Source organism: Monodon monoceros, unplaced genomic scaffold, assembly GCF_005190385.1.
Source record: "Monodon monoceros isolate NGI ecotype Baffin Bay Population unplaced genomic scaffold, NGI_Narwhal_1 Super_Scaffold_16, whole genome shotgun sequence".
Taxonomy (NCBI): domain Eukaryota; kingdom Metazoa; phylum Chordata; class Mammalia; order Artiodactyla; family Monodontidae; genus Monodon; species Monodon monoceros.
The window spans coordinates 18429432-18498247 of NW_021703772.1; the positions used below are offsets into that span (position 1 = coordinate 18429432).

The 68816-nt window shown below is 57.8% G+C and overlaps 2 protein-coding genes across 17 annotated transcripts in view; both read right to left on the reverse strand.

Moving 5' to 3' along the window:
* Positions 1 to 1178: 1178 nt before the first annotated feature.
* Positions 1179 to 50302, reverse strand: SPEG (striated muscle enriched protein kinase). 16 transcript variants are annotated; one of them, XM_029225160.1, is made up of 43 exons: positions 50249 to 50281; positions 49251 to 49293; positions 48314 to 48343; positions 47625 to 47714; positions 47206 to 47542; positions 42811 to 44111; positions 40846 to 40989; positions 40322 to 40504; positions 31192 to 31367; positions 30869 to 30957; positions 29778 to 29953; positions 27056 to 27316; positions 25774 to 25932; positions 25487 to 25676; positions 25157 to 25380; positions 22642 to 22761; positions 22287 to 22391; positions 21575 to 21781; positions 21067 to 21190; positions 20777 to 20952; positions 18127 to 18239; positions 17611 to 17779; positions 17268 to 17364; positions 16965 to 17165; positions 15874 to 15931; positions 15202 to 15279; positions 14916 to 15094; positions 14373 to 14399; positions 13586 to 13738; positions 13358 to 13400; positions 12060 to 12128; positions 9877 to 11818; positions 9442 to 9576; positions 6655 to 6771; positions 6371 to 6538; positions 6155 to 6277; positions 5817 to 5984; positions 5087 to 5687; positions 4428 to 4667; positions 4117 to 4340; positions 3205 to 3280; positions 2817 to 2966; positions 1179 to 2235 (listed from the first exon to the last, which is right to left on the reverse strand). In XM_029225160.1, exons 1-43 carry the CDS (start codon positions 50279 to 50281, stop codon positions 2043 to 2045), a joined length of 9492 nt encoding a protein of 3163 aa, XP_029080993.1. In that variant the 3' UTR covers positions 1179 to 2042. The 16 variants fall into 16 exon arrangements, 10 of the variants coding, with proteins under 10 accessions (XP_029080993.1, XP_029080999.1, XP_029080998.1 ...); XM_029225166.1 differs by having other exon boundaries at positions 15885 to 15938; positions 16946 to 17165; positions 48314 to 48348; positions 50249 to 50274; XM_029225165.1 differs by having other exon boundaries at positions 15885 to 15938; positions 16946 to 17165; positions 47383 to 47542; positions 48314 to 49293; positions 50249 to 50302.
* A 15373-nt stretch (positions 50303 to 65675) lies between these two features.
* DES (desmin) overlaps positions 65676 to 68816 on the reverse strand; it is a 7636-nt gene continuing 4495 nt past the window's right edge. The window contains exons 7-9 of the mRNA XM_029225866.1: positions 68311 to 68354; positions 66687 to 66769; positions 65676 to 66473 (exon numbers count right to left, since the gene is read on the reverse strand). Coding sequence (XP_029081699.1) covers positions 66432 to 66473; positions 66687 to 66769; positions 68311 to 68354 — 169 coding nt within the window. The 3' untranslated portion in view covers positions 65676 to 66431. The remainder of the gene's footprint in view (positions 66474 to 66686; positions 66770 to 68310; positions 68355 to 68816) is intronic.

The window sequence follows — 68816 nt, forward strand, 5'->3', positions numbered from 1 at the left end:
GATATGAGTTCAGGCACCTGATTTTTATATGAAAACATTTGCAGTGTGTAGGGGATTAGAGCTTCTCACAGGCAAACTGCATATCTTCATCGCTAAAATGGCAGGTAGGAAAGGTGTCCCTCTGGCCTCTTCCAGCTGGCTTTAATATCCTCTTATTTTATGATGATGGGGCTTGCCTCTTCCCTGGGGTCCTGGGAAGCCAGAGAGACTGGGGTGGGCTAGGCAAAGGGTTGCTTGGGCTACATCCAAGAGGCCCTCAACCTCAATCAGCAACACACCAGCACCAGGTCCCTCTGCTCATGGTGAAAGCCTTTATTCCTTTTACATTGCCAAGAGCAGAGTTGCAATGGGAGGAGGGGCGTGGGGAAAAGTCCCTCTGGACACAAGAACTGGCTCCCCCTCCCCCCACCTCAGGGCAGGACAGCTCAGTTATAGGACCCAGTGACCCTTCCGTGGCACCGCAGGGGGCACTTAGAGTCAAGGCCCCTTAGCCCCCAGCGGAACCCTGGCTTGCCATGGGACTAAGAAGGTCCAGACTGAGTGTCCCTGGGCCCTAGGAAAATGCTCGTCTACAGCCCCATCACAGCAGACACGCCAACCAGAGCGCTCACAGCTGCCCTGTGCTGCTGGTACCCCATGTGTCCTGATCGGTGCAACACTGAGAGCGTGGGCACGTGGGCCTGCCCTGGTTTCCTCTAGAGCTCTTTACACATCCTGCTCTGACCAATCATCATGATGAAACCCCCTCCGCCCCAGGGGTCAGGACCAGAGCTGCCCTGTCTCCTGGGCAGAGCGCAGAAGGCTGAGCCTGGATTGGGGTGTGGGCTGGTCTATTCCAGAGCCCAGCATCCTCCCAGCTGTGATGATGGAACATGTGAGAAGAGGTGGGGGCCGCCAGTCTGGTTACAGGGCGGTGGTGGGGATTCAGTGGTCCTGCCAGGATTCCAGAAACTTTAGATGGAGATACAGACCTACATCTTCCCTCCCTCTAGGAATAAGGGAGACGTGAGGGGCCAGGAGGGTCAAGGGGTGGGGTAGGAAGGTCCCAAGGTGCTATAGCTAGTATACCTTGGCTCTCACTGGCCTGGAGAAGGCTGGAATGCCCCTGTCCCAGTACCCCCAGCATCGTGCACCCCCAGTACCCCTAGCCATCCCTCCCCATAGACCACACACATAGGTCCTGCTGCTTGCCATTTTTATTTTCCTTGTGACAGACAGACAGACAGCTGCACAGACAGCTGAATGGCTTCGGGGATGGTCAGGACAACATAGGCGGTAGGGACTGGATGGCAGAGAGACTTCATAAAAGTCAATAAATAAATAAATATTAATGGGCAGAAGGGCGAAGGCCACGGAGAGGTGATGAGAACATCCTCGGGCCAGCACAGTGCCCAGAGCGGCATCCACTGGGACAGGAGAGCGCGGGCTCAAGAGGCCACTACTTCCAGCCTCCAGCCCTCCATGCTTCTCCTCCTGGGGATGCTGGCAGCTGGCCACCCCAGCCCCACCTGAGTTGGCTCTCCTCTCCCTCCCCCACCTCACTGCCCTCTCTCACATACTGGCTCTGGCTTCCTGGCACCGTCTACATGTCCTGTTCCTGCTTCACCGACACTCCCAGCCCATGGCCTGTAGACAGCCTGGTCTCCCCGCTTTTCCTCCTTTCAGCCACTCCCACCCTCCTGGGTTGGTTCTCCCACAGATGCACTGTCTCCCTCCCCCAGAACTTTCCGAGAGTCTCCCCTTCCCTATTCCTCATCTTCTTTTCCTCGTCACTTGCCCATTCCCTTCTTGCCCCCCTTCCTGTTCCTGACCCCACCCAGCCTGGACAACGGGTCTCCCACTCTGGTTCTGGCCGGGTGGCATTGGCCAAAGCCCAGGGTCTCTGTCCCCGCAGGTCCATGAGGTAATAGCCCGGCCGGATGTTGCTGCTGCTGGTGTCCAAAGCCCCGGGCCCACCCGGCTCAGTGTGGGCCCTGGAATGTCCAGGGGGCGTCAGCAGGAACCCAGAGTCGAAGCCCGAGGCCGGGCTGTGGTCCGAGCCACTAGGGGCTGCCTGGGTAGGAGCGGAGCAGCACCTTGTGACGGGTGGCAGCCTCGGCCCGGCGGCGCTGCTGCTCGCCCAGGAACTCCTTGAGCCGGTTGGTGGTGAAGGTGAGCGTCTGGCGGCGCAGCTTCATCAGGTAGGCGTCCTGCAGCCATGGGTGGGCTAGGCAGTCCTGCAGGGAGGGCCGGCTCCTGCCAGGGGAAGCCAGGGACAGTGAGCCTGCAGGCACGGCTCCCAGAGCAGGGAGGGGGCCCCACCCTCCCAGAGGGCTTTGCCCCTAGTGAGTTTAGACAACTCTGGGACTCAGTTTCCCAGTCTCTGAAATGGGGACAGTGATTCTGCCTACATCATAGGGCTGTTATGGGCTTTTTTTTTTTTTTTTTTGCGGTACGCGGGCCTCTCACTGTTGTGGCCTCTCCCGTTGCGGAGCACAGGCTCTGGACGCGCAGGCTCAGCGGCCACGGCTCACGGGCCCAGCCGCTCCGCGGCATGTGGGATCTTCCCGGACCGGGGCACGAACCCGTGTCCCCTACATCGGCAGGCGGACTCTCAACCACTGAGCCACCAGGGAAGCCCCTGTTATGGGCTTTAAATGGTGGTAGCGCAGCCACTTAGGAGGAGTAGGAGTAGGAAAAGTAGTAGTAGTAGCAGCAGCAGCAGTGTATTACTGGGGCGGGGGAGGAGGTGGGGGCTTAGGCATGGGCTGGGCCAGGGCAGTCTGAGGCCAGAGGCACGTAATGCTGGGACGTTGGCAGGTGTGGGACCCACTCACCAGGGATGCACTGAGAGGACCTTTCGCAAGAAAAGGGTGGCGCTCTGGGACGTGTTGGGGTACAGCTGGAAGGCATCAAAGCGGCCCCCCACAATGCGAGCCTCCGTTTCCTGGGGGTCTGGCTCATAGAACGGGGAGCGTCCACTGAGCCTGTGGAGGAGACAGTTCAGTTGACAGATGCAGACTGAGGGTCAACTCACAGGTCCAGGGGGACGTTAGTGTGGAGGTTCTTAGGGGCACAGCGCTCAGGGACAAGGCTACCCGCACCTGGGTACTCGTATGTGTATGTGCATGTGTGTGTGTGTGTGCACGAGTATGCACATGCATGCGTGGCTGGGGAGGCGGGGGGGGAGGGTACAGGCAGAGGGTGGGTCCTGGGGGCACTCACATGATGTAAGTGAGCACACCCACTCCCCAGATGTCCGTGGCAGAGCCGATGGGGTCTCCCTTTACCATCTCAGGAGCTGACAGGAGACAAGAGGCCAAGTTGAACCAGCTTCCTGGTGGCAAGGGACCAGGGAGAGGCAGAGGAGGCCCCTGGGGGCTTGAGAAGCAGGACAGTGCCCAGGTCACCAGACCATGGGTACATTAGAGCAGCAGGCCCTGGATGCCAGCGGGCAGAGTGGCCCCCAGGGGAGATGTGGGGCACCTGAGGAATCAGCCCAGGCACTGAATGGTGGGCAGTCCCCAGAATTGCAGAGGAGCTAAGAACCAGGGTCACAAGTTCTCCTGGATCAGCTCCGAAGGTGGGCGCCCATTCACAAAGGGTGTGGCCCACACCAAGATTAAGCACCTTTGAAATCAGCCTGGCTGGCTCTAATCCCAGCCTGCCCCTTCTAGCGACAGGACCCTGGGCAATGTACGAAACCTGTCTGGCTCTCCATCTTCTCATCTGCAAAGTGTGGCTTGCAGAATTACTCGAATGGAGATGACAAACAGAAAGTATTTAGCAGGTAGCTAAATGGTAGCTGGTTTCCCTTTTTTACGTAAATTAATCATTGACTCTCCTGTCTTTCTAGCTTTATCAAGTCCTGGCGCTACCATTTATAACTGTCTGATATTGAACAAATACCTCACGGCGCCTCTGTTTCCTCATCTGTAAAATAGGGGTAATATTATGCCAATCGCCAGGGCTGTTATAAAGAGAAGCTGAAAAAAGTCCATGGAAAGGACTTAATTCATTGTTTGCATACAGTAAGCACTCAATAAATGGCACACAGGTGAGTGAAGTGGGGTGAGCCCTGGCTGCTGCCCCTTTGGCAGTACCCCACCTCCCCCCCGGCTGGCATGGTGCCCTCACCCATGAACTCCAGCGTGCCCGTGCGGTGGCCAAGGGGCCGCAGAGCCTGGGGGTTGTAGGGCTGTGCGCTGCCAAAGTCCACGATCTTAAGGGCGTTGTCAGGGGCCAGGAGCAGGTTGTCTGGTTTGATGTCCAGATGCAGCACATGGCGGCCATGGAGATAGTCCAGGCCTTGTAGCAGCTGCACCACGTAGGTGGCCACGTCGTCCTCTGAATACCGGAACCTAGAGGGGTGGCGGGGGTGGGTCAGGTGATATCCCAGCTCAGCTCCCCCCATCCTTGATTCCTGCTCCCCCAGAATGCCCAGCTACCTGTCGCTGAGCCCACAGAGGAGTTCCCGGTTGCCGCAGCTCTCAGCGATGAGCACGAGGTAACGTGGGGTGATGTAGGCCTCGTGCAGGGACATGAGCCGCTCGTGTTGCAGCGTCCGCAGCACTTCGTACTCCTGCAGGACCCGCCGCTTGCCCTCGGCCACATAGGGCACGATCTTGGCCACGAACGTTCGCCCGGTGGCATTCTCCCTGCAGGCGCGCACTACACCAAAGCGGCCCCTGTGTGTTGGGGGGCATATCATAGGCTCAGAGGAGAGAGGGGAACACTTGCATTCTGTGGGCTAAGCAAGGAGTAGCAGTGACTGCTGGGGGCAAGAATGCTGTGGTTCCCAGGGTGGGCTCTGGAGTTCAATCCCAGGAGCCTGGGTTTGAGCCCCAGCTCTGCCACTAACTGGCTCAGTACCTCAGGCAAATCCCATAACCTCTCCGACCTCAGTGGTCCCATCTGTGGAATGGAATAATGCAGTGTCTCCCTCTCAGTTGTAAATATTAAATGAGATCATATGGCCAAAGCGCTTAGCACGGGGCCTGGCACGGAGAAAGTCTGAACTTAATCATGCTAAGGACCCCGATCTCGTCCGTCCCACCCGCTCCCCGCCTCTGTCCTCCTCCCCTTCCCCAGCCCTGGCCCTGCTTGCCTGGCCTTCTCCTCCAGGAAGGTGTAGGGTTTCTGAGGGGGGCCCTTTCGAAGAGTGGTGCCCTCTGGCCTGGGAGCACTGGGGGGACCACCCCCAGGGGAGCTGGCCACGTCCTTGGCCAGGCTGAGGCTCTGCACAGTCACCTTGGTGGGCTCAGGAGGGGGCTCGGGGGCTGGGGGTGCAGACACAAAGGAGGTCACCATATACAGAGGAGTTGAGGAAGATGCTGTTTTCACCCCTTGAGAGGTGGAAGCTGTGGTCGGGGTCCCAGTGTCAGGGACGGAAGACTTGGGCTCACTCGGGGAGACCTGGGCACTGGGTGGGGTAGCTTCTACTTGCTGGGCAGCCTGCAGGCCCCTGTGCTTTCGTGGGGGGGTTTGGGGTGGTGGACCCACAGCCTTGAGTGAGGACAAGGCCTGGCTGGGGGGTGCTGGGGAAGATGAGGGGCTGAGAAGGGCTGACTGGGGGCCTGGGGGGGCAGGAGCTGGGGAGGGGCTCAGTGAAGGGGCCAGTGAGGTAGGAGAGTCAGGAGGCGGGGCCCTGGCCGGCCCTGAGGTAACAGGGGCATCTCCGTGAGCAGCAGATGGCAGAGTTGAGGCGTCTAAGTGGAGACAGAGAAAATCATCACCGTGGCGCCCCAAGGGCAAAACCGGGTGCTCCAAGGAGGGGGTGGACCCCGGACTCAGGGTTCCCTGCCCTCTCTGGACATCCCCCACCCTGTCCCACTGACCTCGCATGCCCCTGACGAGGACCTTGTCAGAAGGGCCGCTGAAAGGCCCTTGCCCAGCGCGGTTGGCACAGGCCACACGGAACCTCACAGTCATGCCAACTGGTAGGTGGGTCACGTTGTAGTAACAGTCAGGGATACCCGAGCTCACGGGATGCCAGGAAGACTCGCCTACAGGCAGCATGGGGGAGGGGCTGAGGCCACAGAAGGGGTGGCCCAAGCTCCCAGTGCCATCTGTGAGGAGCCTGGGGACCTGTGCCCGGGGAAGGCACTCGTCTCCCCAGCTTCTCTGCCTTCCACCCACCCTCCCTACCCCCCCCACCAGCCTGTCGGTCCCTCACCATCTACCCGCTGCTCCAGCGTGTACGTGCAAGGTGCCCTGCTGTCTCCTGGCTTCCAGAGCACCAGCGCCGTGTCCTGGTAGGTCTGGGGCACCTCGGGAGGAGCTAGCTTCCCTGGGATGCCTGGCAAGAGAAAGGGAGCCACAGTGAGCCCCTGTGCCTTAGCTTAGGGCCCATCTCCCATCACAGCCCCCTTGGTCCCTGCCCCGGGCTCACGGGCCACAGCCACGGTACAGGAGCTGGTGGTGCTGCCCAGGACGTTGGTGGCTGAGCACTCGTAGAGGCCGGCGTGCCGCCTGCCTGCCCGGGGGATGCTCAGCAGCTGCCGGCCGTCTTTGCAGGACACGATGATCACTGAGGGCTCGGACTGCAGGGACTGCTTGTCTGGGGGCAAAGGAGGAGCAGGAAGAGGCTGCTGAGTGAAGCCCCCCTCTGGGCACCCCCGGCTGCCACTTCCCACTGAACATCCCCTGGCCTTGGGAGAGAAGTGATCGCCTCACCTTTCGTCCAGGAGATGTGGGGCGCAGGGCAGGCCGCCGGCAGGCAGAGCAGGGTGGCTGCCTCTCCCTCCAGCAGCACCTGGTCCTTGAGTTTGATGTGGAAGACCGGGGGGAAGTCTGGAGGGAGAGCAAAGATAGCCCTGGGTCTGCGGGGCCCCTGGCTCACTCGCTGCTGAGCGACGGGAGGATGGATGCACGTGAGAGCTGGCGCTGCCTTCGGGGAGCAGACTGAAAGGCCATCTCTTCCCAGTCAGAGGGGGGAAGTAGAAGGCCTTGCCTTTGAGAATCTCCTTTGGGGCAAAGCATCAGTTTCCCAGGCACTCACTGTGTGCAGAATTATCTTTTACTGACCATTGAAGATGCTTGGTCGCCGCTACCTCGTATGTTTGTAAGTCACTTTGAGCAGGGCCTGGCACTAAGTAAGTGCTCTGTAAGCACTTATTAGATAAAACAAAACCAAATATTGAAAAACTACAGTGGTTAAGCTCCTGCAATACCTATTACTTCTGGGGCACCGCAGGGCAAGTGACAGGAGCTGGTGACCTGAGCTGAGACTCCCAGGAGTGAACAAATGTTCAGTCAAAACGTGCCATCTCAAAAGACCTGAAGCCAAGGCAAACCCAGGGCAAACCCCGAACGTGTGTCCGTCTCCCTCATCCCTCACGCCCCTGGGGTCTGGGGAGCCCGTCCCAGACCTTCTACGCACTCCCTCAGGTCAGCTAAGTGGTGAGAGCTTTTGAAGGGGAAAGAGACAGTATCTGCATGGCCTTGGACCCTGTCTGTAAATTGAGGAAAATAATAACACCCAGCTCAGAGGGCTGTTGTGAGAATTCAAAGAGGCACGTAAAGCGCTTAGCAGATGTCTAACATATAATAAATGCTCGAAGGTGTTAGCTTCTATTGTTGTTGTTATTATCTTGTTAATATGCCCAGTAGAGAAGCCAGGCACAGACCCCCGTGGGAAGAGGCTGTTTCAGCAAAGCTGGCTTCACAGCTGGCTGGTGAATGGGCCCACGGCAGGGCTGCAAATGGCCAACGTCTTTGCTGGCCTGTGGCTCCTTAGTGCCATGAGGATTTGCACTCCTGCTCCCTGGGAATGTCTTTTTAGAAAAATCCCATTCTGGTCCAGGGATGGGGGGGGGGGGGGGGGGGGGGGTGGATTTCTTTCACGTGGGCAGAAAGAGCTGAGAGGTAGATACCCCTGGGAGCCCCAGCTGCTGCCTGTCTGCGGAATCAGGAGGGAGTAGGGCACGGATGAACTGGGCCGAAGAGGATCTGCAGAAGTGGGTGATCAGGACAGCAGCGTGCCCCCTCTCCCACTGTACCCCAGTGTTCCCCAAGGAGGGGTCCCACACCGAGGCTCCAATAACATAAAGTGAATATAGTTTCGTCAGTGGGCTGCCTTCAGACCAAGTGAGGGTACTGGGTAGGGGGGAGAGAGAGGAAGCCGAGGAGGAGAGGTGAAAGGTGACCCTGGCCCAGCTCTGCCAGTTCCACCCCCATCTCCCCAGGGGCCAGCCCTAGTTGGTAAAGTGGACATGGGGCCTTCTTCCTGCGGGGAGGGGGGAGAGGATGAAGTAATGGGACACGGCCTCGCCTCGGCAAGGAATCAGCAGCACAAGCAAAACGGAGGTGGGAGGGAGGCCCCAGGTGGGAAGGGATCAGCTGTCCCCAGGCCGCAGTGCTGGCTTCCCTCTCTCTCCCCGCTCCTTCTCCACCACTGCCCCCACCAGCTGGCCTCCCTCCCTCCTGTTCCCTCACTAGAGCCCCACCGTCTACTGCCTCAAGTGAGATGTCCTGGCTCCCCTGACCAAGGCGAGACACGGTTACGTGTCCAGTAGCAAGCCTGGCTGAGGCGCGTCTGGGACAGTTCTGAGGAGTTTTATCGGAAACTGGAGGAGAACAGATGGTGACTGATAAAGGTCCTGCTCGCAGCCCGGTTTGGTGGGCCTGCTGCTTTCTGCAGGCTGGTCTGGAAACCCTGGCCTCCTGAACCTTTGCTTGTTGTCCTTGAGTAACACCCCCCTTTCAGGTAGAGGACTGAGGTGACCCAGGTGGAGAATACCTCCCTCCCTGCAGCCCCAGGACAAGTGGCAAGAGAAACGGACCAGAGCATATCTCAGGTGTCCCTCCCCCCAGCAAAGAGCCCTGGAGGCTGCTTATCTGTGCGAAGTGCCTTCTGTAGGGGCAGAGGGGACAGGGAGGGGTGATCGGGTGTTTGGGGCTACAGAGAAATGGAAGCTTGGAGGCACAGTCCAGACTGCGGGCCTCTAGGCTGGGAGAGAAAGGGTGTCTTTGGGAGCATGTTCACGCATACACACATCTGCAGGGGGGCTGAGAGGCAGGGAGCCCTATCCCAAGCTCTGTCAGTACCACACCCAGTGACAGAGACCTTCTGGGGAGGAAGCTGGCCAAAGAAAGGCATTAGTACGATGTCGTGAAGCGACTTGTGGGCTCTGACTGCAGAGAGTCGTACAGTCCAGCCCTACCAGCTCTGTGACTTGGACAAGCTACTTAGCATGGCTAAGCCTCTGTTCCCTCACCTGTAAGACAGGGAGATGACAAGAATAGTTCCTAAGCGATGTGGGAGGGTTGTGAGGCAAAGCTTGTAAAGTGCTTAATGGGACGCTTGGCGTTGCTAATTAACAGTAGCTGCTATTACTGTTGCTGTTGTCGTTTCCTGACTCCAGGCTCCCTCCACCGCTGCCAGGGCTCCCCCAACGCGGGCCATCTCCCCACCCTCCCGGCGGCTCAAAGGGGACTACTCACCGAGCAGGCCTCTATTACCTGACTCGCTGCGCACATACTGGTGACCCAAATTCTCCTGGACACTGCCAGAGGGGTTTGGCTGTGACAACTCCTTGTCCTTCCGCAGCCGAGAGAGGCCCCAGCGCAGGCGTCTTCGGCTTTCTGCAGGAGCTGCTAAGAACCAGGCCCATGAGCACCTGCCCAGCCGGTACGAGAGAACAGAGAACTTCTGGCCCCGACCCTAGCCTGTTCCCACACCAGCCTCTGCCCCTCGGCCTCGCGTCAGCCCAGCCCTGCCAGTTCCGTCCTCAGGGCCTCCAGAAACGCCTGAGCCTCTTTGCGGTGGGTGTCCCCGGCCCTCTCCTTCTCCCAGAGCGTCCCTCCAGCGCACCTGTCATCCCAGCCCCACACCCGCACTCCAAACACACTCGTTCACACATTCGCCCTCCACTCTCCCGCTGGGCCCCTCCTCACCTGAGGAGCCCGACGTGGCGCTGGCCTCGGAGCCCAGGGACTCCGCGGAAGGCGTGGTGGCGCCGGCCTGGGCGGCCAGCTGGTTGTGCGCGAGGCCCAGGCGCCGCAGACTCTCGCCCTCGGACGTGGCCCTGCGCAGCCGGCTGAACAGCGGCGTGCTACGGACCGACGAGCCCCCGGAGTCCTCGCTGCTGCCGCTGCGCTGCAAGCGGCTCGACAGCCGCTCCAGCGTGGAGCTGAGCCTCCTGCGCACCGCCGGTACCGGGGAGCCCCTCGCCGAGCTGCCGCCCTCTGAGCTCTCCCCATCCCCACCGCGGGCCTCCCAGGCCGGGTGGCGCTGCGCGGGTGGCGTCCGCCGCAGGCGCTGGGACAGCGACAGCGAGAGGCGGCGGACGAGGCCCGGCTCCCCGACCGCCCTGAGGTCCTGCACGGAGCGGGAGCGCTCAGGCCGTCGCACCAGCTCCAGCGGCGTTCCCGCCGGGCTGGGCCGGTACATGCCGTCCTCCTCCTCCGCGCCGCGGAAGAGGCCTCGCTCCTCGGAGCGCGAGCGGCTCAGCAGCCGCAGCCCCCGCGACAGGGGAGACTCACGGCTGCGCTTGAACTTGGCTTCGAACACGGCCTCCGACTCCAGGTTCTCGATGCTGCTGCTGAGACTGCTCCCTGGCCTGCGGGGCACCGCAGGGACCCGGGCTTTCTCGGCTGGCCCTGGCGGAGCCCCGGCCGAAGGCAGGCGCTTCTCGGAGGCTCCCGGAGGTGGGGAGGCCACCCTGGCGAACACAGCCGGGTGGGACTTGGGCTTCGACGGCGATGCGACAGGGCCCTGCGGGGGGCCTTGCGCGTGGCCTGACAGCTGGAGCGACTGCATGATCTGGGCATAGGGTGTGAGGGGGGGCGCTAGGGTTTGCGGAGCTAGGGCGGGCTGTGTAGGCTTGGGGGCTGGTTCTGGCGTGGACTCTGGGGCCTTCTCTCGGGCAGGCTGGGGTGCCGAGGGCTGTGCAGCATCACTGGGTGTGGCGACAGGAGGTTCTGAAGCCTTAGGGGCACTGGGCCGCACCGGGCTAGGTAGCTGGGCCTCGCTGAGGGCGGACAAGGAGGGAGACTCCTGCAGCCTGCGGGCCCCCAGCCGGGCCACGGGGATCTCGAGGGGCGCCCCAGCTCGGCGGTGCCGGCCCCCGGGCTCCGCCTCAGCCTGCGAGAAGCTGCTGCTCTTCTGCAGGCCCCGGGTCTCGGGCGGGTGCTGGTGGTGGGGCGCTGCCTCGCTGGAGGCCGCCCGAGCCAGCCGGGGGTCCCGGGCACGGCCCCCCAGGCTCTCCAGCAGGGGGCCCCTTAGGCCGCTGACCTTGCCATCCTCAGGGCCACCCCGCAGCAGCCGCTGGCGCAGGGCCTGCAGCCTCTGGGCGTACTCGCCCTCACCCAGGCCTCCTCGGGTCAGGCGGGTGGCCCCCGGGCTGGGGCTTCGGCGCTGCGGCAGCTCTACAGACGCTGCCTTGTGCAGGCCCCGGCCCGACTCCCTCGGCCCGGCCCGGGGCAGGGCGCTCTCAGCCGAGCTGCCCCTCCGGAGCTCTCCCCGCCGGGGGCTGGGCTCCTGGCCTGGGGAGGGGAGGACCTGAGGGCTGGGGGCCTCCTGGTCCTGAGAAGGGGCCTTTCCTTGCTCCTGCCAGTCCATGGGGGTGGCGGCCCCAGCCTCTGGGGCGCCCAGGGCCTCATCCTCAGTGGGAATGTCAGTGAGGGACACCCGGGAGCCCGAGAACTCAGGCTGCAGTGGCCGGGGCACTGAGGGCAGCTCCTCCAGCTCTTCCTCTTCAGAATCGGAGGACGACGACAGCCCTCCACTAGGGGGTGGTCTTCTGGGTACGGCCACCCACACCCGCTCCGGGGGTGCCCGCAGCAGCTCAGGGATAGGGCGCAGCACCAGGTGGCACTTGTAGCTGATCTGGGAGCGCTGGAGACAGGGTACTAGAGTCAGACCTGAGGGACCCATGGGGACAAACTGACCCACTCAGGCCCACCTCATCCCCGGGGGAGAAGGCCTACGGCAGGCAGAAGTGGGAGCTGAGAGAATTAAAAGGTGGATCAAGACAGATGAGCAGAAGTGAAGGCACCTGACAGAAAAAGCAGGGTTAGAGAGAGGAGGCTGTAGAATGAGAAGATGAAGCCACAGAGCAGGTCCCAGGCAAACTCACCTGCCATCTCCGCCGGGAGAGGAACAGCTTTAAGTGATCCGTGCTCACCTCTGCGCCCCTTGCCTGTGCCTGTAAACCAAGAAAGAGGGCCTGAGGGAAAGTCCTCTGTCAACCCTAAGCTTCCAGGTTTGGCAATGGAGAGACAACGTCCACAGGAGGGGACAGTAGACAGAGCAGCGTCGAGTCTGGGCTCCTGGGGCTCCCTTTCCCAGGGTATCTGTCACAATACCTCCCACAGTCAAGGTTCCCACGTGTGGACGGAGAGGCAGGAAATCGGTGGCTCCCAGGCTTCAGAGCTTACGCCAGGGCTCAAGGCCCTGTCCTGGTACACTGGCTGCCCTGGGAGGCCCGTGCTCAGGCCCTCAGCTTGAACCCTGCTCCCCAGCTCACCATCTGTCTCCATGTAGAGACAGTGCCCCAGACATCTATCTGGAGCCTTGGGGGGCCAGACCTCAGATGCTTCCCTCAGCCACCTTTTCAGAGCTCATTTCTGATCTGAGAGACCAGGCTTGTACTCCAAGGACAGATACCAGAATGACCTCAGCCTTCTGTTGACCCAGCACAATGCTCCCTGGATGGTTTGTTCAGTCGCTCTTTCTGGGTCATTTGCTGAACCCCTCCCTCTGCCTGGCGCTGTGCCCTGCAGTGCTGGAATTTGAAGATGAGTGAGAACTCTGCCATAGGGAGTTCAAAACCAAGAGGACGGGCTTCCCTGGTGGCGCAGTGGTTGAGAGTCCGCCTGCCGATGCAGGGGACACGGCTTCGTGCCCCGGTCCGGGAGGATCCCACATGCTGCAGAGCGGCTGGGCCCGTGAGCCATGGCCGCTGAGCCTGCACGTCCGGAGCCTGTGCTCCGCAACGGGAGAGGCCACAACAGTGAGAGGCCCGCGTACTACAAAAAAAAAAAAAAAAAAAAGCCAAGAGAACAAGACAGCCAGGCCACCCACGAAGCACAGTGTGTGGGACCAGGGCAGGATGGAGGCGAGCCACAGGAGTGAGGAGGACTGGGGCTGCTCTCGAGAGCCAGGGAGAACACTGCATCCCTAGGATGAGGGGTGGGGCTCCAGACCTGTGCCTTGGAGTCCATGATACCCCAAGCTGAGCCTCAGTTTCCTTATCAGGAAAAGGGGAGTGATAATACCTTCCTTTGTAGAGCTATTGTCAGGCTAACAGATCATATGTAAATAAAATGTATATCATGGTTACTGTACACACTAGGGACTCAATAAAATGGAGCTGTTAATAACGTTCTCACTCCTTCCACCTCTTCCATCACCATTTTGCAAGACAAGACTCACTTTAAACCAAGGATGTTCTAGGGTCTCCTCTGCGGTAGGCCTCCTGCAAAGGAAAGAGAATTAAGAAGGGATTTATCATTCATTCATTCATTCATTCAATAAATGTTTGGGAAAGCGGGGCCCCTAAGGAGTTGGGGGATTGACTGTCTATGGGCGGAGGCTTGGGCAGGAGTAGGGGCGGCGTGAGGGGACTCTGCATGGGGGAGGCTCCTCGGGCCTCGTACTCACAGCCGGTCCTGCACCAGCACTTTGATGAGGAAGCCCCGGGCCTCCCTGCTCAGGCTCAGGAACGTGGTCTCCTCGAAGGCCACGTTGTAGTTTCGGATGTTCATCAATGTTGTCCGATCATTCTCCCCGACAAACGGAGAGATTCCCGTCAGGCTGCAGGGGTGGAGATGGCTGGAGTGAGAGGTGGGCCCCGGGGCTGAGATGAGACAAAGTGGGGTGCCAGTGGGAGCACAGGGCCGGGGACAGGCGGAGGCTGGGTGAATCTGGGCAGAATCTTGCAGAGTTTTGCCTGTCCTGCCCCTACTTGATCCCCTGAATGGGCAAGGAGGCAGTACTGCCTTGAGACCTGGGCCACCAGGTTCTTATCCCAGGCCCGTGCTCTAGAGGACCTGTTCCAGCCCTCCTCTAGCCGCGGCCTGTCTCTGAGGTGAGGAGCCTGTGCCAAGGGGATATGCCCCCGGAGCCTGGGCCTTCCCTTCGTAGCCCATGTTCTGGACTAGTTCCCTGCCTAAATTGCACTGAGCCGGCACTGGCCTCCCAAGCACGCCACGTGTGCCCACCCCTTATGGAGGGGTGTGGTGGCGGACAGAGCTTGGACACTCAGTCTGGGTATCCACATTCAAGCATGTGAGGCCCCTCCCAGTGCAGGAAGGAACCAGGGTGAGGAAGAGAAGAGGCAGGCTGCAGGCCCCCAACTTCTCTCTTGCCCCAGGCTCTGCAAACGTTAGGGGTGGGCCTGCTACGAGACTGTTAGGAGACGGGGTCCTGAGTGCAGAGGGATCCTTACCAGAGGAAGGCGACGACACCCACGGGCCTGAGGGGAAAGGAGAGTGGATGGGTAAGAGGACAGCCCAGCTCCCACCGGAAGTGAGCAGTCCTCTTGCTACCACTGATCTACTGAGGAAAGGTCCTCCCTGTGAACACTGCCGTGGACAAATGGGCACTGGGCTGCCTCCCTGGGGGAGGACCCTGAACCCAGAGATCCCGACATGCCTGGAGGACTTAAGGGTCATGGCAGGGCCAGCCTAGGAAGCCCAGAGGAGTCTGGGGACCAAGAGACCGTGCCTACCTCACTGGGGGAGACAAGGTGGCTGTAGGTGTGGAGGCCCAGCACCCAGGACTGTGAGGGCTGAGGCCCTGAGTCAGCCCTAATGGATGAGGGGGAGGTAGTGATGTGGGCAGGAGACCCCCATGAGCAATGCCACCAGCCAACTGTCACAGTAGGCATCCGGGCTTAATAAAGCTCCTCTGTGCCACTGAGCGAGCCCTCAGCATGGCACTGAGGGAAGCTGCCCTGGCCCGTCCCAGCAGCCCAGTATGCCAACGTTACCAGATGTCAGTGACCCCAGAGACAGGGGTCTGGTTGACAACCTCAGGTGCCACGAACTCGGGTGTGCCATACTGGCAGTACTGGGGCTCTCCCGGAGTCAGCTTCTGAGCGTTCCCAAAGTCACAGATCCTCACCTGCTCTTCACCCTCAACACCATCCCATACCAGCAGGTTCTCAGGCTGCAGGACACAAGGCAAGACATGGGAGCTGAGTGCAGCGGGGAGGACACCCCAGTGCCTGGCTCCCACAGGTGCTGCCTGCGCCCCACCCCACACCTGCATCTCACCTTGACATCCAGGTGCAGCACACGGTTCTTGTGCAAGTAGCATATTCCCTCTAGCACCTGCCGCATGTAGGCCCGGATCTGTGGAAACAGGAGGCCCAGAGTCCGGGGGGGGGGCGGGGTATTATGTTTGATCACCACCAGGCTTGTAGCAAAAAGCCAGGCCATGCTTGGGAAGTGGCCTTCAGGTGGCTGGTGGAGGGGGCTGAAACATAGGTTTGGGGTTACTGAGATTCAGGGCTTCCATATACAGCTGCAGAAGTTGGGCACAGCACCATTATCGGAGGGTGCCATTTGCATGATAATAAAAAGAATTGTGCAGTGCACAACTTGTACTGCCCTACATGGCAGGACAGCATTGAGACTGAACAGAGTCTACATGGGGCTCCTTCTGGGGTAAGGCTTGAGGAGCCTTTATGTGAGGAATACTGGGAAACAACAGAGTTGGGGGCCAGGGTGGGTGCCGAAATTTTCAGAAGACAATTTAAGTCCCAGCGTGGGGGTCTGCTCTGATGGGGGAAGGGGGCTTTGCTGCCTACCTAACAGTGCTCTCCACACCACCCCTGGCCTATTCGTGGGCACAGATGGCATGCCCAGGACGCACCCCTCGGGTCTCAGAGCTCAGGAGGGTGAACACTGGTGCCCAACCTGGCCCCTACCACCCGCTGCCCTCACCTCAGACTCACACACGGTGGGTTTCCGGGCCATTCGCTCCAGCAGCTCCTCTGTGCAGCTATGTCCTGGATCAAGGAGAACAGTGACCAGTGCCAACTGCTGGGCCTGCCTTAGGCAGTGCCCTCCACCCCCCGAGCTCAAGTTGGGTCCCAGCTCAGCACAGGGTCCTCCTTCCCCGAAAAGCACATCTGCTACCAGTGAGCAACCGCACCTTCCCTCTTCCCCCTGTCATCTGGGTGCTTAGATGGGACAACCCTGCTTGAACTCTCACTTGCTGTGGGATCTCAGGCAAGTCACCTAACCTTTCTGAGCCTAGGTTCCCTACGGTGTCAAATAGGGGTAAGACTCCTCTCACCCGCCTTGTGAAGTATCTATAAGGATCAGGTTAGAGCAGCATTTTGTTGACTGTGGATGGAACTCCTTGACTCTATTTGAGAATGACCCAGAAGGCCCACGACACATAATCATTTGTCATTTTACTGAGGTTTGGGTTCGAACAGTACAGACTGGGAGGCTAGCATGTAGGACACGGTCACCCTGCAGGTGGCAGTGACAAGCCAACCATCCAGCATCCTTACCTCAGTGTGACTTTGTTTAACCATAGCTCTTATGAAAGGATAAAATCCATTCTTTATGAGAAGAGCCTCTCAAATAAAGCCAAGCATTAATGGGGCCACTGCAAATGTTCAGATATACTGTACTGCATTTCATGATAAAAATCACGCGCCTTTTGCCACCTGTGTGACCTCGGGTGAGTTACTTAACTTCTCTATACCTTAGTTTCATCAACTATAAAATGAGAATAATAAAATTCCAAGAGATAAGCATACGCGATGATTAAATAGATTAATATCTGTAAAACTCCTAGAACACTGCCAGGCACACATCAAGCGCTATGTAAATTTAAGCTAAAAAACGTTGTTTTTCACACAAGTCTCCAGACTCCACTCTGTGAAGTATTTATGTCTTCAGAACTCCCAGCTGTCAATGGGACCATTTTGTAAAGTGTGAAACGTGTTGCTAATTGGCTGTTACAAGGACCAGTCATTCAGGCCATGTGTCCCCCACCCACCCAGCCTGTCCCAGGATACAGCTCGGTGACAATGACCAGTCCCCGGCGCCTCTCGAAGGCCTCATGGAAGTAGAGGATGCAGTCATGCTGGAGCCGGGCCAGCAGCCGGGCCTCTCGCCACGCCGATGCCTTTGGCTTGGCCTGACTGGGGATGAACTTGGCTGCAAACTCCAGGCCGGAGCTTCGCTCCACTACACGCCGCAGGTAGGAGAAGGCACCCCTGGGTGAGGACACAGGGAGAGGACAGGGCTCAGGCAGTTGCTGAGCCTCAGGCCCAGCCTCCCTTGGGCCCCGGACACCACACCCCCTCCTAGCCCCACACCTGCCAATCTCCTGGTGGATGTCATAGAAGTCACTGAGTCTCCTTCCTCGCCGCTCCTCGTCTTCCCTGACCCCCTCCACCTCCATAGCTGTCTGAGCTGAGGAGAGATGCCTGGTGTTAGGTGGAGAGGGCAAGAAGGAACGAGGGCAGAGACTGGGACAGGGAGGGCAGGTGGAAGACACGGAAGAGAAGTGAGAATGCTGGCGCCCGAGGCAGCGCTGCTGGGGCTGGAGCAGGTGGTGGTCTGGAGTGAAGGGCCGGGTGAGTGATTCCTGGTGGGAGGGCGCTCACATGGGATTCCTGGGTGAGCCCTTGGCCTTACTCCTCTTGAACTCCAGCCCACCTGAGTGCACAGCCAACTCTGCTTTGCAGGAGACTTCACCAGCCAGGTTGCGGGCCGTGCAGGTGTAGACGCCTCCGTCCTGGGACCCCGTGCTGAGCACCACCAGGGAGCACTCATTCTCCTCGTACACGAAGCTCACGTGGTTGCTCTCGGTCAGCAGCGCCTCGTCCTGCAGAGGTGGCCGTCACCTCCAGTCCAGGCCTGGCTTCCCCTCCACCTGGGACCGGCTTTACCTCCACGCCAGAGACCCAGTCTCATCCCTACCTTAGGGCCCACCATTATCTCCGCCCTAGGGGCCTTGCTCAGACCCAGGATCAGCTCCACCCTTATTTCCCAGCGTCACCAGCACCTCTGGGTCCCACTTCCTCCTCCTTATCACACCTCTGGCAACTGCTCTGTTCTCTGTCCAGGCTCCCCTGACCCCTCCCACGCCCCCAGGAAATCACTCCTCCCTTCCCCCTAGGCTCCTGGCCAACCCCAGCTTGGACTCCATGGACGCCTTCGTCAGCCTCTGACCTTGTACCACATGATGTCCGGCAGTGGCTTCCCCTCAACCACCACGGCGAAGCGAGCGGTTTCTCCAGCTCCCACCTCAACGTCCTCCATGATGGACTCAAACCGAGGGGCCTCTGACAGGGGTGAGGGTGGGGGAGGGAGGGGAGAGAATATGGGGGTCACGGGGCCTGCCTCTCTAAGCCCTCCCTCAGCAACTGGCTCAGGGGGAACACCAGACCCCCCCTGCCCCCTCCCAGAGCCCCAGCAGCCCACCCTGGGGCTCTCAAACTCCACCCCCAGCAACATGAGTTCCTGGCCTGGACCAAACGCTGTCCCTGCAAATCCAAACGTGATGTTCTCCAAATCCCAGAAAACCCAAGCCGGGGGCGCAGGCTTGCTTTGTTTGGCTCTCAGTATTCATTTGCCAGCTTTGAAATTAGGAGATTTTCACACACAAAAGAAATCTGGACTTCCTGCCTCTCTTGGAAAATCAGGACTGGCTGTCCTGAGCTGCTTCCCTCACTGCATTAATGGGCTGGCGAGGAGTGGCCGACACTGCCCCCTGTGGGTGGTGGCCCTTCAGCACAGTCCTACCACGGGCTTCTGGAACTCTAACCGTCCTGGGCCCTGCAGGTGGCTCAGTCTATGACCCTGAATCAAGTTCATAGAGGGCATTGCCTCTATCTTGAAGTGTTCTCTCTGAATCTTATTTAAATATTTAAGGGGCCTTCAACCATCTGGGAGATGGCAAGATGAATCCACGGGTACCGATTCTCAGTTTAGTTCTCCCACATGTGACTGACTTTATTCTCTGCACATATCATGCGGTTGTGTTATTTCCTGGTAAAGCAGCTTCTAATTCTCATGATGGAATTAAATACATATTCCAATGTGCTTGTGCTTTTCGAAGAAGCCTATGACTTCCTGGTGCCCTCCCCCTCCTCTGAGAATGTTTGAGGATCTGGGCTTTAAAGGGAGTGGGAGAGAGAGGCCCTGAGGGAAAAGCAGGGGTGCTGGGCAAGGAGCACAACCCAGCCACAGGCACACAGCTCAGCCTTTATTCAGATAAAGGGGGAGGTCATCCTGGGGAAGATGCAACAGCGGAGCAGGTGTCGGGGGAAAGAGGCCATTCCACCCACCTGGGGGGTAGGGGGTGGGGCACAGCAGGAGGGGGTGTGGTTCCAAGCCCCAGGCCTGCTCTAGCCCTGGCCAGCTGGCACTCAGTCTCCCTCAGTCACTGTCCCAGCCAGGCTGGCTGCAGGGCTCTCAGTGTCCAGAGCCTCCCCAAACCCCAAGGCTCCTCCTATATCTGGGAAGAAAGATGAGTCCTGCAGATGGTACTGTCAAGGAGCAAAGCAGTTGGGAATTCCCTCGTGGTCCAGTGGTTAGCCCCGGGCTTCCACTGCATGGCGGGGCGGGGCGGGGCGCCCAGGTTCAATCCCTGGTTGGGGAACTAAGATCCCTCAAGCCACGTAGTGCGCCGACAAAACAACACACACACACACACACACACAACCAAGGAGCAAAGTGGCGGTTGAGTAGGAAGTGCCGGGATGAGGTGGGGGGAAGCTGGGCAAAGGGGGAAGACACATAAAAGGGAAACCAGTACCCCATCTACCGCGGGGCCAGTAGCGTCCCCGTATCTCCTCCTCACACACCCTACTGCCACCTCTCTCCTACTTTAAGGCTGCCTGCTCTGCCCTCTAGGAATCTGGTCCCTGGTCTGCTGGGAGTGGGGATGGGGGCAGTGACAGAGGTCAGTCTATGAAGGTCAAAGGATCAGAAGGCTTCAAGTGAACTTCAACAATTTTTTTTAAAGCACTAGAATGTGTACATTTACCCCACGATAAGATGGCCTGTGCTAACTAAAATGACACTTTCTTTGCAGTTGGTTGGAATCTTATCTACTCAGCACGTAACACTGTTTAGCTCACGCTGATCTGACGTTCGGAGTGGCAGTTACATATGTCTAGAGATAATTAACAAACCGGAAAACAAGACAATTACTACTTCATGCATGTTACAGTCTGAGAGACTACATCTCGAAAGGAGAAATTATAAAAAGGGTCCTCACTGCAAAGGTTGGAAGGCCTTGTCAAACAGGCTTGTGTGAAAGGGCAGCAGCCAGGATCCCCAGAGCTGGGAGTCTGGGGATAAGATGCCTCACTTGGGCCTTTTTCTTTTTTAAATTGACTTGGTCCCCCACCTCCTCCCAGTTTGTTTCATTTGAAGTACTATTTCCTGTTGTGTTTAACACAGGATCTAAGAACACTGTCTGGCTTTGGAGTAGGGCGTCCAGGCTTGAATCCCAGCTCCTGACTTATTAGGTTGTGTGACCTTGGGCCTGTTACTTAGCACACTCTCTGGGCCTCAGTTTCCCCATCTGCAAAAATGGCGATAATAACTGACTCCATCTCACAGGGTTGATGTAAATATTAAATGAGGTGATACACGTAAGGTACTTAGCACTGAGCCTGGCACATACTAGGTGCTCAATAAGTATCTTATTGGTACTGCTATTGTTACTACTACTGCTATTATTATGGCCATTAGATGGACAGGCCTGAGAGGGGAGACCTAGGATTGGCAGGTAGGTGCGTTCACCTGGGGGTGTGAGGAGAGGGCTGTGGGCCTCAGAGGAAGGGGAGGGAAGGAGGTGGCTGTCACCTACCTGCCAGCTCCAGTGTGACCGAGCAGGCCTGTGTGCCATGGCGGTTGTGAGCAGTGCAAGTGAGGGCCCCCACGTCCCGGCGGCCCACCCGGCAGATCCGAAGACAGTACTGGTCATCGTCTGGCTGGCTCAGCTCATACACACCCGCCCGGGCCTCTAGGAGGGCCCCTCGGCAGCTAAGGGACACAGCACAGGGAGGTCACCCAAGATCCAGCCCCAGGGAGGTCGGCCTGGCCGGCTGGAGCGGGACTGCCTCACGTGAGGAGTAGGGCATGCCAGGTGGGCCCCACCTCCTCCAGACGACCTGGGCCTCCACGTGGTTCAAGGTGACGGTGACACTGGCAGGCTGTCCCTCCACCACGCACACGATGTCTGGCTTGTCCAGCACGGCGGGCGCCTCGTCCAGGGGCGGGCCTGGGAGCAGAAGGGCTGGCTCTATGCTGGGCTTGACACCAGATCCTCAGCACCCACTGCTCCTTGAACCCTCCCAATCGCCATGCGAGCTCCATTTTTACAGACGAGGAAGCCGAGGTTCAGAGAGGTTTAGCGACTTGTCTAGGGAACTCAGCCAGAAACAAGGAGCAGAGCTGGGATTGGACACCAGAGCCTCAGCCTTGCCCACTGTGTGTGCTCCTTTTAAGAGTAAGAAGGAAGCACTCTGACAGGTAGGGGTCGCGCCCAGCCACGCCAATCCCGCCCTAGTTGTCACGTCCATACCGGCCCTGGAACCTCCTCCATGGACACCCAGTTCCCTGGCCCAGCAGCTCTCGCCCCCGCCCCACAGAACACCAGGCTCACCGCGGTCCACCAGCTGCACGGGCTCAGAGGGGGGCGAGGGCTTGCTGCTGCTCTTGATGGTGGTGCTGAGGACCCGGAAGACGTGCTGGACCCCCTTACGCAGCCCGGTGGCCGCCCACCCAGGCTGCCGCAGGCCCGTGACCAGCGCTGTCCAGTGGTCTGAGCCCAGCACCTGGTGCTGCACAGTGTAGGTCAGGGCGTCCGGGTCTGGTGGGGAGGCAGCTGCTAGAGGCGGGCCTTGCTGGGGTGACCCCCGCCCCCGTTCAGCATCAGTCTGCTCTGAGGACCTGCCTCAGTTTCTCCTGTCGCTTCTGCCCGTCCCCTATCTGCTCCTGCCCAGCCACAGGCCTGGCCGGGCTCAGGGCCCATGAGGTGTCGGGCATGGGATCCAGTTACAGGCATGGAGGGACCTTGACTTAGTCCCGATTCCTTGCTACTACCTGAGGTAGGGAGACTGAGACACAGAGCAGTAGGAGATCGTGCACAGGGAAGGAGAGGTGTTCCCCAGGACCACGACCCGAGCACCCAGTCCCTCTGAGAAGAGAAGGGCACGGGGCAGCCCCCCTTTCTCTCCTCTCCTGACCCAGAGCCAGGGCTCTGTCCACCGTGGGGAGGAGGCCCGCACCCGTAGGCCCCCCTGGGCCTTGCCCTCCTCTCCTGGTGCCCTCAGTGGCCCCGCCCCCACCCATAGCCCTGTGTGGCTGGGACCCACCGATGGCCATGTCAAGACTCCTGGGGGCGTTCCATGCGAGTGTGATCATCTTTCCGGTCACAGTCACTACCTGTGGGGCGCCATCTGGGGGGCCTGGAACCACATCTGAAAGCCACAGGTCCGCCGTCCGCTGGGTCCTTTTGGGCTCAATGGCCCCGCAGGATCACCAGGCCTCCAGGCAGTGGGCTGGGGGCCGGCCGGGGGCACAGCCACGGGGGCAGAGGCAAGGCCAGCCGGCTTCCCCGGGGGACCGAGGGGGAGGGAGCTGGTGTGGAGGCCCTGCCCTCACCCAGGCCCCTGGGTGGGCCAGAGGCTAGGCTGTGCACACAGCTGACCGGGAGGGCACCTGCCTCACCTGTGACATAGAGGTGGGCATAGCAGGCCGCTTTGCCCAGTTTGTTGGCAATGACGCTCTTGTAGACGCCAGCATGCTGAGGTCCCACAGTAGGGAACACCAAGCGATGGACATCCCGGTCTGTGGGCGGGGTGGGACAGTGATACTGTGTCTGAGGTAGGAGGATACTTTGGAGGGTGGGCCCATGCCCCCCAGGCCAGGCCCTTCACTCTCACCCGCTACAGGTGGAAGGGAAGGGTGGGGCAGACACAAGAAGGGTGTCCATCACGCAGCACACTCTAGGCCCAGGCTACCAAGTGCACACCTGCAGCCCTGCACCTCTTGCCTGTCCCTCCAGCACTACAGGCCCAGCCACTTCTCATCCTCCTCCCACGCCAGTTCACTTTCTGTGGGTTCCTGCCCTGGAGAGCCCCCTCTTCTCCATCCTCACAGCCACTGCTGGTCCCATCTCCAGCTCAGAGCCCATGAAAGCCTCCACGCGTGCGGTCCACACCCCACCAGCAGCATCGCATGTGATCTCTCGATCCGGGGACCTTAATGGCACCTACTGTTAACCAGGTGGCCTCCAAAGCCGTCAGCCCAAACTCCCGTCTGGCCTCTTCCTGCTGTTCCTACACGTCCTGACCCTGACCCACCATCAGGTTCCCTGAACAAGCCACATGAGTTCTTTCTCCAGGCCTTTGCTCAAAAAATTCCTCCCTTCTAGACAGCTCTCCTCTTACCTAAGGCCGCTTTCTCCTTCAAGATGCAGTTCAAGTGAGTGTCAGCCCTGGGAACTCCTCCCCACACCCCTGTTCCCCTCTGCACCTCCATCTCTGACTCCCTCCCCGGGACCTCCAGCGCCCAGCCCACGGTGCTTTGGGTGGTCCTTCCTCTTTTCTTGCACACATCACGCCTCCTGTAAGCTCCTTAATGACAGGGCTTGTATGTCCTGCCAGGCCCAGAACTGGATGTCTTGCATGCAGTAAGTGCAAATACATTAGATTCTAAATTATGGTAAGAGTTGTTTGCATTGTACCCAGCCCACGCCAGATACTTGACATACATTTTTTCTCCATAATCCTTTCAGCAACCCTGCAAAAGTATCCTCATTTTACCAGTGAGGTCAGAGACATTAACGAACTTGTCCCAAGGTCACACGGCTAATAAATGATGAAGCCATGGCTTGAACCTGGTTCCCTCTGATTCCAAAGCCCTCTCCCTACACCGTGCTTCCTGAATGATGGTCAGGAGGCCATCCTTGGCGGGACGTGAAGGGGAAGAGATCTGCACTGTCCTCTTTCCTTGACGTCAGGGCCATCCCCAAACACCCCTCCCTTCTCTTAGCGGTTATCTCTGCATGGAACACCCACCCATTCATTCATCTCTGCTGACACTATTTATAAAGGAAGAGAAGCCCAGGGCTGCCACTGACCCCAGATACAGACAGAAGCAGAGGCGCCGGCTCAGATCCTGAGAAAGACACCCACCGGGGGCCTCAGAGCAGATTGAGAGATAGGAAGCCTGTGGGCTGAGCAAAGACAGTGGCAGAGGGGGCCAAGGGGAGGGGCAGAGCCGCAGTGGTGACACTGGAGATGGGAGGGGAGAGTGGGGCACGGGTGACAGGGGACGTCCTGGTTAGGAAGTCAGACGGTATTTGTCTGCCTTTGGGTAAACCCCTGTCCCTCTGTAAGCCTCACTTTCCCCATCTGTAAACAGGGGTCATAGTACCTGCCTTACAGGCCCGTGGTGAGGGAGGTGAGATCATCACGTCAGGTCTTTAGCGCTCAGGGCCTGGCACTCAGGAAGCGCTTAAGAGAGGGGAGTTTCGTCACGCGGCAGCCGTGAGAGGAGCCCACCACGGGTCGTGGGGTGGCACTGTCTGACGAGGCATAGGTAAACTTTCTCACACGAGACTCAGACTCCTTCAAGGATGGAACTGAGATACACCGTGAGAAAGTATTTTTCCCTGCTCTATCTTCTTTATTTACTACTGAACAACCCTGGACCAAGCATCCTTTTGATTCCAGACACGACCCACATCAGGCTTTTCACTGGAATTTCTCAAGGGGGGCGTACGCAGCATCACTTTATCGACACGGGTGACGATGGTAGCAACAGTAACAGCAGTAACACTAAGATTTAACACTCACCGGCCCCTCGCTATTTGCCAGGCCCTGCTCTAAGCGCTTCTGTGTATTAACTGTTTCAGTTCTCCCAACAAGCCTACCACAGATGAGGAAACCGAGGCCTGAAGGGGTTCTGTAACTTGCCCACGGTCAGCAGCAGGCTGGACTGTCAGTCCAATAAGTGCTAACAGGACACCGAGGCCCAGAGTGGTGACCCAGCAGATGGGCGCCATGTGGGCTCAAGGAAGGAGGCAGTGACCCCATAGCCTCTCTGGGCTCCCCTCTCCCAGATGCCCCATCCCTGACCAGGTGAGGAAAGGAAGGCCCGAGGGTGGGGGGGGGGCGGGCACTGCAAGCAAAGACGGTGCTGGAGGGGACACCCGCAGGGTCCCTTCCCGGACACCTACACTGTGTCATGCGCCGGTCATCGCTGCTCTGGATGCGGTGGCCATTGTGGAACCAGCTGATGGTGGGGTAGGGCAGGCCGGTCACCTGGCACTCCAGCATGGCTTCCTTGGCCAGTCCCACGTCCAGGTCCTGCAGCGGCCGCAGGAAGTCGGGCATGGACAGCCGCTCCAGCTCGCCCTGCTCCGGCTCCTCAGGGATGGACGGCATCTTCTCCAGCTTCGAGCTGTAAGAACCACACAACTACTCAGAGGCCCGGAGCCGCACCTCCCACCACAGGGCCGGGGCCCCACAGAGGCAGCCCTGGCAGCACCGGGGGCCCCGGGCGGTACCTAGGGCCAGTGGCAGCCGTCCGAGGCTCCTCCACGTAGAGCTGGGCTGAGCAGTGGGCCTGGCCGTGGGCGTTGGTGGCACTGACCTCGTAGAGCCCCTCGTCCTCACTGCCCACGTGGGCGATGTGCAGCGAGTGCAGACCTCCTTCCTGCCGAAGTCGCAAGTTCTCGCTTTCCTCCACGGGGTGGCCTGGGAGGGAGGGGCGGGCATGCAGAGCAGCCTCAGCCAGGGGCCCTCCCCTCTGGCCCTGGGGGTCCCCCAACATCTGCAGGGCGGAGGGCCATACCAAACTGAGTCCAGGTAACGGAGGGGGGCGGGCTGCCGCTGATCTTGCAGTCGAAGCGGGCTGCGCGTCCCTCCAGCACCTCTACATCCTCCAGCAGCCATGTGAACAGGGGCGCCAGCGAGGGCCGTACTGTCAGCCGGGCGCTGCAGGTCAGCTCATCTGGTGAGGAGGGGTCAGCGCTGGGGCAGGGAAGCCCACAGAGCCCCAGGCACCCCGACCCGTGGGTCCTGACCTCGTGCTGGGCAGGAAAAAGGAGCTGGGCCAGAACCTGGAGCCTGGGAAGAGCCCAGCGAGGTCCCAGGGCACCCGAGTGGGGCAATGGTTAAGATCTAAAGAGCGGACCATCTCAGGAGGCTGGCAGTCAGCAAGGGTGGGCGGCAGGCTGCCCCGGTGGCTGGGGATACAGCAGGAGTCCAGGGCCTGGCCTGGCTCTTCCCCCCTCACCTCATCCTGCCCACCCAGGATGAATCTCAGCACAGCTCTAGGAGAAGGGTCTAGAAGCCGAGCCCACTCCCTCCCCCACACCCCTCTCCCCTACCCTTGGAACTCTCCCCTGTCCACGGGTCATGCCCACACTCCCTCACCCGCACCCCAGACCCAGAGCAAATGCCCCTGTGCCCCACTCTACCACCCCACACAGAATCTTCTGGGGGAAATAAGAGCTCCTTACGCTGACCTGATCCTTTCCTGCTTACAAAGCCCCTCTAATGTCACCTTAGGTGCTCAACACCACAGCCAGATGAGGCGTTATCTCAGCTCTTCAAATGAGGACAAGGACCAGGTCAGAGATGTCGTTAATAATAATAATGGCTGACATTTATTAGGTGCCACACTTTGCCAGGTGCCGTGCTTTGTTCTTTACATACATTATCTCATTGGTCCTATCGATCCCCCTATGAGATAGGTATTATGATCCCTTTTTACAGATGAACAGTCTAAAGCTCAGAGAGATGAAGTGACTTGTCCGAAGTTACGTGGCTGGTACGTGGCAGGGCAAGAACTGGAACCCAAGCACAGGTGTGGTCACCACACTCCAGCAGCTGGCTCCCTAACAGGAACCACAGTGAACACTGACACAGAACGTGTTGTGTGCCAGCTGCGACAACAAGTGCTGATTTATGGAGGCAGGTGTACAGCACCATCTCCCACCCCACTGCTCTTCTCCCAGGAGATGGAGCTCCCTTTCCTGGGCGTCTTATTCTGCGCCGGTCCTTCACCTCCACTCCCCTCCCTCCAGCTCTTGGGTGCCGGCGGCAGCCCTCTGGCCCAAGCGGGCAGTTACCTTTGGCCGTGCTGAGCTTGCAGGTGTAGACGCCACTGTCGTCCTCATGCACAGAGGTGAGCAGCAGCTTGCATTTCCGGCCATCGAAATGCATCTTGCATTTGAGCAGTGCGGGCTGCAGCAGGCGGCCTCGGCACAGCCAGTCTACCTCCACGTCGGCAGGACCTGCCACCAGGCACTCAAACAGCGCCATCTCCCCGGCCCCCACGTCCACGTCCTGCAGGGGGGCCAGCACGGCCAGGGACCGGCTTTCAGGGTGTGCTGGGGGAAAGCAGCCACAAGGGGCACACGTGGAGCAGAGAAACACGGGGCAAGGAAGACACACACACAAACAGAGAGACAGACAGACACAGAGAGAGAGATGCATTTTGTTCCTTTGGAGACAGGGAAAGCCCACCCACCCAGCAGGCCAAGACAGCAAGGAGCTCCCAGGCCTGGCTTCAGGATGGCAATCCCACGTGGGACAGAGAGGGTGAACTCAGGGGAAGTGGGAGGGAATCAAAGGCATGAAAACTGAGAGGGCCACATAGGGGCAGAGACGGCGGCGGAAAAAGAAAACAGCACACCAGCTGGGTACAAACTGGACTTTATTTGAGCTAAGAAACAGGTATTTCTGAACACGCCCACACCCACTACAGCAGGCCCCTACTCCTGCGCCGAGCCTGGTTAACTCCCTCACTCCTAGACAGAGCATCCCTGGCCCTCGCCGTGAACAAGGGAGCCCCAAATGGGCCCTAAGCCTGCCCCGGGGCGGAACTCAGCCAGGCCTCTTCGTCAGCACAAGGCCCAGGGGCCTCTGGCTTCTGGTCTCTTGTGAAATAAAAAGTATTGTGCCATTTGAAACCCATTTCGGGAATGGTCAGTGCCCATGTCCCCCTCTTCTGGAATGGTCAGTGCCCCCTGATCCCCCTGTCCACAGCCCCCTGCCCCTCTGGCCCCCTCTATCCTATGGATGCCATGCCCTGTCCTCTCCCCCTCCGCCTCACCCCACACCAGCTCGGAGGCATCCTTCCCTGACTGTCACAGACACACAGACAGACAAACGGAAAGACAGACAGGGCCTGTAGCAGCGGCAGCACATGCACTCGTTGGGTGCTCCCCTTCGGGGACAGACTGGGGGGTGGTCTTGATACCCCTCAGGGCCGCCCCCTCCTGGCACTCAGTCCGTGGGGGGGGCTCCCAGCCTGCCCAGCCATATGTCCACTGGGGGAGGAAGGGTCCACAGGGGCTCATGGGCTATCCCAGAATGCTGCGTGGGTGGGGAGGGGAGGGGAGGCTGGGATAGGGTCCGGGCCGGCAGGGTCTGTGGGCAGGAGGCAGTGAAACACAGCGAGGTCCGAGAGGTGCCTGAGACAGGGGCGCGGCTCGGAGGGTAGCGGGGGGAGCGCAGGCGGCCCCAGAGCTCACTCGCCTGTGTACAGACAAAAACCTCAGTCAGCAAGCGGCAGGTTAGTGCAGCGCACGCACACCCACGCAGCACAGGCACGCACGCGCACGCAGACCTGGCTAGGGCCCCCCCTAAAACGGCCAGGGCGGCACTGCCACTTCCAGCTCCCCCAAGGTCAGCCCTGGGGTGAGGGCTGGCAGTCAGCCAGGTCTCCGGGGCTCCTGGGCAGGCAGAAGCCCTGGGCAACCAAGGGAGAGGCATTCCTAGGCGTCAGGGGCACCCCAAAGCCTGGGGGATAGTGGGAAGAATTCCAAAGAGAGAGAAGCACCGAGATGTGGGTTAACACAGAGAAGCAAGGCAGAGCCAGACCCTGGAGGGGAAGGAGCAGGTCAGAGAGTGGGGCTGGGTTCGGGGGGCTGAGAGCTGAAGAGTTCAGAGACAGAGGAGGTGGCAACCGCAGGAGCCGGAGGCACAGGGCAGGGGAACTGAGGCTGGGGGGCCCAGGGAGCTGAACATGACTCTCAGCGTCCAGGCTCCAACAGGGGGCTGGGGGTCTTCTCAGAGCTGGCCTCTGCCAGGAAGAGAGCGGTGGTGGCTGAGTGTGGAGCTACCGAGGAGTTCCTGGCCCTGAACTGCCCACAGGTAAGGGTGAGTAGAATGTGAGGCAGACGGCCTGCCCTCACGAGGAAAACCATTACCCCCGAGGGCAGCCTGGCCAGGGCCTGCCGTCCCTGACGCCCAGAAGGCCGCCCGCCGTTATGTCCCGAGTCCAGGGGCCCAGCCCTCTCCACAGTTCCCAGCTCTGTTCACCCTGACACCCCTCGGGGCCCTGCGATGCTCCATGCCCAAGTCACTCCAAGGGCCCCTCCGGACGGGTCCAACTATCAGACACTCCCCACTGCCACCCCCAACCACAGTATCTTCTGCATAGCCGTGGGATGGACAGAGGAGGCGAGAGAGGAGTGGGAGTGGGTGTGAGGGGGGGCCTGGCAAGGGCAAGGTGACAAAGGCTTGGAAGAGTGTGGGAGGAGGACAGCCGGCAACAGGAAGCAGGGTCTCTCTGGCTGGCACCAGGGCAGGCGTGATTGAGTGTAGGAAAGGCAGTACTGTGTAGGAAGCTGAGCACTGAACAATTTGCTGTGTGGCCTTGGGCAAATCACCTACCCTCTCTGGGCCTCAGTTTACTCAACTACAGCATAAGCAGCTGAACTTCGGGACCTCGAAGGCCCTCTCAGTTGTGGCATGCTATAACTAAGCTAGTGTCAAAGTTGACAACTGGGTAGGGACAAGGCGGGGTCCAGGGCAGGGGGTTCGTAGAGAGTGTGAGGTACTCACCTCTGACCTCCAGGCGTGCCTCGCACTGCCGAGCGCCATATTCGTTAACCGCCTTGCAAGTGTAGAAGCCGGCGTCGCCCCGCTCAGCGGCCAGGATCCGAAGCTGGCAAAGCCCACCCTCTGCCTCCTCGGCGAAGCGCCGCTGGTCTGGGCGCACGGGCTGACGGTTTCTCAGCCTGTCAGAGGGGCTAGAACTTAGTCCCTGGGCCCAAGGTCCTGACCTGCAGGCGTGGGGAAGTGGGGCTGCAGAACCAAGCAGGCCTCCCCTCCCTCCACATCATTTGTCCACTCCTCAGGCCTATCCCGCTGACTGTGGGCACCCCTCACCCCTGGGTTACGGGGCTAGCTTTTCACCCTGACTCTACCATCCCACCCCTTCCAGGAACTTCCAGCCCCCTCTGCCCACCTGGGTCTCTCCCCTCTTGGAACCTAACTGCACTTAGAGCAGCACCAAAGCTATTCAGATCTTAACAATTCTTAGATTTCATGTTTTGTTTTTATTTATTTTAATGGACAGAAAGCTTTCCCACTTCCCAAAAGGACTATGAATGTTAAAAGATCACACTGGGGACTAGATAATCAATTAAAAATGAAAAAACAGAACCCAAACCAACAGAAAGCTAAGTGAACTGAGTAAACAAATGGCACCTGGGATGAAGCGCTGCAGCTGAGGCCCAAGTTTAACTCTGGACACAAATTGTCGTGTATGGGCCTAGCACAGGGCTGCGCGTAGAACAGGCCTCAAAAATCACCCTATTGTCAAAGGATGGGTGTTGAGGTGGGAATGGCAGGGGACAGGCTTCTTCAGGAGTGAGATGACTCCTGGCTAGTCATGCCAAGCAGACAGACAGGAGACCACGCGTTACCCAAACCCCTCCCCAGAGGGGAAGCCCTGAATGAGGATGAACGCCAGGCAAGGGGCAGCAGCATGTTGCGGGCAGCGGCACCACTGCACCTGGGATGAGGCCCCCTAGGGCAGATCACTGGGAAGTCCACAAAGGGTCCACTGCCCTCCACCCAAAGCCAGGCTTCACAGGGCCCAGCCTGGAGTGGGGGAAGCTGGCAGACAGTGGTCAGTGACTGCTACTCACCAGGATACCACGGGCTTGGGCTCGCCCTGCACACGGATACTCATGGTGACATCTTGGCCTTCTCTCACTGACTGGTCCATAAGTGAGACCTGAAGGGGAACCCCAAAGCGTCAGGTGAGACAAGGCCCAGCTTTGGCTCCTAGGGGCAGGGGGATCTGGGACAGAGGCCTCTTCCACACCAGTCTAAGGCTGGCTCTGGATAAGAAGGGCTAACGGGACCAGGCTCCAGGCCTTGCTGGAGCCTGGCGTGGCCCCAAGACCAAGGGGCCACACAAAGGAATAGGGGCACCCAGGGATCTGGGGGCTGGCCTCAGGGATCTGACCTTGAAGGTGGGGGGCGCCTTGGAGCCAGTGTCAGAGGAACGGCGGTTCTGGCCAGGACTAAGCTTCATGGTGGGGGCTCGGGGCCAGGTCTCTCCGGGCTCTGGGAACTCCTCTGGGGGGCTCAGGTACTCCTCGTCAGAGGTGATGGGGCTGCTGAAAGGGGACGTGGACCCGCCTGGAGGAGAGACACAGGAGAGGTAGTGGCGTAGAGATGCCAGGGGAGAAAGGGGGGCAGGGAGACAGAGAGAACTGGATGGGACAGCCTGGGGTCAAGGTCCTGATAAGGTCTGCAATATCCCAGAACCCAGGAGCTCAGGCAGCTCCCACAGGCCAGCCCTGCCCTGACTTTACTTCCCTGGGGTTCCTACTCACTCGCTGAGTAACCTTGCCCAGGAGTTTCCTGTCCCTGAGCCCCTGACTCGTGCTCTGCCACAGACTCTCCGAACCCTGACCCTGATCCTCCTGAGGGATGGAACCATAGGGAACAGCCTGGGGCAAAGGATTCAGGCACCAGAGGGGCCGTGGGAGACTTGGAATTCCACTGGAGCAGGGAACCCACATTCCCTACACAGAACTGCAGGCTCCCAATGCAGGCGGTTCATGTCTCTGGACCCCAGAGCGGCACAACCAGGACACCTGTTTCTCGGGTGAGCCGGGCCTGGTGCAGAGGAACACACACCTCAGACAAGCCCTATCCTGACCTCAGTGCCAGGGCCAATGAGGCGGCACTGTCCAGCCAGCCCTTCCCCCGCTCCCTTCTCAGCTTCCTGCCCCAGATACCCCAGGGACACCTGTTGGCCTCATCCCTACAGCAGAGCCCCCAGAACTGTCAGGCGCTGGGAAAGCAGAGTTTGACTCATCCACAGAGAAGGGCGGCTCAGCCTGGGGAAGAGGAGGGGGCACCAGCGTTGCTTTGGGGGAGGGGTGTCCCCAGAGCCCTGATGCCCTCCCCTGCAACTGGCCAGGGGCCCAGCCTCACTGAGCTGGCTCCTATCCGACTGCCAAATACAGACATGAATCTGCCGCAGCCCCCGGCCCTCCTCCTGACCCCCCCACCTCAAGCCCCTCTGGCTATGCCAGGGGCAGGGCTGCACCCCAACTCACCCCGAGACTCTGCACGCGGACCCCAGCCTGCGCTTGCCCCGAAGGCTCTGTCCTGGCACCAGGCCCTCCGGCTGCCTGCCCACTGCCCACCCCCGCCGGCCACTCCCCAGGGAGCAGAAGCCCAGCCTGCCTGGCCCCACTCACTCTGCTGAGGCTCTGCACGAGGTCCTGGGGGAGGGGAAGGAGCCTGAGGAGGGGAAGGAGGAGGTGAGGGCTGGCCAGGCCGGGACAGGCTGGGCGGCAGGCAGGCAGCTGGCTGGGGAGGTGGTGCCTGCGAGGCCACAGGCAGCCTGGGCCCTGGAGTGGAGGGGGAGGGGAGGGGAGGGGCAGAGCAGCCAGCTGTATTTAGCCACCCTGCTCACTCCCAAGCAGCGGGATCTGCCTTTTCTCTCCTTACAGCTCCTGAACCCTGACAAACAAAGCCCCCTCAGTGGCACCTCCACTCAAAGGACGGGGGCCTCAGTCCCCGGGGGAAGATGGGGGTGGCACTTCACTGCAGCGGTCAACATGCTCGCACTGACCCATTTGTTTTGATGGAGGTACTGACGACAAATGGCCCCCGTGGTGCCCCTTTCCCTGACCAAATTGCCAAGATCCCTGATGCTGCAATCCACACCAACAAGCCTCAAATACTCTGGCGCAGGGCCATACCCTGTCTACTCTGGTGCTAAGAATCAGAGAGCTGTTCGGCCTCCTTCCCAGAGATGCTGGCCCCTCAACTTGAGGGGCCCGGAATCCCACCTCTGCCTCCCCGTTCCTGCCATGGCAGCTTTGGCCCAGCAAACCTCCCCCCACCCCCGCCCCGGTTCCTGGGTCTGCACCCAACCCCCCTCCTACAGGCTCTACCAGGGACCTGTTGGCAACGCTCCCCCACCCCGTCAGCCCCACCAGAGCCAACAGTCAGGAGGATGAGGGCTGCTCCCCTCAGTGACCCCTCACAACTAGCACCCATCTGGACTTGGTGGCGATGGGGCTTGGAGAAGAGCAGCAGAGCAGGGGAGCCGCTGAGGAGAGGTCACATGGCCTTCTCCCGCCTCCTATCACCCATGCCCCAGGGCCACATACCCAAGCTGTGACCCGTGTTTCCCAACACTCCCAGTGAAGAGGGGCGGGGGCGGGGGCGGCGGGGGCACCATTCAGGTTGTCTGTCCTGACATGAGGGTGGAAAGGGAAGTCAGGATGGCACTTGATGGGCCTCTGCTCCGGGCTGGGCCACTAGCTGATGCTGAGATCACCGGCACGGTCCCTGGAGGAAGGCACTCCCTCCCCCTCTGGGGTCACTTCCAGGTGGCACGGCACTGAAGCAGCTCAAGGGCCCAGGGAGGGACTGCGCAGATTAGAGCTGGATGGGCAGGGTTTGCAAGCAGCCAGAGACCCCTGGTGGTGTCTGGGGGAATAGCACCCTAGGGGCATCAGGGGACCAAGTGATTCAAGAGTCCTCAAGCCCCTTAGAGAGGGGAACAGTCAGAGCAGCCCAGGCAGGACGTTCAGGCTCCAAAGGAGTCATAACTAGGCCTCTTCAAAACAAGGCAGTGGCCCCTCACCCCTCTGTACCCCCAGAACTGCAAGAACAAGGAGGCTGATCAAGGATTTGTCTCCAGCTCGCAGAGCCTCTGGGGCTCCAAACCAGGCCTTGGTGCCACCCGACTTTTCACTGGCCCCACTGCCAAAACCATCTCTGTCCCTATATCCCAGCCCTGCTCCACCCACAAGCCTGGCTCTCACTGTGGGAAACACAGTTACACCACCCAAGGAGACGGCAGCAGGTGCCCCCCAAATCTAAGATGCACATATGCCTGCCATGTGCTGCCCCTACACACTCTGTGACCTGCTCTCGCCTTTCAACACTGCTTCCAGGTCAGATTCATTTAATGAAAATAATGGCATTGGGGAGCCCACAAGTTGGGAAGCCCACAAGTTGGGAAGACCAGTGCATCTCAACATCCCCTAAGGTGTCCCCAGGATGGATATAGTCACAGCCACCTGCATGAAAGGCGTCACACAGGACCCTCTACATCAGGGTTTCTCTCAAAGTCGTCCCTGAACCACCCACATCAGGACAACCTGGGAGCCTGTTTAAACTATAAATTTCTGGGCCTTACTCTGACCTGAAGAAGCATAGGAAATTTGTTAAAGGGCACCCCCCAGAGTGATTCTTATGCACACAAAAGTTTAGGGACCCCTGGGACCCTCATGGGAGGAGGACAACCCAAAAAGGTAGTATCACTAAATCTCACCTCACTCAGCTAACAAACTTCAAGGCCAGGCTCCGAACCTTGGAGGCCTGGCTCCACAGCCCACATGCTTCGCCCTGACCACCTGGCCGCCCACCTGGCGCAAGGTCCCTGCCTCACGGCAGTGCTACACAAAGTTCACCTGGCACCAGAATCGCGTGGAGTGCTCCTTAAATCACAGCTCGCTGGGCCCCAGCCCCAGAGTTTCTGATCCAGTAGGTCCGGCTGGGGCTGCTATCACGTATCTCGAACGCATTCCCAAGGTGCTGATGACGCTCCCGGTCTGGGGACCACACTTCGAGGACCACTACTCTGTGGCCTCCTCTGCCATCCCAACCTCGACTCTCAGGCGGATCCTCATTACCCTTTGCAGATGCACGTCCCGCCCAGCCTCTGCATGGGACCCAGGCTTTTCCAGGGCCTTGTGAAAGTCTCTACCCCCATTGCCACCTCACACACAGTCCCTGCGGTCCACTCAGCCCGACTGTCCAGGAGGGCCTCAGGTATGGCTGGAAGGGCTGCAGGGGTGAAGACACAGTGATGTCCTTCTGGAACCTTCCGGCTGGTTGGGATGACAAACCAGATACACACACGACTATAACAGCAAGCACGAATAAGGTGGCAAGAGAGGGGCAGATAAGGGCCAGACAAGTGCAGAGAGCAGGACATTGCTCTTGGCTCAGGGAAGAAGGGAAAACTGATGGAAGGGTGGTATTAGAATTAAGAGTTTGGTTTAAGCAGGTTTCCTAGCAGAGGGAACCACTTGAGCAAATGCTCAAAGGCAGAAAGCGCGTGCAGAGAACTGCAGCTCAACCTTCTGGCTCAGAACCGGGTAAACAAGAAAGAAGTGGACATGGAGTGCTGGAGCAGGTGCCTCCAGCCACCCTTGGGTCATCCTCAGGTCCAGGTGGTCAAGGCCAGGAGTGTGGCCTTCACTCTGAAGGCAAAGGGGAGCTCCGTGAGGTTTCTGAGGAAGGAGTAACGTGCTGGAGGTTCACAGCACGTACATAAATGGTCTGGCGGTTCACAGCCGGCTCTCCACACGCACCGTCTCAGGATTTCTATATATGTCTGCTGTGCAATCCCACCACGGAAGTGAGAGAAAAGAATGCACAGGGCTGGCCTGCAGCTGGGAATTTCCGCAGGTGCTGCCGTGAGTATCTCCCCTGGGAAAAGGAGAAGGGCTGTGCTGAGAATGTTTCCGTTTTGGCTTAAAATGGACAACGAAGCGGAGAGCATTTCACCTGGGCAGCCTGACCTAGCCATGGAAGTGGTTAACTCCCTACGTGTGTCACTTGGGGTTGCTGCACGTTTAGATAAACTGGCACCCATGATAGATTAGGTCCCCATTCTTCTTTTTCTTCTTTTTTTTTTGGCCTTACCACACAGCTTGCAGGATCTTAGTTATCCGACCAGGGATGGAACCCAGGCCCTCGGCAGTGAAAGCGCTGAGTTCTAACCACTGGACTGCCAGGGAATTCCCCACCCTCATTCTTCTGACAGCTGTGCGTGAGGACCCCCATTCTGAGGTAACAGCCTTGGGGGAGGGCACCGATTGGGGCCGACCTGCTTCTGGTAGACAGGAGTGGGGAGGGAGGGCTGAGTCGGGTCAAGGGACCACACTGGTTTCTTAGATGCTGTCCAAACCCCCAGCGAGGATGGACAAAAGGGCCGTGTGGCATTTCAAGATCCTCTCCATGGGCAGCCACTGCCTTCCCAAGGGAAAACCTGTAATCCTGCAGCAGCCGGCCAAGACCAGGGCCAGGAAAAGAGGGGGGCAGATGTTGGTGCCGTGATTTCTTCTTCCTTTCCTTTTATACTCATGACCTCCAATAAACCACCTCTTTTCTGTTATGGTGGTGTTGGTCCTATAGGTGGGACCAGAATGAGCTTTGTTAAGCCTCATCCTCTGGCCAAAATGTCCTTAGCTAAATCATTAGCCCCACAGAGCCTCACAAATCTTATCAAGGAAGTAGCCCAGGAGTTACAATGACCCTTGTTTTGTAGATGAGAACCCGGTGGCCAGCTGAGGGGAAGTATAGAAGTCAAGGTCTCAGCTGGAAAATTCTAGAACCTTGGGCTCAAATATATGAGACCTGTGCCTGAGGGGAGGACTGAAGGCAGCAGGATGGAGGCCCGGGTGCACGAATCGCCTATACTCCCCCTACTCCTGACCAGAGCCTGCGGTGGGGGGTGAGCCAAGCATGGGCACACCAGGCACTCAGGGAAACAAAGCAGGACCAGAGCCACGGGGAAGGTGGGGACTCAGAGAGGAAGGAGAGGAACCCTCCCCCCAGGCTGACCCACCCACAGAGGGCATCGATAGTCTCTGCCTCTCCACCCCCTGCCCCAGGAGCTCAGGCTCACAATTCTACCTTAACCCTGAGCCCTTTCAGAGTAGTGGGAAAAGGGATGGTACAGCACAGTAGTTAGGAGTACAGGTTTGGGAGACCCAGGGACAGGGCTTCATTTTATGACCCGGCCTCCCAGTGGCCTCCGCTCCTAGAGCTGAGCACCCCAACAGGTAGCCACTAGCTTCCTTAGACTATTTCAGTCACTTTAACTAAAATAAAATGGAAAAGTCAGCTCTTCGGTCACACTAGCCACACTTCATGTACTCAATGGCCGGCCACATGTAGCCAGTAGCTACCCGTTTAGTGCACGTAAGAACATTTCTATCATCGGTTCTATGATCAGTGATGCTCTGGAGTAATTTGCTAAAGCTTTCCAAGTCTCAGCTTCCTCATCTGTAACATGGGCGTGATAATAGAGGCTACCTCCCAGTGGGGGATTAAATGTGATAACCCAACCAACACAGGGCCTGATATGCACGAAGCACGCAGTAAATGCTAAGGGGTCATGTCCTCTTATTCTGCCATCCATACTAAGTTTATCTGCTTCCATCACCCTAAATCACCTGTTGCTTCTAACATTCTCAGGCAGATTATAGATGCTCAGTAAAGGCTGCTGGCCTTGTGCTAACTCTGTCACTTTATGCTTTCATCTTCCCATCTGTAAAATGGTAATATTACTACCTGAGATGTCCCTCTCCAAGGGGTATATATGGTGCGGTGCAGCTCAAGTAAGAGAAGAAATGTGAAAGGGTTTGGAAAAAAGTATCTGGCACTCTCCAAACACAAGAAACTACTTAAGAGAGATGTAGCACTCAGCACCCGATTGGTGCTCACTAAAGGCTTGTGTGATGGATGCGGGCAGCATTGAGAATGCTTAGCTTTGGTTAAGCACACCTCCCACACTCCCCAAGCCCCCGCCCCAATCCACACACCCCCTTTGGGAGCATGACCATGGTCTCCGCAGAGTTTACCAGTGGGGTAGAGCAGGCTGGGAGGGAGCCAGGGCTGGGGTGGGGCTCTTAGAGGCAGTGAAGACAGGCTCTGCCCCCCAAATCGCAGCACCCAGGGAACTACCTCTTCAGGTCTCCCTGTTCCTGAAGTTCCCAACCAGGAACTGAGATCTGTGGGATCTCAAAAGCTTGTCCTGTTGAGGGGGGAACCCCAAGAGGTCACCGGGAAGCCAGCCCTGGTTAGCAGGGGGGGCCGTGAGGAGCAAGAAAGGGAGGTGGTTCCGTGAGGCCTCTTCCCACAAGACACTATACACTCCCTCCCCCAACCCGCTCCACTCCCAGCCAAGGCGCACACACCCTTCCCTTGCTCCGCCCCCTCACTCCCGACAGACTCCAGGCCTGGGACCCCCTCCCTTGCCTAATGTCTGTGCCACCCACCGGTTCCGCCCATTTCTGCTGCTCTCTGGGTCCACTGGCCTCCGTCCAGCTGCTTTGGACCAAACAGTGCCTTGTAGGGTAAGAAAATCTGCTTTTTCCACGACAGCCAAATCTAGACTCACAGGCCTGCCCCTCAAGCCCTGGGGCCCTCCAGCCAGCCTGACTTACAGAAGCTGTTCCCTGGCTGCAATGCCTGGTACAGCTGACTACCGTGATGAAGCTTTCTGGCTCCCCAGGGTGGAGGAGGCACAGAGATGCTGTGATGGGCTGAAGACCCAGGGACTGGGAAATATGGAGGGACTGCAGGCCTGGCAAGGGCAGGGGAGGAGTCCCCAAGGCACAGACAGTCTGAAGAAAGGGCAGAAGAGGAAGAAGCAGTTTCCCAGCAGCCTCGTGGAAACCCATGCTCCTGTGCACACCACCCCTTAATGACGCTAACAACTAACATTTGTCTACAGTTTTACAGTTCATAAAGCTCGTTCACACATTTGCTTTCATTCTTAAGGACGGTATAATTATCTCTGGTTTACAAATGAGGAAACTGAAGTGCAGGGAGCTTCTGCGTGGCGAATGCATAACTCCCAGTCAAGTGCGGACAGCTGCCTTGCCCAAGCCTCCTTCCCAACCTTAAAAGGCTCCCGAATGGCCCCAAGCCAGTATTGGGGCAACCCGCTCACAACCCCGTGCCAAATCTCAGCCCAAGCCAGGTATTGACCGGAGTCCTGGAGCCAGGTCCGAGCCACCTAAGGGAAGCTGGGAGCTGAGTCAGAAGGCAGATCCCAGAGGTGATGGAAGGACGGAAGCATGCAATGGAGGGATGGGTATGATTCAGCGTGGCGGGAGGGGTGAGGAGAAGGAGAAAGCCTAACACACGGGCTCCTGGGAGGTGTACATAAGCTAAAGAAGAGGGAGACCTGCAGTGCTGCAGAGCCAGACATGTGCGGCCCAAAGGATCTAATGCAGGACTGGGACTCAGGTCAGATGCCACCAAGAACTCCCCAATCGTGAAGGTGCGGAGGCCCCAGGACCACAGCAGATTGGGCTCTGTAACCTTGTCTCCTGCAGCACTGAGTGAAAGCGGATAGAACAGTGTGTGCTGTTCCCTCTCCAGGCATGCCCGGCCCCACCCGCTGCCCATCTAATTCCCAGGCCCCTTCAGGGCTCTGATGTCTCTCAGTCCAGCATCCCACAACACTGACCGACCACTTGGCTGTTCTAGGCACTGGGTTCATCTGCCCTGCACTGTCCGCCAACCCAGGTCCTCTGATCTAAGTTCCTTACCCAGTGATAATATCCGTAAGGGTTGAGTCTGCGACTTTTCCTCCTGGAACACCCCCTACCCAGCCTCACCTATCCCCCCCCCCCCCACTCCCCGCCCAGGGCTAGCACCTTGTCAGGCCCAGCAACCTGAATGACTTGAACTGGCCATGCACACTGACACCACTCCTCAACCTGAAATAAAGTGGGCTTAAATCCAAAGGAAGTAGTCCGACACCCAGAAAGGACTTTCATAAAAATAGAAAACGAGGTAGCCTCAGCCACTGCCACCTCCCGAAAGGCGCTCTCAGCTGCACCTTCTTTAGGGCTCTGGGTTCAACAGAAGGAGCAAGGGAGTGGGGGAGGGCTGTGGCACTTAAAAGCATCTCTTTTTACTGCGGGGGTGGGGGTGGGGAGGGTGACCGTTCTAGACAGGAAATGGCCTCAGAAGACTCCTGATGGCTTTTAAGCCTTTTGAGCTGGGAGACTTTTTCTCTGAGACTCAAGAATAATTTGCTTTCTCCACAGGACCCTGATCAGGAAAATGCCATGGGAGGATGGCATTTAGATGATGCTAAAGACAAATTTCAGTGACTTCATGAGTTGGCCCATCTGGTGTGTGCCTTGGGAATTTGGCCCCTGCCCTGAGGCCAGGGCCATTTAACATGCTTCCACCAGAGCAGCCAACACACGAGAAGAGACTGCACACTGGTTGAGAGCCCAAGCTCCAGGCTAGGAATGGGAAGGGTCGCTGCTCACCCCACCCGGCCCCAGGGCCCGCGGGCTCCCTACCAGGTCTCACGGCCAGCACAGCAGCACAGCTGGCCTGGCCCAGCTCGTTGGTGGCAGTAGCTGTATAGCTCCCTGAGTCGGCCGCCCGGGCCTCGCGCAGCAACAGGGTGTGCCGCTCGCCTTCGGCCCGAACGAGAAGGCGGCCATCACTGCGCAGCGAGGACCCATCCTTCTGCCAGGACACTGTGCGGAAGCAGCGGGATAACTAGGTTGCCGTTGCCCAAAGAGGCCCACTAGGGCTCGCCCCACCCCACACAGAGCCCACGGCACTCCTCTCCCACCCTAGGGAAACCCGAGGAATGCCCCTCAGTCACAGAAGCCCAGGCCTGCCCTCCCCTCTCGCAAGGGATTCTGGAGAAGCTCCCCTAACACACACACAGAGGAGTCCAGCCAGCCCCATGGAGCAGACGATCTCCCCTCTTCACCCACCCTACCCTGCCCTCTGAGGACTGGGGTGGGGGGTAGGGAGGGGGGATCTCCCCTCCCTCTCTCAATCTTAGCCTGGCCCCAGGCCTAGAGCTCACCTTGGGGTGGGGGGTTGGCGGTGACAATACATTTGAGCAGCACATCCGCCCCCGGGGCCACCACCGCATTCTGCAGGGGGATCTCAAAGGCTGGAGCCTCCAGGGGCTCCTCTCCAGCAGACACGTAGGAGTCATCCGAAGACTCTGCCGGAGACATGGGTGACAGGGTAAGGGGACACGGTCCCTGTGGGGATAACTCAGGGGGAGAGAGGGCAAACCCAGAGAGAGGGGCTTCTAGAAGGCAAGGGTTAGGGAGCAAAGGGTCTCTCTCCTGAATGTCCTGAGACAGGAAAGAAAGGAAGACAGAAGGGAGTTCTTAAACGGGACAGGGCGGCCTGGACTCTACAATGGTTTGGCTGCTCAATTTCAGCCACAGTTAGAGTGCTGGTTTCTGGAGGAAGACAGGGACTGTGCTGTGTATGTCTTTACACAAATCAGTCATCAGGGATGGTAGATCAGGCCCTGTGTAAGGTGCTCTCAGGGGCACAAGACTTCACAAGCTTCCAAACAGACAGAAGACAAGCCAACAGCAAACCAAGACTTGAGCAATGATAGTGTCACAGGGCAACACGAGATGAACTATCAAACTAGTGATGCCACCGGATTCAAAAGAGGGAGTGGCCGGTGCTTCCGGTAGCCATCTGAGAGGACTCACGAAGATCAGCTTAGATTGTGTTCATTCATCAAACAGTAACACTGCACTTACTGCTTACTCTGTACAGGTACCAGGGACACAACAGGAAATAAGACACAGTCCCTGCTTACGGGAAGCTTGTACACACAAAGAGATCATAAAACTCCACTGTTGTGGATTTCTTTGGGTATTTTCTAATTCTGACATTCTATAAGCTAGATTAAAGCACAGCGTATGTAGCCAAAAGAACAGAGAGGATCCCAATTACGCTGTTTTCTGGCCACATAACCTTGGGCAAATTAGATAAGCTCTGTGCCTCAGTTTTATCTATAAGATAGAGCTGATAAATAACACCCAACATCTTGCAGAGCTAACATACAGATTAAAATAGAGTAACATCCCTAAGTGCCCAGCTAATACAATGCCTGGGACATGTCTGTGGATATGTGACAATGTGGCTAGCAGGATCATGAACAGATTCCTAATCATCTCTAAGGATTCTGAGACAGTAATACTAAAATGAAAAATAACGTGATAAAAAAAACCACCAGGGGTGGTACAGGCACCGGAAGAGACACTGACAGGGCGTCCTAGGAGCAGGGGGTGGAGGTATCTGGCCTGAGAAAGCAGCTGAGGTGGGAGCGAGTGAAGGACGGCTTCCTCTGTCTCGCTCCAGGAATGGCCCCAAGTTGATGTTCAGTTAGGCAGAGTTAGGGGCAGCAGGGGCATTCTGGCTATTGGCCACCACCCACGGGAAGACTGAGGGACAACACACAGTCAGCTCAGCCATGCAGGGACTCAAAGATGGGAGAGAGGAGGCGGCTAGAAGGCAGGCTGGGTCAGATCTCAACATCTATGATAGGTCAGGACATGGTGCCGGGATGAGAAGGTAAATATTGAGAACTGGCTGGCCCAAAGCTCACCTGTAATAGGGACGTGACCAATTATTTATTGAGACAGGCTTCTGTCTCTTCCCCCACAGAGGGGTGGGGGGTGGAGGGGCTCCTTAGGTTCCCACAGTACCTCCCCCGACCATTAGGTCCACCGTTAGGGCCAGCAGGCCACTGGACTCAGGGGGCCTATAGCAAACATTGGGCACCAGGTCTCTACTCACACCTCGGTTCCGCCCAGCCTCCAACAAAACACTCTCACACTGTCACCAGCGGGCAGGTTATACACAAGGGGCCTTCACAATCCTTCACTCAAACTCGAACCTGGGTCCATGCCTACCCTGGGAAACCGCACCCTTGCAGCTGCCTAGCAGCCTCGCTCTTCCCAGACACGCTCCCACCCAGGTCTCAGCACCTCTTCTACCCTCCCCGAGGCCTTACCGAGCTCAGGCGAGGTGGGCCGGGCCCGGCGACCTCTGCCCTGGCTGCGGGCCCCTCGGCGGTCCCAGGCCCCCCAAGGGCCGTCCTCCTCCGGCCCTCTGCGCAGCCTCTTCTCGGCCTCAGGCCCCGCCCTGTTCTTCTCCAAGGTCTGGGGCACAGCAGCGCCCTCCTGGCCCGGCGTGGCCCAGGGCAGGAAGCGCACGGCCTGTGGCGGGGGCTCCCGCTTCCGACCCGGGGGCGCTTTCGTCCTGGTCTCGGGGAGATCGGCGGCCGGGGACGGCACGGGGCTCCGGCACTCCTGGATGGCTCTGCCCCGGGTCAGCGGAAACTGGTCCCGACGCCTAACCTCCTGCTGCGGGCCTTCCCCTGGCTCCGTCCTGCCCGCTGGCCCGCGGCTCCGGGGCCTCCCTGGCTCATCCCCGGGCTTCCCCGCGACACTGGGAGGGGGCGGCTGGGCGGCAGCGGGGCTCAAGGCCCGCGGGGTCTTGTGGATGGAGGGCTGGGAGAAGAGTGGCGGCTCGCCGGGCTCTCGAGGGGACGGAGCGCGCTGCAACGTGGCGCGCAGGGACTTGTGCGAGCGCACCAGCTCCTCCCGCGACGCAGAGCGGCGGATGCGGCCCAGCTCCTGGGCGAGGCGCAGCTCGAGGTCAGAGGCCCGGCTGCGCTGCCGCGTGCGCTCGTCCAGGGAGGCTGCCTTCTGCCGGAACAGGCGTCGCTGCTCGGCCACGCTGCCCGCTGGCGCTCGCAGCTCCTCCTGCGAGGCCCCGGGCGTGCCCCACGGCCCGCCGCCCTCGGACTTGGGCTGCTCTAGCGAGCGGGCCTTGCGCAGGGGCACCCAGGGCCGCAGGGGCGCCGGCGGTGAGTCGCTGCGCTCCAGGCTGCGCCGGCGCTCCTCGAAGAACTGCAGCTTGTCCAGGATGCGGGAGCCGGCGCGCACCAGCCTCGGCGAGCGGCCCAGCGCCGACTGGCGGCCCGAGGCCTCGCTCAGGGGCGTCTGGGGCCGGGACTCCGCTGTGCCCGCTAGCGAGGGCCCCGAAGACTTGGACTTTTTCCCTTGCTTCTCTTCGGCGGTGGCGTCCTCGGGCGGCACCGGCTCCCGGGTGCGCCGGTGGGGCGGTTGCGGGGGGGCTGGGGGCTGGGCTCCGGGTCCCGGTGGGGGCCGCTTACCCACCCGAGGGGACGGTGGGCGCAGCAGCGCGGATTTGGAGGGAGGCGGGAGGGCCGGGCGACTGGGGGCTTCGCTGGCCGGCTGAGGCTGAAGGTCAGGCTCCTCCCTGTGCAATCCGCTCTGAGGGAGACTGCTGCAGGACCAAGACGAAGAGGGGCAGAAGATTCAGGGGGCCTCCCCTCCTAGACCTTCAGGTCGTGACAGGAATCGGGTGGTGGGCATGCTGGGAAGGCTTGGGGGTGACATGGGCCAGCCCCCCCCCCCCCCAGGAGGAAGGCACAGCCAGAGCAGGTGCTGGGGAGAGGCTGGCAGCTCTGGCGCCGGAAGATTGGGCTGGTGGCTGGGTCCAGGTACAGACTCAGTCCCAGGGGCTCTGGCCAGCCCCCTCCCCCCAGCCCCAGAAGCTGGGAAACAGCAGAAACAGAACTGAGTGGTGGGAGAGAAAAGAATGAGGCTTAGGACCCGAAGGATGAAGTGGGTGAGGGAAGGCAGGAGGGCTGGATGGGGAGGGGCCCTCTCAGGAATGCAGCCTCCCACTCATTCCTGCCCCCAGCTGGCCCCCACAGCCCTGCCCATCCTCAGCAGGACATACCCCCTTCACCGTGCCCCTGGAAGAACAGGCATAAGCTTTCCAGAAGCAATGCCCTTATCCCTGAGATTGCCTAGCACCTCCTCAGACCTGAGCCCCTCAGCAGTGCTAACAGCAGGTGGCAGGCAGTTGGGGTCCCTGGAGTGAGAAACCCAGGTTCCTGTTCCCTTTGATAAATCTGCCCCCAGTACAGGGCTTTGACTTTGTCCTGTCCCTGGGAAAGTTACCTTGAGCCCTTGGAAACCCCCCTAAGAAACACAGAAACTCGCCAGAGGGGTGTGCTCTGAAATAAGTCAGCTCCCGAATAACTATTGCGTGGCCCTGAACAGTGGGTGTGGGAGAAGAGGAGGAGGGAAGGAGCTGGTCAGCCCAGAGTGCCCCTCTCACCTGCAGAGCTTTGATGCCCAAGAGCTGGGCTTCAGTTTCCCCCATCTGGACTCTTAGGGGCACATCAAGCATAGAAATTAGCAAGAAAAGGAATCTGAGATATTAGCGTCATACCTAACACATAAGAGACAGCTTAAGGAAAACTTATGGGGACTTCCCTGGTGGCGCAGTGGTTAAGAATCCACCTGCCAATGCAGGGGGCACGGGTTCGAGCCCTGGTCCGGGAAGATCCCACATGCCGCGGAGCAACTAAGCCTGTGTGCCACAACTACTGAGCCTGTGCTCTAGAGCCTGCGAGTCACAACTACTGAAGCCCGCGCACCTAGAGCCCGTGCTCCGCAACAAGAGAAGCCACCGCAGTGAGAAGCCCGCGCACCGCAAGGAAGACTAGCCCCCACTCGCCGCCAACTAGAGAAAGCCCGCGTGCAGCAACGAAGACCCCAACGCAGCCAAAAATAAATAAATAAATTTATAAAACAAACAAAAAAACTTATGAAGTGGCTCACTGAGTACTTATCATGTGTCAGGCATGTACTGAATGCTTAAAATGCATTGAGTCATTTAATCCTCACAACAGTCCTTTGCGATAGGACTGTTATTATCTCCATTTACAGATGAAGAAACAGGCTTAAAGAGGTGAAGTGCCTTACTAAGGTGACACAGCTAGTAAATGGTTGGTGCTAGGTTGAAACCCAGGTAGTCTGGCTTCTGAGCCCTTGTTCCCTGAAAAATGGGATTTTGGGGGCACAGAAGGGAGGAGAAATAGTACGGTACTGGCCAAGAGCAGAAGTTCTAGGGATGCCCGAGTGTTTTAAACTACCCGGGTCAGCCACCTACACTGCAGACCTCACCTCTGATGGGGGGCGGGGAGGCAATCCAGAGTGCCCTAGGGAGCAGAACCTCAGCCAGCCACCTACAGGGAGGCAGAGTCTACTCTGGGGGAGGGACAACAAAGTCCCTGAGGAATGGCCTCTGGGAACTGGGTGAGGCATGGAGAGAAATTGGGGACAGCAGAGGAGGCCTGTTGCCGGCAGTTTCGAGCTCTAGGCCAGCCTCTGTACCACAGATATCACTAAGGAAATGGGTTCCTCCGAAGTTGCCATAGCAACTCCAGGCTCAGGCTGGGGCCTGGCAAAGAAAGGCAGGGAAGGAAAAGGCAAGTCCAGGGCACGGGAGTGCCTGGCTAACGCCAACCAGATAAAGCAAGGGCGCCTCCCCTGCGCCTGCCCGAGACCTCTCCCCTGCCTACCACTAGCAAGCTCAGCCACTCTCACAAACGCCTCCCCCCACCAGGCCCCTTCTTTCTCCTCCATGACGGTACCTCCCCCACACACCCATACCCATCACAAACCAGGCCCCCCGTCAGCTCCCAAATGCCCCCTAATGCCTCTCTCATCAGCCACTCCCCTCTTCTACCATAGCACTCCCTCCTATCTGCCAGCCTCAAATCTCCAAAAATGGCTCCAATGCCTCCAACGCCTCTGCTCCTCACCGCCGCCTACCAGGACAACCTTCAACCCCACCCTTGGGCGTCTCCCGCAAGATCCTCACATGCCGCCACCTCCATCACTCCAGCCCTCTGCCTCCACCCTAGGCCCCCGCCATCGCCATTCCTCCCTGCCCCAGCCCCCTGCCTTCCACGCACCTCACATCCCCCTGCTTTCCCAGGCCCCTGGCCCCAACTACCCCCTGACCGCCTCGCTCGCTTCTGTCTCCTGGTTGTGTTCTTTTGCTCCCTCCTGCTCTCCCGGGAGCTGCCGTGCGGAAAGGTTCAATTCCTCCCAGAAAAAGGCCCACATGGGAACAGGGATGTGCAGAGAGATGAAAAGGCAGCAGCTTCTGAGACAGCAGGCACGGAGGGGGCCCCTGGTGGGGGGGGATCCTGGGGACAACTGGAGCCTGAATGGGCGAGGCAGGAGAGGGCCCCCGGGAGAGTGGAGATTTTGGAGGAGACGAGGATGGCAGAGAGGGGTCCACGAGACCGTGGAGATGGCACAGTGAGCCAGGACAGGTGGCAGCAGGAGGGTGTGGGTGGCGATGGCACAGGAGGAGGACGGAGCCGTGTGGGAAGACAAGAGTGGGTGGCTGGGGCCAGGAGTGGAAGCAGTTGGGGTGGGGGGGGGGGGAGAAGGGCCCAGGGGGGTGGGTGGGGGAGGGGGAGGGGGGGGGGGAGGCTGATGAGCAGTGAGGGGCAGTGCAGGACGGCATGGTAAGGTGGGACAGTGCGGGCCCAGGTGAGGCCATTACTTACACGTGGATCGAGAGCGCCCGTCCTCTGTACAGGCTGAATGCGCTGCCGTACAGGTCACTGGCCACCGAAAGGCTATCCTCTGACCCCCAGCTTGCGCCCACCAGATTAGCTCGAGACGCCCGTACCAGCGGCTCCACCCCCAGGTGCCGTGGCCCGGCCCCGGTTGCCTGTGCTTGCCTTGGGCTGCCCAGGTGGCGGTGGGTGCCACCCCTGCTGCCCGCTTCCTGTTCCAGGACCGTCTGCCCGCTGCCCCACCAGCTCACTTGCTCCTCTGAGGTGCCTGTCACGGAGGTCGGGGGTGTGTCCAGGGAGGTGCCCACCAGGGTGTCGGAGCCCCCTAGAGAAAGGAGCACAGTGAAGCGAGGCACCTCTTGTGGGAAGGCCGCCTGCCGGCTCTGTGAGCGCCCCAGAGAGCTCACCCGTTGGGGTGCTGAAGGCCCCGTCATCCCGAAGCTCCAGGCGCTGGGTCCCCTGCACGTCGCTGATGTCATCCTCGCCCGTCTCCGAGTCTGGAGCAGAAGGGGTCTGTGTGGGCAGGGCTCCCTCCCTCCGACTCCAACTCTTCCCTCTGTCACCTCCTGCCTCCCCCACAGGAGGCTCCGTATCGCCACCAGCAGGGCTTCTAGCATCTATCTCCTCCCCCACTTTTCTCCCCACATCCCGCTGCCCATCCTGAGAGGCGCAGGGTAACCCCTCCCATGCCAGTCCCCTGGCTCCATCTCTGGGGCCCTGGCTCCTCACCCTTGCCTCCTTGGTGGTGCGCTCAAAGCTACCTACAGTCCCCCCTCCTGGCCACTTAATGGACTGCGGGGCTGCAGCCCCTCTCCCTCCTCCCCTGTCAGTGATAACTTAAGTTCCTGTGCAGCCCCCCAAATAATAAGGTCCTAGGTTCCAAGGCTCTAAATTCTGGGTCCTGGCACCCCAGGAACAAAGGGGAGTCACCTCAGAGTCGTACTGTCAGGGCACTCGACCAACCGCAGGGCGAGCCTGTCCTCCACCCCAAACCAGCTGGAACACATCAGGGTGCAGCTGAGGCAGGGTGAGGAGAGGCCGGGGTCGTGCAGGGAAGTGGGGAAGTGGAGGGCTAGGGCAGGAGCCAGTTTCCTACCGTAACTTTGCTTTCTGCAGGAGCGGAAAACTTCGCTTCCATAGGAGCAGCAGGAGAGAGACATGGACAGACTGTTATCAGAGGGTTTGTGGGGTAGGGCACGGTGGGCAGGCAGGACAGAGGGGCCATGAGGCTACCCAGTGCCCAGAGCTGCCCTGTTGGGATGGAAGTGGGGGGAGGGAGACACCTGGGATGGGCAGAGCATCTCCCATTCACTGACTGCCTGCAGGCTCCACGGGGCCCCGCACTGGGGAGCCCATGTGCTTCGGCAGATTCTTCAACTAACTACCCAAGTGATCTGGCATCCTTGGCACTTTCACTGGTGCTCCCACTGGCCACACACACACACGGACACGCATACACACACCTACTTGTGCTCGGCCCAGCCACAGACCCAGGCCCCCCATTAAGGGCCAGGCCCACCCATTGTGCACCCGCATGTGACCTCTCCTTTCAAACGAACCTCCCCATCTGCTCTGCGTCACGATATGACAGACACCCTCTTCCCGATCTCTCTCTTCTACTGCTGAATGGTCCTCAGAAATGTAGTCAGGCTAGGAGCAAAGTTTCCTGGGCACATTTTTTAACTTCCCCAAATTCTATCAGGTTCTGTGCCTCAGTTTCTCCCCGGGTGCCACGACAAGCAGGAGCCGTGTACTGGTTATAGGAGCATGGCACTGAACTCATCCCCACAGGGCCCACAGATGGAGAACAGTAAGCCCAGGCCCATGATGGGGTGTGCCAGCTAACCCCTCACCCCCATTGCTAGGCCCTCTCTCAGCTGCAAGGGGCCTTCTTGGGTGGGTGGGTGAGTGTGGGCATGTGGGGGGTCTCGCATCTCATGGGCCATCTTCAAGGCCTGGGTGCCTCATGAAGGGACATGAACCAAGAGGAGGAGTGCTCATGGGTTACAGCAGGCAGCTCATGGTCCACGCACCATGGGTGAGTCGGCCAAAGGCCCGGCGGGAGTGGCCGGTTTTCTGAAAGAGAAAAGCCAGAATGAGTTGTTGAGGGGAAGGCTTGCTCCTGACCTCCCTATACCTCTCGTCCAAACCTCTATATCAAACAGAAAGTCATTCCAGGGGCCAATGTGGGTGGGGGAAGTGGAAGAGACCCCGGGCAGCTAGCTTCCCCTGTATGGAATGTCTCCACTCTTCCTTGCCTGTCAGCCCTCCCGGCTGGAGCTCCAGCATGCCTCTGGGGAGGAGCGGGGAGGAAGGAGAGAGGACCAAGGGCCAAAGGCTGGACAGAGGACTGGGGACCTGAGCGACACCCCCCAGAGACAGAGGCTGACTGATGTGAAGGAAGAGACTGAGGTGGGTGGGGGGAACATGCTTGGATGACTGAGAGATGGAGGGACCAGGACACAGATTCCTGCTGGGGCAAGGACAGACATCTGGGATAGGTGGCAAGAGGGCAAGGGAGGGTGATGAAGGGGCAGAGGGCAAGATCCCCCAAAGGGCCAGAGCCTCACGAAAGCAGAAAGGAGGCCCGGGTCCGCGGAGGACGGGGCAGGGCTTGGGGAATGCATTGAGCTCAGCGCAGATCCCTGCGCGGTGCTTTCAGGAGCACCGGAAGATGGAAGGCTCCGGAGTTGGGGGCTGGGGAGAGCCAGGCGGGGGCCAGGGGTTGGACAGAGACGAGAGGTGGCACAGAAGCCCGTGGGCGCTCCACGCCGAGGGCTGCTGCGGGGGCCTACCCGGTGGTCGCGGGGTCGCGGGCGCTGAAGGGGTCTGCGCTTGGGCGATGGGAGGGGCCTGACGCAGGCTGGGGAGCCCCCCGGAGCGCGCCCGGCCCGCGGCCTCGGGGACCGGGGTTGGGCAGGCGCGGCTCAGGCGCCCCCTCCCCGGGCCCGGCCGCGGCGACCCGCCCTCCCTCCCGGGCGCCCAGCCCTTCCTGCCCCCTCCCTGCGCCGCCCGCCCCCAGAGCCCTCACCTGGAAACGCTTCTTCACCCACAGCTTCTTCATGGCGGGGGAGGGGGCCGGGCCGGCGGCCGGGCGAGGAGGGGACGGGCGGGGGCGGGGCGGAGGCGGAGGCGGGGCCGGGGGCGAGGCGGGGAGCAGGCGGGGAGCGGGCGGGGGCCGGCGCCGGTGGCGGAAGGAGCCTCGTGGCCGCGGGAGCCCAGGCGGGGGGAAGGCGGCAGCGGCGGCGGCGGCCGGAGCCGGCCCTTCCCCCGCCAGCCCGCCCCCCCCCCACCGGACGCCCCTTCCCTCGCCTGCTACCCTGCGTCCCCTGGGGCGACGATCACCTGCCTCGCGGCCCCCCCGCCCCGCATCGGCACTTGGGGAAACTGAGGCACAGAAAGGGGTGCAGTGGCCCCTAGGAGAGTTCGGGCCACTCTCTCATTGGCCGCCCTACGCGGCGTCCACGCCACCCCCACCCGCCTCCCGCGGGGCTGCTCCGGAAGGTCAGCCGCATCTCCACTGGCTCACTCCACAAACATGCGCACGCGTCCGCCTTTCTAGGCAGTACCCAACACGCCGCAGGGCAGTGGCGCCGGGCGGGGGCGCTCAGATCATACACAGGGCAAGGATCCTCGTAGTGACATGTACCCAGAATGCGAATCCCCCCAGGCTGCTTAGGAAAGCCAGAGAGGGCCCTAGAGTTCCGTGATGATAGGTACTTTGTGCATCTTGGCGCGCTCACGCGCACACACACACACACACACACACACACACACACACGAGCTAAGGTGCCCAGAGATGCTCCTATTATTCACACATATAACCCACCTTCTCATTCACAGGTGAGCACACTCACCAAATTTTCTTTGTCCTCCTCTCATTTGGTACCATGCATATGTTGCCTACACAAAACTACCCGCCCCAACAATCATTATAACTAAGTTTCTTAAGCATTTATTAAATGCCAGGCACTTTATAAACGTTACCTTATTGACAACAAGACGGTGAGCTTGAAACCCTTATGAACATGTAACTGACTCCATTTAACTGATAAGTGACAAGGCTCAGAGAAGTCCTATCACTTAGCCAAAGCCACACAGGTTCTGTGCCTCCATGGGTCCCCAGATCCAAATTCCCACCCCAGCCTGCACAAGTAATGCCAATCTGGTTTCTGAGATGTGACTACTAAGTCATCATCATTAATGCTGACAGCATGCTTAGTATGTACTGAGCAATGTCCTAGACACTTGATATAAATAAACTCATTTAATCTGTGCACGGAGGCACAGAGAAGTTACTTGCCCAAGGTCGCAGAGCCGGTAATTGGGAGACCAGGATTCTAACCCAGGCACTGTGACTGAGTTACTGACCACTGTCCCATAAAGCCTCATGTGCTGGTTGGTCAGTGGGACGCCTAACTTTTTTCTTTAAAGCATGGGTCCAAAGTAAATACACAGCCAACTGATGCGTTCTGTTCAGCCTGCCCAGTATTTTGCACGGCAAACACGCTCAAATTCAGCTGCTGACAACTGCAGCTCGCTCCTTTTCAGTTTCTACTTGGCTCCTGAAGTTATTTGAGTTTGTGGCCCTTTAAAGTTTTAGGTCATGTCTTGTACAATCTCAGTGCCTACAGGGTCCTGTTTCCCAGACCCCCAGAAGCAGAGGTTGCGCCTACAGACACACGCACAGGACGTGCAATGAGAGGGTACATGTGCATGTCCACATCAGTTGCAACCAGAGGACCCTGGACTCACACAGGCGCTTTCCCTGCCCACCCCCAAACACACCCACTCACAGATGGGGGAGCTGAGTGAGGAGAGGGAGTAACTTGAGCCCCTGTTGCCCAGGAGAATCCGAGGGGCTGGCACATTCCATAGCAAAAATAACCAATGGGCAGCAGGCGTGAGTGACGGGACAGCTGGGCCGAGGACAGGCCCATGAGATTCTGGGTTCCTGCTCTGGGCCTGCACTGCTCACCCACATAGGCCAGCCTGGGGCATGCTCTCGGGGCCCCAGCTGGCCCCAGAATGTCCCATTTCCCTCCAAGGCTGGGCAGCTGGGCTCCCCCGCCATTTCCCCAAACCAGACTTCCAACTTCTGCCCCGCCAGCATTTCTCCTTAACCAGAGAAAACCCGTCGTCATGCCGTGCCTCATCTCTCACACAGACCCTCCTCTGAGCCAGACCCCCACTCCCCTCTCTCTCCTGCCTTGCTTCAGTCTTCTCCCTTCCTTCCTCCTGCTTACCCAGCTCTGTATTTCTGACATACTATATCATTTTCACATATTTATTGTTTATTGCATATAAGCTGTGTCCCCTCCCTAGAATGTCATCTCTAGGAGGACAAGAATTTTGGTCTTCCCCCCCCCCCCCCCCCCCCCATAAATCTCAAGCACCTAGCACAGTGACTGGCACACGGTGGGCACTCAATACACATGGGAAGGGGCGACAGAGCTGCCGGTGGACAGGATGGGGATGGGGGGATGGGGACTGTAAATCTTCCCGGAGCAGCTCATTCTCCAGCCTTCCTCCTCTGTTCTGACGCAGACCCTTTTCCAGAAACTGGAGAAGTGACAATCTTGCTTTCCACTCGGGGTCTTCCAGGGAGGGCCTGCCTTAGCTTCAGGAAAGTTCTCCTGCACGGGCTTTGGCTAACTTCATGCGCTCTCTGTTCTTCCCTTTCTTCCCTCCCAGGACTCCTCACTGCTCCCTCTCTGGCCCCTCCTCCTCTCCCTAACTAGGGCTTGGCATGAATGAAGGGGGCCACTCTAAACACCCGTTCCCAACTCCATACTAGTTTCCTCCTGGCTTTTCATCCGGACATTCCACACTGTAGGTGAAAAAGATGACACTGCACAATCTACCCGCATACAGTTCCTGGTGTGTTCACCACCTTTCCTTTGCTAATTGGTCTTCTCTCCTTCTCTCTAATCTCTCCTCTCCATGCCTTCGAGTCCCCTGCATGGTTCACTACCATCTGTTGACCTTTGGCCATTCTGATTGGCACCAGGGTCTCCCAGGCCCTGGCTATGAGACTTTCAACTGCCAAACACGTTGAGCATTGTCAGCTTGGGCCCTCCCTTGGCTGTGCTCTCTCCTCCTTACCCCCCATCCTTCAGTGCAGGCCTCCTGCTCCGGTCACACATGCCCCAAGATTTAATGGTGGCGCTTGCTCTGGTCACTTGATTGGCACATGGCTCCTTAGCCCATGCAAGTGGGAGCCTGATGTTTTGAGAGAGAAGCATGCCTGCCTATCTTGGAGACTGAGGCAGAAGATGGCTTTGGGGATATTGACAGAAGGATGGTCAGGATGACAGATCCCTGCCTCAGTCTTCCCACACTTCTCTTTCTGAGGACAGGCACTGTGGACCTAGACCCGGAGACCCAGCTTTCAGATCTGGTCCTGCCACCTCACTAGCCATGTGACCTGGGGTAAATTCCCTCTTTGAATCCCAGTTTTCTTCTACATATAATGGTCATAACAGTAACCTGGGGCTTAGAAGTTTAAATACCAAAATGAGATAGGGTGCTTTACACATGTGACATATTCTGCAAGTATCCTGCATCTCTGCCATCTTCACTATTTCTGGTCTTTCCTCATTTCTACACCCCAAATCCCACCCTCCTGTTTCCCATCCTCCAAACTCTCCTGCCTGCAGCCCTCTTGTCTCCTCAAGGCCCCAGCCTCCCCAAGCCATGCCAATATCCCTCTATCCCTGAGCTAACATCTCAGGCTTCAGGAGTGCCAGGAACCTTAGCATCACCCTGTCTTGCCGAGCCAGACAGCAATCCCAGCCAGGATACAGCCTTCTTCCCTCTGTAGCCAGGTCTTGGCTGGACTTCCTCGAGAACCCTGAAGTCCTCCTGCTGTTGATCCTAACCAAGAAAGTTTTCCATGAGTAAGTCTGAGCAATGCTGAGCTGCCTGCCCAACTGACCTTGACCAGGACCTGTCACTAGGCAGGGACTGGTGGAGGGCGGGCAATAGGAAGAAGAGGAAGACAGACTCACCCAGTCAGTCCCCCAACATCACCAAAGCAAAGCCCCTCCCTTGCCAATCATGTTGGAGGGGCATAGTAGTTAAGCATGTGGTTCTTTGCAGTGGGACAGACCCAGGCTTCCATCCCTGCCTTGCCACCTCCTATCAGTACAACCAAGATGCTTCATTTAATCCCTCTGGGCCTCAGTTTCCCTAGGGTTGCTGTGGGACTTAAATGATATATCAGAGGATACAATAGCATATTGCCTACCACACAGCAGCATAGTAGCTATTCGTATTATTACGAATTATCGATACTACTAAGAATTATTACCAATTAATCATAATTATAAACCTGCTCTTGGGGCAAAGATTTTACCAGCATGAAAAAGTTCTCAAATGTGACTTGCTGCAGCCCAACCCTCTTCTTGTTTTAACATGACTGGCAAAAGGCCCCCCAGTCCAGTCCCGCAGCACCCAGGGTCTTTTCCTCACCCCAGGCTTTCAAACATGCTGTTCTACCAGAGCAGCCTGGAGACCGTCCTCCCGGCCTCTGGCTAGGTATGCCCAGCCAGGGCTCAGCTCTGCCGACCATGCCACCCGGATTACAGAGGGTCTGGGGAGCTCTAGCATGATGTCACTCTCCCCACTTTGGGGGACAAGAACAGGCTAGGAGCCTCTCATCTTCAGAAAGGCCAGGGCTGGGCTACTCTCCATACAATGGACAGCTCCCCTTCCCTTTTCTCTCTCCTCCCTCCAGAACTTAAGAGGTAAAATGCCTCCAGAGCCCAAGCCAAAAGACTGGGTCCTGAGTTCTGGGATGGACACGACTAGCTGTTTGTCTTTCAGCTAGTTAGCTAGTGATGGCCTCTCCCTCTGCTCTGGACCACAGTGTCCTCACCTGTAAAAGGCAGCCTTTGCACCTGCGGTTCTCTGTGGTCCTTTCTGACTCTAAACAAACATTATGACACCAAGCTCCTTCTCAGCGCTTCCTCTCTCTGCCCAATATCTCTCTCCTCCAACTTGTATTCTCATCAATCTATCTATTGTGCTTTTATTTATGTGCTATTTTCAGTCCCCTTTGCCCCCGAGGGCATCAGAGCAAAGACCCCCAAGGAGTCCAATCCTTCCCCAGCTCAGAGCTCTGCCAGGATGGGCCCCAGCCCCTGACCCCAGAAGGGTGCAATGAAAGCCTTTACCTGGCCAAGTGCGAAGGCAGCGAAGAGGAGCCAGCCTTGGCCCTCTGTGTCATTGAAGAGGAAGGTGGGCAGGGCGGGGCTAGAGAGACAGTGGAGATGCTGACAGAGGGAGGCTGAACCCCTGCTCCAGCTCCTGACACAGCTGCACCCTGCGGCCTTCTTTTCCCTCCAGCTTCTGAGTTCCTTCAGGATGCTAGAGCCCCCAAGTCCCACTGTAACCCGGGTGGCATGGTATGCCTCCTCCGGGTGGCATGGTATGCCTCCCCCTAAGCCCCCAAGGATGTACCCTATATGACACTACCCAGCTGGAGTGAGAATTCCCTCTTGAAAATATCCAGGACAGACTCAGTGACCCCAAGCTCTTTGCCATCTCCTCCAGCTGCAGCCCACTTCCTCAGAATTCTGTTTCTTTCTTTCTTTTTTTTTTTTTTGCGGTATGCGGGCCTCTCCCGTTGCGGAGCACAGGCTCCGGACGCGCAGGCTCAGCGGCCATGGCTTACGGGCCCAGCTGCTCCGCGGCATGTGGGATCTTCCCGGACCGGGGCACGAACCCGTGTCCCCTGCATCAGCAGGCAGACTCTCAACCACTGGGCCACCAGGGAAGCCCAGCATTCTATTTCTTAAGACTCAGTCTGCTGAGGCTCTGTCTTCAGCCTAGAGAAGAACTGGCTTGGGGCTGAGGAAGTCAAAAAGGAAGCCCAAACACTGACCCAAGGAGATTCTGCCCTGGCCTGCACCCACATCTGTCCCAGCAGGACCCTGAGCACCAGGCCCAGTCTTGTACCCCTCCCCTTCTGGCCCGGGATGCGGGCATAATCCACCCCTTCACACACACAGGCTGGGGCCCCAACACTGGCCTAAGCATCCCCCTTCCATGCCCTCTGAACTTCAGACACACATGGCCCATGCACTTTCTGTACCAACTCCACAAACCTCTCAACTGCTAGTACCACCAGACCCCCGCACAGCCCGTACGTGCACACGCACATGCACACGGGCGTGCTTGCATGTGGATTTTCAAGCACTCACCTCCATACATGCCTAGGAGCCCCCAGCCCTAGCTCTACTCCCTGATGCTCTGCACCCTGTTCGTACTTGTCCACCCACTGGCCTCCTCCAACCGGCCTGGTGCTGACCACACCAGTCTGCCCTAGCAATGGACTGTGAGGGGTTCTGACCCATCCCCTCAACATCGTAGCACACCAGGGGAGCTGGCCTCATCCTTCAGACATGCGCACACCTGTAAGAGGCTGATTAGGGGTCTCCAGTCTAAATGATCAGAGCCGATGAAAACAATTTTCCCAGGAAGCCTCCCTCTACAGGGAAACTAGGAGGGTTCCCACTATGGAATTCCCAGAAACGCCTGGGTAGGGCTCAGGCTTTGCTTACCAAATGCTGACCCTTAACCTCTGACCTTCTGTGGGGAGCCTCTCTACCTTGACACCCCTTTCCCTGCACGTTCCTCTTGATGGGCACTCCTGGGTCAGCACAGCTGAGAAGCCAGAAATGCGGGAAGAAGGCTGGATGAACAGGTACCTCCCCGGTGTGGCCCAGGTACCCCTTCTCTACCTGTGCGCGGCCCTCCCTGCCAGGCTTGGCCCCCACCTCCCCATTACCTCCGACCTGCAGCACTGTGAGAACAGCCTCGCAGGAGGCCTGGCCCCGCTGGTTCTGCGCCCTGCAGCTGTACACTCCGGCATCCCGCGCCCCGCAGCTCCGCAGCCACAGGCAGCTGGGCTCAGGGGCCGGCGCGGGCAGGAGCTGCCCATCCCGGAACCAGCTGAGGCTGGGCTGGGGCGTCCCGCTCACCACCACCCGGAGCTGCACGTCGCTGCCCGCAGACACCGCCGCGTCCTTCAGGGGCCGCAGGAAGACTGGCGCCCCGGCCCCCGCCCCTCCGCCGGCCCCCACTTTGGCCCTCTTCGGGGGCACCCCGGGGCTGGGGGGTGCCCTTGTGCCCGCGTCCTCGCCTCGCGTGCCCCGGGCTTTCTGCATGGTCTCTGCGAGTTGGGCTGGGGAGACGCTGGAACCGGACGGCCACTGGGCCACCCGGGGGATGTTGCCCTGGGAGATGAGTCCTGGGGGACCGGCGCCCTGCCTTCCTGCTGCCCGCCCGCCTTCGGCCTGTGCTACCCAGAAGGTCACCAGGGCGGCCGCGGTTGCGCCTCGGGGGCTATTTTTAGGCCCCCCGGCTCGGGTTGCCGAGGGAGCTGTGGAGGGAGGGGGCAGCAGAGGAGGGGATTTGGACTCCACTCTGCTCCTTCTCCCCCTCTAGGAGCCCCCATCGCCTTGGCTTAACGGGGTGCCCGAGGACGTGTTCCAAGCCCCCTCCCGTGGTGTGCCCCACCCCCCCAGCCACCCACTCATGGAGTCGGGTTACCCTTGGGCTCATTCCCATTTCCCTTCCTCCCTCCTCTCAGGCCCCTGATTCCCAGCCCCACGCGGCTGGGGGAGAGGGAGAGGAGGTCCTGGGTGAGACCTCTGAGAGGCAGATGGGCAGGCAGGCCCAAGTGGAGGTGAGCAGACCCTGGGGAAGAGGGACCAGTGGCCTCCCCCAGCCTCCAGGACAGCCGTGGTGAACAGTAAGACCTGGAGCAGGGAGTCAGGTGGACTGGCTCCCTGCCCTTACTTACTGGGTGACATCAAACCTCTCTCAACCTCCAAGTCCTCATTTGTAAAAAATGGGTAGTTGTATAGAGTTGCAACAGGCAGAAAAGAGTGGGAAGGATGTTCCAGGCAGGGGGAACCGCGTGACCAAAATCAGAGCATGATGAAAGTAGATGACGTGTGCTAAGGATCAGAGGACTTTGGGGACTTCCCTGGCGGTCCAGTGGTTAGGGACTCGGCGGTTTTATTTCCGAGGGCGCGGAGTTCGAACCCTAGTTGGGGGACTAAGATCCCGCAAGCCCCACGGCGAAGCCAAAAAAAGAATCAGAGGAGTTTGGAGGGATTGAACCGCAGTGCGGTGAGGTGAGTGGAGGTGAGAGGTGGGGCCTGATAAGAGGACCTTTGCTTGCTAAGGTCTCTATCCTGATGGCTGATGGGGGCCACTGCAGGTCGTTAAACAGTAGGCTAGTGTGGTCAGAGCTGTGTTTTAGAAGGATCCCTCTAGCAGCCACAGCTGTGGAGGGTGGATTCGAGATGGGAGATGTGGAAGGCAGTTAGACCCATGGTTCTCAAAATATGGCCTCTGTTAAAAATACAGATTTCCAGGCTCCACTCCCAGAGGTGCAGGTTCAATATGGGGCGCTGGGAGGGCTCAGGAATTGGTACATCAGTAGCCCAGTGACTCTGATGCATCTAAGAGTTGTACCTTGAGAAACATCAAGATAGGACATTACAAAAAAAAAAAAAAAAAAGGGCTTCCCTGGTGGCGCAGTGGTTGAGAGTCTGCCTGCCGATGCAGGGGACACGGGTTCGTGCCCCAGTCTGGGAAGATCCCACATGCCGCGGAGCAGCTGGGCCCGTGAGCCATGGCCGCTGAGCCTGCGCGTCCGGAGCCTGTGCTCCGCGACGGGAGAGGCCACAACAGTGAGAGGCTCGTGTACCACCAAAAAAAAAAAAAAAAGATAGGACATTACTGCTTTTAAAAGTCTAAGTGAGACTTTTGTGATGAGACAGTCTGTATCTTGACTGGTTGTAGTCATATGAATCTACACATGCAATAAAATTGCACAGAACTAAATGCATGTGCTCACACACACACACACACACACTGAGTGCACAAACTGGTAAAACCTGAAGAAGGTGGGCTATATCAATGGCAATTTCCTGGTTGTGATATTGTACTATAGATGTTACCATTGGGGGAAAACAGGTGAATGATATACAGGATCTCTCTGTATTGGGTTTTTTAAAAAATATTTTTTTATTTTTTTATTTGGCTGCGCCGGGCCTTAGTTGCAGCTTGCGGGATCTTCATTGCAGCATGTGGGATCTTTTAGTTGCAGCATGTGGGATCTTTTAGTTGCAGCATGTGGGATCTTTTAGTTGTAGCATACGATCTCTTTGTTGTGTCATGTGGGATCTAGTTCCCTGACCAGGGATTGAACCTGGGCCCCCTGCATTGGGAGCACAGAGCCTTAATCACTGGGCCACCAGGGAAGTCCCTTTGTATTGTTTCTAGTTCACATAACTGCATGTGAATATACAATTATCACAAAATAAAAAGTTTAAAAAGATATTTAGGCGAGAGAACCAGGCCTGACCTTGAGCCCTGAGGGATGAAGCCTGGGAAAGGCAGGGGGGAGTCAAAGGAGGAGCCGGGAGTCATTAGATGGAGAAAGGTACTTATTCACCCCCCACGCCCCCCACCCCGTCATTCTGGGAGGCTCAAGTCAAAGTGTGCTTGTGTCTGTGTGTGCATGGAGAGGGCAGAGAAGAAACAATTTAAATACTGAATTATGCCTACAGGGACCAAGAGCCTGGAGGAATAAGATCTTTGGTTTTAGTTTACATACATTAAAGCTTTTACTCTTTGTGATGTGCAGTTCTCCTGGTTTTGACATATGCAGACAACTGTGCATCTGCTACCCCAGGACCATACAGGACAGTCTCATCACCCTAAAGATTGGCTGGAGCATCCCCTTTGTAATCAACTTCGCCCCCTCCGCCAGCCCAGGCAACCACTGATGCGGAATTGAATTCTTAAATGTAAATTGAATTCTAAAAAGTAAAAATGTGGGGGAAGACATTGTAAGCAGATGGAACACCAAGACCAAAGGATTCAAGACTGTTTTTAAAAACCAATAATCCAAAACTTCCTGCCACAGTGCCTCAAAAATTTACATGGAAAACAGTAGGTGGTCTGCAAATAAATGTTGGCTGGTTGGCTGGTTGGTTGAATAAATGAACTGTATGGTCTTGATCAAGTCACCTAACATCTCTAAGCCTCAGCTTCCTCATCTATAAATTGGGGGTAACCCAACTCAGGGTTTACTCATTCATTCAACAAACATTTTTGAGTTCCTACTGTGTGCCTGGTACTGTGCTAGCCGTTAGGGAAATAGCAGCAAACAAAACAGACGAGGGTTCCTGCCCCCATGTTGCTTATATTCGAGGAAGGAGACAACTATAAAGAAATGATAGAGATCATTAGAAGAATATGAGTATTGTGGGAAAATGGAGCAGGATAAGGGAGATGGGAGTGTAGTGGGGGACTTGCTCTTTCAAACAGGGTGATGATGGGAATTGGCCTGGCTAGGAGCAGTTGAGCCAATCTTGAAGGGGTAGGGAGGCAAACGGGGTAGACGTCTGGGCAAGACTGCTTCAGACAGAGGTGGGATATGCCCTGTGGGCTCCGGAAGAGCCAGGAGGCCAGCAGGGCTGGAGGGAGTGAGCGGGGAGACTGGAGAGACAAGAGGTCGGACAAGCAGCAAAGGTCAGATAACCTAGAATCTTGTAGGCCATGGCTTTTTCTTTTTAAAAAAAAAATAAATTTATTTATTTATTTATGTCTGCATTGGGTCTTCGTTGCTGCACGCGGGCTTTCTTTTTAGTTGCAATGAGCAGGGGCTACTCTTCCTTACGGTGCCCAGGCCTCTCATTAAGGTGGCTTCTCTTGGCATGCTGGCTTCAGTAGTTGTGGCTTGCAGGCTCAGTAGTTGTGGCTTGCGGGCTCTAGAGCACAGGCTCAGTAGTTGTGGCTCATGGGCTTAGTTGCTCCGCGGCATGTGGGATCTTCCCGGACCAGGGCTCGAACCCATGTCCCCTGCATTGGCAGGCGGAGTCTTAACCACTGTGCCACCAGGGAAGCCTGGCCATGGCTTTTTTATTCCTAGTGAAAACAGAAGTCATCTCAGAGGATTTTGTGAGCCAAGGAATTACATGATCTGACGTAGGTTGTTGTGATGGCTTTAAATTAGTATATTAAATATTAAAATGAGTATTAACTATTTAAAAGGGCCTGGCACAGAGCCTGGAACATGGCTTGTGCATCTTCTGTTTGAATGTCCATAATGGCGGCATTCACTGAGGTGCGGGCAGGAGTGTGTGGGTAGGGAGGGTACAGGCCCTTGCAAGTCGCGGACGCCCTCTCCTGGAGGAGCCTGCACTAGCTGTGACACTGGAAGCCCTCAGGCCCTAACCAGGGCCCTCACCCAGAGCAGCTGGCTGCAAGGCGCTCATATGTCCCTCAGAATGGCCCCACAGTGCCCTGTGGCCTGGCACCAAGCTGGTGTGTACTGCCAGTCTGCCCTGCCTTGCAATCACAAGCCTGTGGTGTCATGGAAAGAAATCCGTGCTCTGGAGGCCAAGGAGCAGGGGCCCCAGTACTCCTCTGCCAATGATACGCTGTGTGACCTTGACAGCTCACCCCACCTCTCTGGGCCATGGGGAGTTTCCTCCAAGTCACAATGATGCACCATGTGCTTGGCACATGGTAAAAGCACACTGTTTGTTGAATCAGTGAATGAAGTGGGGACCATCAGCCTTTCTGATAAATACTTAATTTAGAGAAAAGTAAATAAAAGGGCTCAGTGGGTATTCACTCAACAAGTATTTAAATATTTGATGGGCACCTTCTCTGGATCAGGCCCTTTTCCAGGCACCAGGAATGTAGAAGTGAATAAAATGAATGAAAATCTTGCCCTTGGGTAGCTGACATTTTAGGTGTTGAATTAAAGGTCTATGATATATTTGCATATGTGTCCTGGTCAGGCTTGTGGTCAGAGGAGGAATGAGGGAGGCGGTGAATGGGTGGAATGATTTGTCTCCAGGGAGAGGGGTTGCAGGGTAGCCAGAGTGGACAGACAGGGTAGGAAAGTACCCACTGACACCTCAGTTCTTGGCTTAGGGACCTATTTGCCTCCACAATCCTTCCCACTCCACCTCCTCAAGTGGGGCCTGAGTTGGTCTGGAACTGGTCCCCCCGGTCCAGTGCGAAGCTGGTTAGCGCTCTCTGAGCCCTCTCATTTCTCAGTATTCAGAGTCTTTTTTTTGTTTTTTAATCTCTGAGTAGAGTGATTTTGGTTTTCTTTTAATAAATTTTGTATTTCCTAGATTTTCTAAGAAGAGTTTGCAATATTCTGATTACAGATTTAAAAATAATCATGCTGGTATTGCATTTTTATTTGTTTTCTCATGGAGTTTCACATTTTTTTAACAACACATGTAACAACTGGGTTCTGTTCCATAAGAACTGTATTACCTATTTCACTCTGAGCTGCTAGAGGGCAGGGTGTATTTTATTTAGCTTAACTTTCCTCCACAGTACTTTAGAAAACAGTCTATATGCTCAAAAAATACTGAATCAAACACATATTAAGACCTCATCTGTTACTCTCTATTTATACGGTTGTACTGTACAATTAAACAAACATCATGCCGCATTAAACCTTTTGTTGCTTGTATTCAAAAGTAAAAATAGGGCTTCCCTGGTGGCGCAGTGGTTGAGAGTCCACCTGCCGATGCAGGGGACACAGGTTCGTGCCCCGGTCCGGGAAGATCCCGCATGCCGCGGAGCAGCTAGGCCCGTGAGCCATGGCCGCTGAGCCTGTGCGTCCGGAGCCTGTGCTCCGCGACGGGAGAGGCCGCAACAGTGAGAGCCCCGCATACCGCAAAAAAAAAATAAAAAAGTAAAAATAAAATACTTCCAACTGCATGATTTCTGGTTTAGTCACACACCCCACTGTCTTCTGGTTAGGCTCAGGAGGGCAGAAGGTCCAGAGGTGCTGTGGGTAGGGTACAGAGGAGCAGAAGACAGGACCGAGGGCTCAACCCCACCTCATATGCTCCCACTGGAGCACCACTACTTTGACCTTCTAACTCCCTTCCCCTTCCCCCATGACTCATGTCTGAAGGAGGTAAAACGCAGCAATGCCAAGGGTGAATGAACACCTGGTGGTTGCAGAGTCTTGAAGGAGGAGATGCCAGTGTCCCAAGGAGCAGGGAGAGGTTTTGTCACAGCGGTGATGGGGTGCATGTGTGGGCACGGGGTGAGGGCACACTGAAGGTCTGGTGTATGTGTATGACCACATGAGACCCAGACCCTTTTTGGTTTATTTTTGTCCATTCTCTGGGAGCCCCACATCAGTCTCCTCTGCCCTAGATTCCCGGGTCACTGCTCAGCTCCTAAGGAGAAAGACAAAGCAGAGGGCTTAGAATCTCCAGACTCTCCAGTCCCAGGAAGGCTCTGCTCAGAGAATGCTTTCCCCTGGGCCTCCCCTCTTCTCTGAGGACAGGTGGATAGCCGTCACAGGGGCAGATGTGTGCCAAGAAGGAAGGACTTTCTGACCTTCAGAGCTGTCCCAGCTAGAAGGGGCTACCGAGAAGGCACTGTGTTCTCGGACCCAGAGACATTCAAGCAGAGCCTGAGGACTGCTCATCAAGGTGTGGGACAAGGCTGGGGAGGGGATTTCCACATTGTAGAGGTCATTGCTTGGGGGACTCTGAGGTCCGGATCTGAGAGTCTAAAAGTCCTACACTCTCTCCTTCTTAGTGACCAGTCTGCACATAAGCTTTTTTTTTTTTTAAAGATTTAATTTTATTTATTTTTGGCTGCGTTGGGTCTTCATTGCTGCGCGCGGGCTTTCTCTAGATGTGGCGAGCCGGGGCTACTCTTCTTTGTGGTGCGCAGGCTTCTCCTTGTGGTGGCTTCTCTTGTTGCAGAGCACGGGCTCTAGGCACACGGGCTTCAGTAGTTGTGGCTCACGGGTTTAGTTGCTCTGCGGCATGTGGGATCTTTCCAGACCAGGGATCGAACCCGTGTCCCCTGCATTGGCAGGCGGATTCTTATCCACTGCGCCACCAGCGAAGTCCCTGCACCTAAGCCTTTTATGGGAAGGCAGGGATGACTCTAAGACCTTCTCTGACCTCTGTGTCCCTTTATCCTTTGTGGGGTAGGTGAGCGCATGGAACTCATTCAGGGGAAAGAAGAAAGAAGTGAGAGGCTCCGGAGATTACTCACAGATACACACACACCACCACTTATCCACTCGGGCCCACCTCACCCAGGTGTTTCTCTCACAGGGAGACTAGCTCTGATTCCAGCGCCCCCAACAAGCTCGAGGTTAAGAAGCCCCTCACCCGTCCCTCCTCCTTGATCGCACTGTGCAGACACAGAAAATGCTACTTCTAATTTCATTTGGGGTTCCACCACCAGTTGATTGGGGGCATTCTGGGGCCTGCAGGGCTCACTCCGTTGGAGAATTGGGGGGAAAGAAAGGGACATTAATCACCAGTGACGGGTGTGGACATGGGGTATAGCCCCAGATGCTCCCAGGGCAAGGTGAAGGATAGCATACGTCAAAGAAGGGGTCCTTCCTGGAGGGAGGGACCACACAAGCTAGAGGGGGAGCCTGGCAACTCGTGAGCCAAGGCCACACCCAAGGAGGGGGAGAAAGTGCCACCAGAAAGGCTTTGGAAGCTTCTGGAAAAAGCCAGTTAGGAATGGCACACTAGGGACTTTAAGAGTAAAACCCCATTAGAGTTATTTCACCTACAGACCATCCCAATTTATCATGTTTGTGATCTCTACCCTCTTCTCACCTCTAAAGTGTAATCCCTTAAATCTGAGGAGTGGCTGGAAGGCTGAGACCTATGTGGATCCATCAAGCTTCCTAAATCTCTGGTCCACCTGGAATTTATTTTTTGGAAGGAGTGAAAAGACAGACTGCTTTCACTCCTGCTCTTGCCCATGGCTACCCAAATGCCCCCACGCCCTATATTGAATAATTAAGGTTTCCCCACAGAAACCTTTAACGTACCTGTGTTAATGTTTCACTCCATGATTTCCTTTTTTTTTAATATGTCCTACCTTCCCCTCCCATCTTCCCAAATTTCCCTTTGGTATTTTAATTGAGATTGTATTGCATTGAAATTATAAATTAACATAGGATGACTTGACATCACATCTTTAGAGTGTCGAGTCTTCTTCTCCAAGAACAAGACAGAGCTTTCTATTTTTCTTAATATTGTTATTTTTCCTGAATCTGGCTTTGAGCTTAAAAGATGCAGGTTTAGTGGGAAGAAAGTGTAAGTTTCTTTAGGAAAGGGACCGAGGGAGCCCTACTTCAGAGCCAGTCTGTGGGGTCAGTCCTGGAACTGGGGCCTAACGAGAGGTATCTGTGATTCCCCAACCAAAGCCCCCTGCCCAGCCCCCTCCCCCATATGCTACACACATACAGCAAGGCTGGGAGGCTCTGGGGACAGAAGGGGTGACAGGCCCCGGGGGACAGTCTAGCTGGGCAGGAAGGCTGCACACAGTCCATCTCATGAGGTGGTGCGACGGGGCCCTGGGGCTCCCCAGAGGAGACCTGGCAGTCAAGACAGCAGAGACCATGCTAGGCTTGTGCTTATCTTTTTATTGTTTCTGTCCAGAGCCTCTGCAGCAGGGGAGGGGGAGGCACAGGGAAGTGGGCACCCCGGCCACCTGCCTGAGACCGCTCTCTGCCTCTCTCCTCTCCTCTCTAGCATCTCGCCCACCCTCTCTCCTTCTGAATCTCCTGCTCCCACATCTGGCACCTTCGGGGGTTCCCTCTTGCAGCCCCTGCTTTCTAAGCCCACCCTGGGAAAGGAATGGGCCCTGGGGTCAGTCTCAAGCCCCACGGTCTCCGCAGAGGGCTGTGTCCCTAGTCACCTGCCCGGCTTCCTGAGGATGCAGCCCTTTCTGACTCAGGCCGGGGAGGGGGGGTGGGCGAGGTCCATGGGGCTTGAGCCTGACCCTGCGGGGTCCCTACACCCTGCGCTGGAGTCCTCTCCAAAGCCAGAGGCTAGAGCCTGAGGTCACAGATGTGGGAGGGGCAGGGTCACTGCTGTGCCTTGTCTCCATCCCGGCTCTGCCCAGCACACTACAAGGGCAGCTGAGGGCCAGGCTCACTCACTTCCAACATCCACACCTCATACAGCAGGGGGCTCCCTGTGCCTGGGAGGGTTCGGCCACGTCCCCTGTGGGGGAGGGCTGGTCGGTGAGCAGGGGTCAGAGGCTGTGAGGGGAGCGCTGTGTCTGGGTGTGCTGCCCTGGGATAGAAGGAGGTTGGCTTTAGGAGGCAGTGAGGACAGGGGTGAGGACGGTCTCTGATGGCAGAGGGGTCTCTGGCTTTAGAGCACCTCGTGTTGCTGCTGTGTGGCCTCACTGACGACCTGGAGAGGAAGAGAAACCCAGTCTAACCCAGTGCTGGCCAGAGAACGGAGCCATGGCCCCGGGCCACCTCCACCCCAGCACAGCAGGATCCCCTCTGCCCCCAGGCAGGAGCCTGAACCAGCACAGCTGGTGGAAAGCACCTGGCTGACAGCCCCCCGGAAACACCCCAGAGGCCCCCGCCAAGGGTAAAGGGGACTAGGCAGACCACTTACCTCCCCATCCCGGGTCTCAATGGTCTTGATCATCACTGTCTTCTTGGTATGGACCTCAGAACCCCTTTGCTCGGGGCTTGTTTCTATAACAGATCCATCCACATACTCAGCCTGACCAAGGCCACACCTGGGCTCTTCCTGTGGCTGGGAGTCCTTCCCTGGTCCCACTGGGCAGAGCCCGGAAGACGCCCAATCCCTCAAGATGGGTCTGTTACTTTTTCAGCAAAATGTCCTCACCTGTCCTTAAGCCCAGCACCCAACAGGTGGCTCTGCAGACCCAGGGACCTGTCCCAGGGCTGGGATAAGGTCAGGAGCCAACAGATATGCTCCGGGTGCAGTGGGTTCAGGGCGGCAAGGGATCCCCGAGGCCCAGGCCGCCCAGCATTCCCACACCCCCACCCCCCAACACACACACCTCCTCGCTCCCTCTACACCCCTGGCTGCAGGACAGCCCTGCATGAATTTGTACCCTGACGGGACCCCAAAGCCCAGAACCAAGATACTCTTTTGGGGGACCTCATGGTACCCAGCCCCCTTAAGACTCCAGGTGAGCAGTTTGATGTCTTAATGAAAGAGAGATGGAGAGGAGTCAGTCACTGGTTCACGGTGCCCTTGGCCAGTCACTTGTCCCTCTGTGCCTCAGTTTCCCCACTGTTAAATGGTAACGATGGTACTTTCCCTATAATGGCCCAGAATTATTGGCTTGTAAAAGCATTGAGCGATTTTAAATGCAAGGCTCACACTTGGTGTCTGGATAAACTACTAACTGAAAAGAGATGTTCTGAGTTTTATGGGAAGGGTCAAATTTAGGTCCTTGGTATTATGAGTTTGGTGTTGGTGAATCTCCTTAGCAGGCAACCAGCATGTGATGAACATTGTAACTCGGTGAAGCACAGCGTGTATTTTTTCCTGATGAAAATGAACATCGAATATATAAAAGGTTTGATCTAGGAAAGGCGAAGCTGCCAAGGACTCCAGCTTGCTTTCCTAATGTATTATTATAGCATGTTTTTCTGCTCTCTGGGGTTTGGAAACCACTCGATCTGCATATTACTAACATCAGAATGGCAGAATGCCCTAGGAGTTCGTTCTTTTAATTGTTTGGCTTTGCTAAGGTTTGGCTTCATTTTTTAAAACATGCACCCAACGTCTTGCTCCAGCAAACTGGAGGTGTTCAACAAGCAGCTGGGGGTGGGGGCGGGGGGGGGCGGGGGGGGAGTGCTTGGCAACTTGCCAAACAGACAGTGAGTGGTGGGTGCCTTGTAACCCAGGATATATGGTTCTAGATGCTCCTGATGCCTGGTCCCCAAGGACACCCCTGGTACCTTGGAGTTTGGGCATATTAGGAAACAGAAACTAGTGGCCATTCAATACTCCCAGAAGGTGCAGGGGACATGGTCATGCAATACAATACCATGAAATAAAATAAAATTAAAAGCTCCCTCTGTTAGAAGGCGCCTCTACCTAAACTCCCCCGTCCTCCTGTAGCAGCCCCCTTTCTCTTCCCCAGACCGCAGCCCTGTCCCTACGGTTCTATCCTCCCCTCCTGGCTGGCCTTGGGCAGTGCCCACACTGGACTCCTATCCCCTGCCACCCCAGCCTCCACTTGCCAACATACACTCACCTCGGAAGTTGAGGGCAGAGAAGGTCTGGTTAGGGAGGTTGATCCTGAAAGGGGAGAGAACAAGCCCCCAAAGGGTTAGGACCCTCCATCTCTCTCTGTGACCACCCCTCAAAGCTTGCCCTGGTCCTCTGTAAACACCATCCTCAGCTGTTCCAGTTCCACTGACTTCAACACTGCTCGGGGCATGGGGCCAAAGGCCAACTCCAGCTGTCCCAGGAACTGTCCCTTCTGGAAGGATCACCCATTCCATCTCTGACCTGCTGGTGTGACACCAGAACCCCCAACCCCACTGCACCCTCCATTGCACCAGGATTTGCTTCTTGCCCTCGGCATTGCAGGGTGTATCAACGGCAGCTGTGGGTGACATCCACTGTGTGTGCCCACCCTCCAGGCAGGCTGGGAACCTCTGGCCCATTCATCTGAGGGCAAGTCCCAGGAGCTGCCACCCCCATTTATGCCTAGTGCAGATGTTATTCTACAATATCTGAAATCTTTCTTTGTATAAA

Excerpts from the sequence above, each read along its gene's own strand:
- SPEG (XM_029225160.1), bottom strand. The coding sequence starts at position 50,281 with ATGAAGAAGCTGTGGGTGAAGAAGCGTTTCCAG. Across the intron at positions 30,958-31,191 it reads AGGCGCCCCCCACCTTCAAG|GTCTCACTTATGGACCAGTC; the intron begins GTCAGATCCCTG and ends GTTCCCCTTCAG. Across the intron at positions 13,739-14,372 it reads GGTGTCGTCGCCTTCCTCTG|CCTGACGGGAATCTCTCCGT; the intron begins GTAAGGATCCCT and ends CCACCCCTGCAG.